Genomic DNA, 72,089 nt, shown 5'->3' with positions numbered 1-72,089 from the left:
CATGCCTTCCGTATAGTATGGAGTGAACACGAATTAGGAGTAAAGATCGGTAGTTACAACTACTGGTTTTAGAACGGGAGTGTTAGTAGTCCAGAAAACAAATTAGAACAGCTCATGTCACTACTACAATAATAATTTGTACGAATGACCCCATTTTTTCCAGGGGAGAGTCAAAAGGTAACTCAGTTCTATAAAAGGAGTGGAACTACTATAGCAGTTGTCTCGCCTTGAAAATGCAGTTCTAGGGGCGGGTGATGGCGTCACCCGTCCTTGAAAATGACCCCATTTTAGGGGCGGGTAACACCATCACCCAGTCCTAAAAATATAATTTTAGGTGTGGGTCAAGCCATCACCCACCTCTAAAAATAGTCTCTATTTCCAGGGACGGGTAGTAGCATGACATGCGTCTACAAATTGTCTAATGTAAAAAAATTATAACTTTTCCATATGATTTTGGATAGAGACAAACTTTGCACCCAAATTTTAGAGCTTGAAGAGATTTAAAAGTTTGTAGTTGACAACTTTTTCATTTAAGGCCATTTAATAGTTCAAAAAATATTATAAATTCTCTAGTTTTTAAATCTACAAGTTTTGAATTATTTTCAAACAACCTCAGATGTAGATCAGTTCCATATCAAAATTGTAATGGTAAGATCTAAAATTTTATAGTTTATACATTATTTATTTAAGAAAGAAGAAGAGAAGCTTGTATTTATATTTAGACTTGCAATCGGATGCGAGCTACAACAGCGAGCCAAACATCGATTTTATTAGGGAATTTTAGTTTTGCTCACTCCTCACTAACGGTTCTTATATACACACTGACAATATTACCTAAGAATCACTGTGAGTTCGCGTAATATACTTCTCACTATATATGGGTTTGTAGTGAGTGGTATGCTAAAAGCTAATAAGGTAGTTAGTGTTTCTGCAGGTAGGAATGCAACTATGCCAGTTAGGCGTGACCGATAGGAAGTGATACCAGTTATAACTACCAGTTCTTTTCAGCTCAAACAGTGTTTTCGCGTTCAAGCTCTACAACTGGTAGCTAGTGATTCAATACAACCAGTTCATAAACTAACTGGCAGGTAGTGAAAGCCAGTTCTCAAGTACAAGTGTCTAAGATGAGCTATGTATTTTTGTGCGCAGACAGACTGACACTGAGTAGTGGTTGAGGGTCATTTGGATTTAATGGTAATGTTTCCTGTTGGGTAAGGTGCAACTAACATAAAGAACTGATTTACTAATTGTTGGTATCTATTTGTAAAATAGATGTTTTATAGGGACTAAAATATAAAGTTATAATTTCAAATAGATATGACCAGAGAACGGTCGAGAGGAAATCCAATCCAGAATTTCCCCATTCGGTGTTCTTCCTAGTTCTTGTTCCTCTCTATCTCCAATCCCTAATCCACCACAAATCCATCCAATAAAATCAATATGGTATCAGAGCGGGTTGATCCTACAGCTTCCATCTGTTTCCGTCGATTTCGCTGTGCCTCGGAGCCTCGTGTGCTGGTCCCTATCGTGGAAGAGTTGCACCCCTCCGCCCGACGCCGCCATCTGCTCGTCGTTGTCGCGGCGATCCGCCCGCGCGTTCTATCGCGCGGCCCGTCACCGTGCGCACACGGCCAGGAGCTTTGCGGTTGCTTGTCGTCGGTTGCTACGGCCTTCTGCTCGTTGGTCTTCGATTGGTGGACGGCATCCTGGTCTTCGTCAGTCTATCTTCAATTCGGCCAGCTGTGGATCGGCTAGTGATTTCTTCTCCGCTTGCTTCCTCTACTGTTGTTGGGTGCCCGCACATGCCTCTGCTGTTGCTTGCTAGTGTGTTGTATGTTGTTGAAAGCAATGCATGGACTTTGAAGCTTGCTGAAGCAAATTTTGTCGTGGAGTGTGTGCCACCGGAGTCTAGTTTTGCTATTTGATATGGCTAGCCCATAGTGATACGTGTTTATGAAGTTAAAGCAACTTGGTTTGGTGAGTCTCTTGCATACTGAGATTTTGTGATTTGAGTAAAATAGAACCATGGTTGGGGTTAGTGGAGAAAAGGATGCAGATTTAGCATTGAAAAATTATGTGAAATTCTTAGCAAAATAATGGAGCAGACTAAGGTAGTTTCAGAGGTTGCCGAACATCCTCTTGAGCCAAAGCCCACAAAGTTGCAGGGACAAGAAAACTATTTAAGTTGGGCTTGACATACTCGATTAATAAATATAGATTACACTTCATACTAACTACCTAATACAAACTACTCATCATGAGATCTTTTGACCGATGCCTCGTGAACTGCCTCGCGAAGTCTTGACACTGAACGGTCATATTCCGCCAGCCCCGACTCTTCACGTCTTGCATTATATCGAGCCATCAACTCACGATCATCATCAGTACCATGCAACTCGACATTAAATTCACGATAAAATTTACAGAGAATATATGAAAAGGTTTCTTAATCAAACGACGAATACGACCGCTAACAAGACCAACACGCTCTGCAGGGTGAAACTCAAGCGAATGACCGGTGCGCTCCAATTGATTGCGTTCCACCGCCGGAGTCGCAGCTCAACACTCAAAGACATCATGTTGCAAAGGCATATCTAAGAAGTAGTATTAATAACAGGTCCATTATATGTCTCATTAAGAAACAAAACTAATTTCAGTACACTAATCAAATAAATGTAAAAAAATGAATGAATTATTAGAATTAAAATAAAAACATAAATTGTAAACCATAATGAAAACAAAGATTTTTTTAACTTCTCGATGGTTTTCAATATGAGCCCGAATAAATACATCATTAGAGTGTCAAAATAATCGACGTAAAAGTCGCATTAAGAAATAAACATTTGTTTCTAATGTCAGTTCAAATACTAAACTAAATTAATTAACGAATAAAACTAATGTCGTCATTATACATGTAAAAGTACTGAATAAAATTAATTTGCAAAATAAAAAAATTATCTACCTAAAAGGAAACAAACTAACAAACTAACCATGACATTTGAAAATAATTGAAAAAAATCATTAGAAATAAGGCACATTCAAACTATCTAATAAATCTTCTCTATGTTCAATTTATTAGTTCTATACATCTCAAAACAATGTATAAATCAAAAAAGTCAAGCTCATACTCACTCTTTCTAAAAATTCTAAATTTCTCTAAATATGGAGCAATAAACAAAGAATAAAGACCATCAAACAAGAGAGGATGAAGTTGCAAATCTTTGACACACTTGGATGAGTGAAATCCCCACAAAAATTGAAAAAATGGGCGGCACCTCCTCTCTCACGCCATGGAAGCACTTCGAGCTCGGTGAAGAAATGGTTGGCTCGGGCTCGGGGAGGAAGAAGGCGAGCTGATTTATAGTGAGCAAGTTAGTACTGGCTGGAGACATCAGCCAGTACTAAATCTCTCATTTAGTACAGGCTGGAGCCACCAGCCGGTACTAAATGGCTCCTAGCCGTTGCGCGCCAGTGTTCGTGCCGGCTCTTTAGTACCGGCTGGAGCCACGAGTCGGTACTAATAGGCTCCAATTTTTTTATCGGTATAAAATGGCGCCGTTAGTACCGGTCAAAAGTTCGACCGGTACTAACGTGCAGGGACGAATGCCCAGTTTTCTAGCAGTGGTAGGAAGTACCCAGAAATACCTAGGGTAAAGTATCCGGTAATTCCAAAATATGGGACCAAGTACCAAAAAGTGAGACCAAATACTAATTTAATTTATTTTTTATAAATACTTTCCATAGATCAATAGCTAGAAAAAAATTAAGGTAAAAGTATCTAAAAGTACCCTTCGGTGCTTTACAATCATTGTAAAAGAGCTCAAGAAAAATTAGATCCAACCTAATTTAGATACTTCAAAAATGTAAGTTTTTTTTCGAGACCATTCAAAAAAAATGTAAGTCTATAAAATAGTACCATTCACATCTACGTTAACTATATTTCCTCATATCGTCTCCTTATTTAAATTAGAGAGCTAATCAGACATCCGTGTAAGTCTATGTATAAAGAGAACTGTCATCCTTTCCAAAAATAAAATTTGATGCTTTTGCAATGAGCAGTATGTCGTGGTGTTGACCTAGATGACCGGCACTAGGACAGAGCTGGGCTTACTGGCGCATTAGTCATGATTGCGATGTATAATGTTAAAACATATTTACTTGGAAGAGTTAAAATATATTCAAATTCTGTGTATTATAATGCATGAATAAAAACTCAATTTGACTAACCTCTTCCTTCCAAACTATAAGTCATTTTAGTTTGTACAAGTTAAACTTCCTTTTGTTTGATCAAGCTTATAGAAAAAATCCATGAATATCTACAATATTAATCTAGGTTCACTATCAAGACTAAATTATGTCTTGGTTTATATTTTTTCATGAACTTAGTCAAAACTAGATGCATTTTGTTTAGGACAAAGATAAAACAAACTATAATTTAAACTATAATTTACTTGTCTGTGCAGTTACACGAGTTGATAGGTTAGTGTATACTAATGGGTTTCACAGGTCAAATCTGCATGTGGGATAGATGATCGGTTCAGAGTTGAAGAGCTGTGTCGCGGCTGTAACCATGTTGTCGCGGCCAATGATTTACCTGCAGGTAGCCGGCTGGGGAATGAAGCTCTGATTGGCTTCATCATATGCAGGGGAACAAAAATTCCACACAGGCCGACAGTCAATCAAGGCGCGCTGCCGCGTGCAGTTCATCGTTCGTGAACCTTTGCGGACCTATATTACTACGCACGATTATGTGTAGAAAAGTCAGGCAGAAGGCGAATACGTATCGATTCAAATCATCGTTTTGATAGTGAGAATCACTAACTGTCACGCCACCACACTATACCACAGCCCCGATACACCGACTGACCGTCAGTTGGTAAAAGCCGTTGTACCAACGGACCATCAGTCGGTATAAATGTATGCCGACACCATGTTTCTGTCGTTGTAAGTGGCGTCGGTATAACTTATACCGACTGACAAAGATATACCAACTGATGGTGTGTTGCCCTACTAAGATATACCGACTGATACATATCCCCGACCAATGATCTGTTATAACTTTTTTACCGACCGACAGCAAGTAGCTAAATTTCTTTACCAACCAACAATCCAATGCTAAGAATCCATAGAAAATAATATAATTAATCTCTCATTGATCATACAACAATTTTTTGAAACAATACAAAACAAACACACTTGACCGATGGTTTTCATTTGAAGCCAACAGATTCAATATGAGCATACAAACATTGGCATTGATCCCCCATACAAATATTAGTTGTCCAATGTTTTCCCAGAACTGCAGACAAAGGATTCCATATAAGCCAGAAATTACAAGAAGCATATACAGTCAAATTTTCCATCACAGTAAACACCAAAAGGCGCTCAGAAACGCCAAAAGACTTAACTGCAGAGAAGACCTAGCCTATAAACACAACCTAAAAAGCTACATATATACCAAGAACACAGCTAAGCACTTGACTCCTTATAAAGCATCCTCTTGGAGATCCTAGTTTTAACTCGAGGAAGTTCAGAAGAAACACAATTTCAATGAGCTGGAACTGGTAGACAAAAGAAGCATGCCCTCCCTCTGCGATCAGGCATTTGTGCTCGCACCTTGAAGGGGAAAAAATAATTAGAAACATACAAAATCAGTATTGAGGGTCTTTTTTGTTACAAGAATAACCAGTGTAGCCATAACAATGTGTCCCTTTAAATTATCCTCATCTCTTATAACATCTGTTATGCCTTTGCGGCATGGTTGAAATTGGGGAAAATCAACCAAGATAAAGGCATGCAAACAAACTGAGAATAATGATCAAGTGTAAAATTTATAGGCTTTATCCCCTCTCCCAAAATACACAGTTACACACACACACACCAACACAAGCTATGAGTACACACACATGAACATAAGCATGTAGGTACGCTGAAAACTATGACAAATTGCAAAAACCATACCTAGTTTGTTTACAGTATAATCAAGTTTGAACAGATATTGTTTGCCAACTGCAGCTGGTCCTTCGGCAAGCTAAATATGATCGAACACTGCACGTTTTGGTAGAAAATTAAATAGGGCAGTTATACCATAAGTTACAGTTTCAGTTGTACAATCTAGTAATGCAAGAGTTAATGGGATGTCATACCTGGCCATTTCTTCCAGAGGTGCATGACCAAGATCGTTTTTCCTTGTTCTCCTCATTCCTTGTCAGTAAGTATCTGTTACCCATGTATTCAGTTCCATCAACAAAATTCGGTATATATGAAATGCTTATAGTTCAGCTCACGGAATGCTCAACCAACATGTGTTACAAGTAATTTGCAAACCAAATGTTTCGGCACCAAATGTTCATTCAGAATAATGAAATGAGATCTGCTATACACACTACTGTTATACCTATTATTGTGCATGTCCGCAAATCAACAAGCATACGTATATGAATCCAGGACTACAAATGCAACCAGATCTACTAAAATCCAAGTAGGGGAGGGGGAGGGAGTGGAAAGTAATACCTTGATGGAGATTGAAAGATGGAGCGTGATGAGGGCTCGGGCAGTCAGGCAGACAAGGGGATCGATGCGGCCCCAAGCGGCTTCGCGGCCGCCGCCATCGATGCGCTCTGCGCCCGCACGAATGGATGTGTTCCATACTGTGCAGCATCTGCTCCTCCTGGGAGGTCCCCCGCACGGATGCGAGCACAAGGCACGCCCCGGCTCCCGCAGGTCCCTCACGCGCTCTCGCGGCCCGCAGCCTCCTACGGGTCCAGCGTTTCTTGCAGCTCGAGCAGTGGGTGGTGTGCCTCCTGCTCTCCCGTGGGTCGATGCGGCGGCTCCCGGACACCGCGGCCGACGGGGCTGCCCGGTCTCCCGCTCCGGTGAATGGCAGGCGGGTGCGACACAGGGTGGATTTGGAACAGGAACAGCGGGCGGGCAGCGGCGCGGCTCCTGGACATGGCGGCCGGCGGCTCCTGGTGAGTAGCGGACGGAGGAGGTGGGATGGATTTGGGAGAGAAGTACTGGGCGGGTAGCGGCGCGCGGCTCTGTATGAGATTTGGGAGAGGAGTAGAGGACGCGAGGCGGTAGAGCACGAAGGACTTTGGGGGATTTGGGGAGAGCGCGCATGCATGAGATTTGGGAGAGGGGTCGACCGTGCGGCGGCGGGGACATTTGGGGAAGATGGCGGCGCGCGAGCGGGGCAGAAGAATGATACAATTAGGTTCTGCGAATCTGAGCGGTGGGCTAGGAAAAATTGCCGACGGATAGTTTGAGATCTATACTAGCTATTGCCGACAGATGATTTGATGATATATGTAAGTTGAAATATCGACTGATGGTCGGTCGTTGAAACTTGAATTACCGACGGATCAACTGTTACAGAACTTTCCCGATTGATAGTTCGTCGCTGTTGTTCTACTTTTGCCGACACACATCTGTTGGGATTTCTGGGCCGTGGTATAGTGCCATACCGTTCTACCGCAGACCAAGCTAAAAAACGGACAGCCAGACCCGCTAGTCTACACTGCACGTTGTGATGATTGCATTGGTGTACTTTCGAGCAACCAAGATTTTTTTTTATCTAGACTAGAAAAAAAAGGAATTTTCCAATGACATTCAATTAAAAAGATAGCTTCAAAGGTTACCAGCAAGTAACATTACATTTCTTTTTGATATCCTAGACTACAAATTTATTTTCCTCTGTAAAAGAAATTCGTTCTGGTATTCCTAATACTATACAGAGCTGTCTTGGATTATCTCAGCGATTGGCACAAATGACCAAGGATTTTTTTAGATTTTTTTTCCTGGGCACATGGTGGCGATCTATTCTACGGATTGATAGTCAATAGAGTGCATGTTTCTTCTCTTCGTTGATAGGCTGCGTGCTTTTCTAGCAGAGGCTGGAAATTTATTCAAGCATTGTTGTATCACCTCAATATAATACTACTTGATATAATAAAATTTCCCTTTTTGAAGAAAAAACAGAACTGTCTTGTAGTGTTGATTCCAGAAAAAATAGCACCATCTTAAGGCTCTTAATACTAAATCTGGGAGCTCATTGGTATAATGCGTTGGTATTATGGAATGGCTGGCCTCTATGATGATCATATCTAATGGCACAAAGGTCATATCTGCATGTGGGATGCATAAGTCGACGCGGCCATTCCGTGCCATGCGTAATGTTGCCGCAGCCAGTGATTATTATACGTTCAGGTATAGCCGGCCGGGGAAGTTCTATGATTAGTTTCACATGGGAACAAAAATTCTCCATGGGGTCGTCACAATCACCGTTCACGTACGACCGATATGTACAACCTTGATCATATGATGATGGCTTAACATGGTCGACGGTCATGCGTGTGTTATCTCATGCAATTATATGTGGCTAGCTAGAGCAAGAATGTTCTTGTTAAGTTATAAAGGATGCAATGTCCTTGCGACTCCTTATATTTATATATATTTATGCTGGGCTGCTGGTGACAACCTGTTCTTGCGCCTGCATCCATGTGCTAACTTCCATCAGAGCATGGTCTCCTCCATGGAAAAACATTAGGCTTTGACCCGTTGCTAAAAATGAAGGGATGTTTTAGGTTTTGCATATGCTTAAAATGAAGCCACGTACAGAAAAAAAAGAAAAAAACCATGTAAAACTATTTTGGGTTTATTTTGCAGCAATTTATATGTTGATAATAAGCTGATTGATTATTTGCTATTTATACCTCACTTAGGCATTGCAACCGGCGTGCAACACCTCCCATGCACATATCAAGAACTGCACTCCGAGTATTTTGTATACTTACATTTGAACGCTTTTTGGAGACTTATTTGTTACAATTTTACAAAATTATAACTTAATTCCTGATTTTCCATTTGGTCATTGCATACAAATGCAGACATTTTTGTACTATCATAACACATTTTGTTCAATTTCATAGATACGTTCCAATAGGGAAAAAAACTTTTTTTACCATACCTAGGTAATAGGAGATATTACATGTTTTGTCATTAGGTCGTCAGTAATTATCTTACATCCCGTTACCTTTGCAACGAAGACGTGCGGCAAAAGGTAGAAATTAAAATAATGATCAAAGATGTCTCTTTTGAACTTTATCATTATTCAAACGTAAAGTATTTGTCAAAGAGAGATTACTTAGATAAATATCTATATTTTTGCAAATAATAGATAATGAAAGAAAAATCAATATACTTCAAATTAAGAATTTTACCCAAAATTAGGAAAAAGAAAACTTTGTAAGTATCACCGCACAGCAGGTCTTAATACTAAATCTGGGAGGTCAATGGTCGTATATGCGCTGGTAGTACTAATGGATATATAGCTTTTTTTTGTTCATTATTATAAATGGCAACTACATATATATAATCAATAAATCAATTACGTGCTGGTATTATGAATGGCACAGCAGGTTGCAATGTGCTTGTGGGATTGGTTGAGAGAGGTGAGATGCGGCCGCGCCATGCCTTCCGTATAGTATGGAGTGAACACGAATTAGGAGTAAAGATCGGTAGTTACAACTACTGGTTTTAGAACGGGAGTGTTAGTAGTCCAGAAAACAAATTAGAACAGCTCATGTCACTACTACAATAATAATTTGTACGAATGACCCCATTTTTTCCAGGGGAGAGTCAAAAGGTAACTCAGTTCTATAAAAGGAGTGGAACTACTATAGCAGTTGTCTCGCCTTGAAAATGCAGTTCTAGGGGCGGGTGATGGCGTCACCCGTCCTTGAAAATGACCCCATTTTAGAGGCGGGTAACACCATCACCCAGTCCTAAAAATATAATTTTAGATGTGGGTCAAGCCATCACCCACCTCTAAAAATAGTCTCTATTTCCAGGGACGGGTAGTAGCATGACATGCGTCTACAAATTGTCTAATGTAAAAAAATTATAACTTTTCCATATGATTTTGGATAGAGACAAACTTTGCACCCAAATTTTAGAGCTTGAAGAGATTTAAAAGTTTGTAGTTGACAACTTTTTCATTTAAGGCCATTTAATAGTTCAAAAAATATTATAAATTCTCTAGTTTTTAAATCTACAAGTTTTGAATTATTTTCAAACAACCTCAGATGTAGATCAGTTCCATATCAAAATTGTAATGGTAAGATCTAAAATTTTATAGTTTATACATTATTTATTTAAGAAAGAAGAAGAGAAGCATGTATTTATATTTAGACTTGCAATCGGATGCGAGCTACAACAGCGAGCCAAACATCGATTTTATTAGGGAATTTTAGTTTTGCTCACTCCTCACTAACGGTTCTTATATACACACTGACAATATTACCTAAGAATCACTGTGAGTTCGCGTAATATACTTCTCACTATATATGGGTTTGTAGTGAGTGGTATGCTAAAAGCTAATAAGGTAGTTAGTGTTTCTGCAGGTAGGAATGCAACTATGCCAGTTAGGCGTGACCGATAGGAAGTGATACCAGTTATAACTACCAGTTCTTTTCAGCTCAAACAGTGTTTTCGCGTTCAAGCTCTACAACTGGTAGCTAGTGATTCAATACAACCAGTTCATAAACTAACTGGCAGGTAGTGAAAGCCAGTTCTCAAGTACAAGTGTCTAAGATGAGCTATGTATTTTTGTGCGCAGACAGACTGACACTGAGTAGTGGTTGAGGGTCATTTGGATTTAATGGTAATGTTTCCTGTTGGGTAAGGTGCAACTAACATAAAGAACTGATTTACTAATTGTTGGTATCTATTTGTAAAATAGATGTTTTATAGGGACTAAAATATAAAGTTATAATTTCAAATAGATATGACCAGAGAACGGTCGAGAGGAAATCCAATCCAGAATTTCCCCATTCGGTGTTCTTCCTAGTTCTTGTTCCTCTCTATCTCCAATCCCTAATCCACCACAAATCCATCCAATAAAATCAATATGGTATCAGAGCGGGTTGATCCTACAGCTTCCATCTGTTTCCGTCGTTTTCGCTGTGCCTCGGAGCCTCGTGTGCTGCTCCCTATCGTGGAAGAGTTGCACCCCTCCGCCCGACGCCGCCATCTGCTCGTCGCTGTCGCGGCGATCCGCCCGCGCGTTCTATCGCGCGGCCCGTCACCGTGCGCACACGGCCAGGAGCTTTGCGGTTGCTTGTCGTCGGTTGCTACGGCCTTCTGCTCGTTGGTCTTCGATTGGTGGACGGCATCCTGGTCTTCGTCAGTCTATCTTCAATTCGGCCAGCTGTGGATCGGCTAGTGATTTCTTCTCCGCTTGCTTCCTCTACTGTTGTTGGGTGCCCGCACATGCCTCTGCTGTTGCTTGCTAGTGTGTTGTATGTTGTTGAAAGCAATGCATGGACTTTGAAGCTTGCTGAAGCAAATTTTGTCGTGGAGTGTGTGCCACCGGAGTCTAGTTTTGCTATTTGATATGGCTAGCCCATAGTGATACGTGTTTATGAAGTTAAAGCAACTTGGTTTGGTGAGTCTCTTGCATACTGAGATTTTGTGATTTGAGTAAAATAGAACCATGGTTGGGGTTAGTGGAGAAAAGGATGCAGATTTAGCATTGAAAAATTATGTGAAATTCTTAGCAAAATAATGGAGCAGACTAAGGTAGTTTCAGAGGTTGCCGAACATCCTCTTGAGCCAAAGCCCACAAAGTTGCAGGGACAAGAAAACTATTTAAGTTGGGCTTGACATACTCGATTAATAAATATAGATTACACTTCATACTAACTACCTAATACAAACTACTCATCATGAGATCTTTTGACCGATGCCTCGTGAACTGCCTCGCAAAGTCTTGACACTGAACGGTCATATTCCGCCAGCCCCGACTCTTCACGTCTTGCATTATATCGAGCCATCAACTCACGATCATCATCAGTACCATGCAACTCGACATTAAATTCACGATAAAATTTACAGAGAATATATGAAAAGGTTTCTTAATCAAACGACGAATACGACCGCTAACAAGACCAACACGCTCTGCAGGGTGAAACTCAAGCGAATGACCGGTGCGCTCCAATTGATTGCGTTCCACCGCCGGAGTCGCAGCTCAACACTCAAAGACATCATGTTGCAAAGGCATATCTAAGAAGTAGTATTAATAACAGGTCCATTATATGTCTCATTAAGAAACAAAACTAATTTCAGTACACTAATCACATAAATGTAAAAAAATGAATGAATTATTAGAATTAAAATAAAAACATAAATTGTAAACCATAATGAAAACAAAGATTTTTTTAACTTCTCGATGGTTTTCAATATGAGCCCGAATAAATACATCATTAGAGTGTCAAAATAATCGACGTAAAAGTCGCATTAAGAAATAAACATTTGTTTCTAATGTCAGTTCAAATACTAAACTAAATTAATTAACGAATAAAACTAATGTCGTCATTATACATGTAAAAGTACTGAATAAAATTAATTTGCAAAATAAAAAAATTATCTACCTAAAAGGAAACAAACTAACAAACTAACCATGACATTTGAAAATAATTGAAAAAAATCATTAGAAATAAGGCACATTCAAACTATCTAATAAATCTTCTCTATGTTCAATTTATTAGTTCTATACATCTCAAAACAATGTATAAATCAAAAAAGTCAAGCTCATACTCACTCTTTCTAAAAATTCTAAATTTCTCTAAATATGGAGCAATAAACAAAGAATAAAGACCATCAAACAAGAGAGGATGAAGTTGCAAATCTTTGACACACTTGGATGAGTGAAATCCCCACAAAAATTGAAAAAATGGGCGGCACCTCCTCTCTCACGCCATGGAAGCACTTCGAGCTCGGTGAAGAAATGGTTGGCTCGGGCTCGGGGAGGAAGAAGGCGAGCTGATTTATAGTGAGCAAGTTAGTACTGGCTGGAGACATCAGCCAGTACTAAATCTCTCATTTAGTACAGGCTGGAGCCACCAGCCGGTACTAAATGGCTCCTAGCCGTTGCGCGCCAGTGTTCGTGCCGGCTCTTTAGTACCGGCTGGAGCCACGAGTCGGTACTAATAGGCTCCAATTTTTTTATCGGTATAAAATGGCGCCGTTAGTACCGGTCAAAAGTTCGACCGGTACTAACGTGCAGGGACGAATGCCCAGTTTTCTAGCAGTGGTAGGAAGTACCCAGAAATACCTAGGGTAAAGTATCCGGTAATTCCAAAATATGGGACCAAGTACCAAAAAGTGAGACCAAATACTAATTTAATTTATTTTTTATAAATACTTTCCATAGATCAATAGCTAGAAAAAAATTAAGGTAAAAGTATCTGAAAGTACCCTTCAGTGCTTTACAATCATTGTAAAATAGCTCAAGAAAAATTAGATCCAACCTAATTTAGATACTTCAAAAATGTAAGTTTTTTTTCGAGACCATTCAAAAAAAATGTAAGTCTATAAAATAGTACCATTCACATCTACGTTAACTATATTTCCTCATATCGTCTCCTTATTTAAATTAGAGAGCTAATCAGACATCCGTGTAAGTCTATGTATAAAGAGAACTGTCATCCTTTCCAAAAATAAAATTTGATGCTTTTGCAATGAGCAGTATGTCGTGGTGTTGACCTAGATGACCGGCACTAGGACAGAGCTGGGCTTACTGGCGCATTAGTCATGATTGCGATGTATAATGTTAAAACATATTTACTTGGAAGAGTTAAAATATATTCAAATTCTGTGTATTATAATGCATGAATAAAAACTCAATTTGACTAACCTCTTCCTTCCAAACTATAAGTCATTTTAGTTTGTACAAGTTAAACTTCCTTTTGTTTGATCAAGCTTATAGAAAAAATCCATGAATATCTACAATATTAATCTAGGTTCACTATCAAGACTAAATTATGTCTTGGTTTATATTTTTTCATGAACTTAGTCAAAACTAGATGCATTTTGTTTAGGACAAAGATAAAACAAACTATAATTTAAACTATAATTTACTTGTCTGTGCAGTTACACGAGTTGATAGGTTAGTGTATACTAATGGGTTTCACAGGTCAAATCTGCATGTGGGATAGATGATCGGTTCAGAGTTGAAGAGCTGTGTCGCGGCTGTAACCATGTTGTCGCGGCCAATGATTTACCTGCAGGTAGCCGGCTGGGGAATGAAGCTCTGATTGGCTTCATCACATGCAGGGGAACAAAAATTCCACACAGGCCGACAGTCAATCAAGGCGCGCTGCCGCGTGCAGTTCATCGTTCGTGAACCTTTGCGGACCTATATTACTACGCACGATTATGTGTAGAAAAGTCAGGCAGAAGGCGAATACGTATCGATTCAAATCATCGTTTTGATAGTGAGAATCACTAACTGTCACGCCACCACACTATACCACAGCCCCGATACACCGACTGACCGTCAGTTGGTAAAAGCCGTTGTACCAACGGACCATCAGTCGGTATAAATGTATGCCGACACCATGTTTCTGTCGTTGTAAGTGGCGTCGGTATAACTTATACCGACTGACAAAGATATACCAACTGATGGTGTGTTGCCCTACTAAGATATACCGACTGATACATATCCCCGACCAATGATCTGTTATAACTTTTTTACCGACCGACAGCAAGTAGCTAAATTTCTTTACCAACCAACAATCCAATGCTAAGAATCCATAGAAAATAATATAATTAATCTCTCATTGATCATACAACAATTTTTTGAAACAATACAAAACAAACACACTTGACCGATGGTTTTCATTTGAAGCCAACAGATTCAATATGAGCATACAAACATTGGCATTGATCCCCCATACAAATATTAGTTGTCCAATGTTTTCCCAGAACTGCAGACAAAGGATTCCATATAAGCCAGAAATTACAAGAAGCATATACAGTCAAATTTTCCATCACAGTAAACACCAAAAGGCGCTCAGAAACGCCAAAAGACTTAACTGCAGAGAAGACCTAGCCTATAAACACAACCTAAAAAGCTACATATATACCAAGAACACAGCTAAGCACTTGACTCCTTATAAAGCATCCTCTTGGAGATCCTAGTTTTAACTCGAGGAAGTTCAGAAGAAACACAATTTCAATGAGCTGGAACTGGTAGACAAAAGAAGCATGCCCTCCCTCTGCGATCAGGCATTTGTGCTCGCACCTTGAAGGGGAAAAAATAATTAGAAACATACAAAATCAGTATTGAGGGTCTTTTTTGTTACAAGAATAACCAGTGTAGCCATAACAATGTGTCCCTTTAAATTATCCTCATCTCTTATAACATCTGTTATGCCTTTGCGGCATGGTTGAAATTGGGGAAAATCAACCAAGATAAAGGCATGCAAACAAACTGAGAATAATGATCAAGTGTAAAATTTATAGGCTTTATCCCCTCTCCCAAAATACACAGTTACACACACACACCAACACAAGCTATGAGTACACACACATGAACATAAGCATGTAGGTACGCTGAAAACTATGACAAATTGCAAAAACCATACCTAGTTTGTTTACAGTATAATCAAGTTTGAACAGATATTGTTTGCCAACTGCAGCTGGTCCTTCGGCAAGCTAAATATGATCGAACACTGCACGTTTTGGTAGAAAATTAAATAGGGCAGTTATACCATAAGTTACAGTTTCAGTTGTACAATCTAGTAATGCAAGAGTTAATGGGATGTCATACCTGGCCATTTCTTCCAGAGGTGCATGACCAAGATCGTTTTTCCTTGTTCTCCTCATTCCTTGTCAGTAAGTATCTGTTACCCATGTATTCAGTTCCATCAACAAAATTCGGTATATATGAAATGCTTATAGTTCAGCTCACGGAATGCTCAACCAACATGTGTTACAAGTAATTTGCAAACCAAATGTTTCGGCACCAAATGTTCATTCAGAATAATGAAATGAGATCTGCTATACACACTACTGTTATACCTATTATTGTGCATGTCCGCAAATCAACAAGCATACGTATATGAATCCAGGACTACAAATGCAACCAGATCTACTAAAATCCAAGTAGGGGAGGGGGAGGGAGTGGAAAGTAATACCTTGATGGAGATTGAAAGATGGAGCGTGATGAGGGCTCGGGCAGTCAGGCAGACAAGGGGATCGATGCGGCCCCAAGCGGCTTCGCGGCCGCCGCCATCGATGCGCTCTGCGCCCGCACGAATGGATGTGTTCCATACTGTGCAGCATCTGCTCCTCCTGGGAGGTCCCCCGCACGGATGCGAGCACAAGGCACGCCCCGGCTCCCGCAGGTCCCTCACGCGCTCTCGCGGCCCGCAGCCTCCTACGGGTCCAGCGTTTCTTGCAGCTCGAGCAGTGGGTGGTGTGCCTCCTGCTCTCCCGTGGGTCGATGCGGCGGCTCCCGGACACCGCGGCCGACGGGGCTGCCCGGTCTCCCGCTCCGGTGAATGGCAGGCGGGTGCGACACAGGGTGGATTTGGAACAGGAACAGCGGGCGGGCAGCGGCGCGGCTCCTGGACATGGCGGCCGGCGGCTCCTGGTGAGTAGCGGACGGAGGAGGTGGGATGGATTTGGGAGAGAAGTACTGGGCGGGGTAGCGGCGCGCGGCTCTGTATGAGATTTGGGAGAGGAGTAGAGGACGCGAGGCGGTAGAGCACGAAGGACTTTGGGGGATTTGGGGAGAGCGCGCATGCATGAGATTTGGGAGAGGGGTCGACCGTGCGGCGGCGGGGACATTTGGGGAAGATGGCGGCGCGCGAGCGGGGCAGAAGAATGATACAATTAGGTTCTGCGAATCTGAGCGGTGGGCTAGGAAAAATTGCCGACGGATAGTTTGAGATCTATACTAGCTATTGCCGACAGATGATTTGATGATATATGTAAGTTGAAATATCGACTGATGGTCGGTCGTTGAAACTTGAATTACCGACGGATCAACTGTTACAGAACTTTCCCGATTGATAGTTCGTCGCTGTTGTTCTACTTTTGCCGACACACATCTGTTGGGATTTCTGGGCCGTGGTATAGTGCCATACCGTTCTACCGCAGACCAAGCTAAAAAACGGACAGCCAGACCCGCTAGTCTACACTGCACGTTGTGATGATTGCATTGGTGTACTTTCGAGCAACCAAGATTTTTTTTTATCTAGACTAGAAAAAAAAGGAATTTTCCAATGACATTCAATTAAAAAGATAGCTTCAAAGGTTACCAGCAAGTAACATTACATTTCTTTTTGATATCCTAGACTACAAATTTATTTTCCTCTGTAAAAGAAATTCGTTCTGGTATTCCTAATACTATACAGAGCTGTCTTGGATTATCTCAGCGATTGGCACAAATGACCAAGGATTTTTTTAGATTTTTTTTCCTGGGCACATGGTGGCGATCTATTCTACGGATTGATAGTCAATAGAGTGCATGTTTCTTCTCTTCGTTGATAGGCTGCGTGCTTTTCTAGCAGAGGCTGGAAATTTATTCAAGCATTGTTGTATCACCTCAATATAATACTACTTGATATAATAAAATTTCCCTTTTTGAAGAAAAAACAGAACTGTCTTGTAGTGTTGATTCCAGAAAAAACAGCACCATCTTAAGGCTCTTAATACTAAATCTGGGAGCTCATTGGTATAATGCGTTGGTATTATGGAATGGCTGGCCTCTATGATGATCATATCTAATGGCACAAAGGTCATATCTGCATGTGGGATGCATAAGTCGACGCGGCCATTCCGTGCCATGCGTAATGTTGCCGCAGCCAGTGATTATTATACGTTCAGGTATAGCCGGCCGGGGAAGTTCTATGATTAGTTTCACATGGGAACAAAAATTCTCCATGGGGTCGTCACAATCACCGTTCACGTACGACCGATATGTACAACCTTGATCATATGATGATGGCTTAACATGGTCGACGGTCATGCGTGTGTTATCTCATGCAATTATATGTGGCTAGCTAGAGCAAGAATGTTCTTGTTAAGTTATAAAGGATGCAATGTCCTTGCGACTCCTTATATTTATATATATTTATGCTGGGCTGCTGGTGACAACCTGTTCTTGCGCCTGCATCCATGTGCTAACTTCCATCAGAGCATGGTCTCCTCCATGGAAAAACATTAGGCTTTGACCCGTTGCTAAAAATGAAGGGATGTTTTAGGTTTTGCATATGCTTAAAATGAAGCCACGTACAGAAAAAAAAGAAAAAAACCATGTAAAACTATTTTGGGTTTATTTTGCAGCAATTTATATGTTGATAATAAGCTGATTGATTATTTGCTATTTATACCTCACTTAGGCATTGCAACCGGCGTGCAACACCTCCCATGCACATATCAAGAACTGCACTCCGAGTATTTTGTATACTTACATTTGAACGCTTTTTGGAGACTTATTTGTTACAATTTTACAAAATTATAACTTAATTCCTGATTTTCCATTTGGTCATTGCATACAAATGCAGACATTTTTGTACTATCATAACACATTTTGTTCAATTTCATAGATACGTTCCAATAGGGAAAAAAACTTTTTTTACCATACCTAGGTAATAGGAGATATTACATGTTTTGTCATTAGGTCGTCAGTAATTATCTTACATCCCGTTACCTTTGCAACGAAGACGTGCGGCAAAAGGTAGAAATTAAAATAATGATCAAAGATGTCTCTTTTGAACTTTATCATTATTCAAACGTAAAGTATTTGTCAAAGAGAGATTACTTAGATAAATATCTATATTTTTGCAAATAATAGATAATGAAAGAAAAATCAATATACTTCAAATTAAGAATTTTACCCAAAATTAGGAAAAAGAAAACTTTGTAAGTATCACCGCACAGCAGGTCTTAATACTAAATCTGGGAGGTCAATGGTCGTATATGCGCTGGTAGTACTAATGGATATATAGCTTTTTTTTGTTCATTATTATAAATGGCAACTACATATATATAATCAATAAATCAATTACGTGCTGGTATTATGAATGGCACAGCAGGTTGCAATGTGCTTGTGGGATTGGTTGAGAGAGGTGAGATGCGGCCGCGCCATGCCTTCCGTATAGTATGGAGTGAACACGAATTAGGAGTAAAGATCGGTAGTTACAACTACTGGTTTTAGAACGGGAGTGTTAGTAGTCCAGAAAACAAATTAGAACAGCTCATGTCACTACTACAATAATAATTTGTACGAATGACCCCATTTTTTCCAGGGGAGAGTCAAAAGGTAACTCAGTTCTATAAAAGGAGTGGAACTACTATAGCAGTTGTCTCGCCTTGAAAATGCAGTTCTAGGGGCGGGTGATGGCGTCACCCGTCCTTGAAAATGACCCCATTTTAGGGGCGGGTAACACCATCACCCAGTCCTAAAAATATAATTTTAGATGTGGGTCAAGCCATCACCCACCTCTAAAAATAGTCTCTATTTCCAGGGACGGGTAGTAGCATGACATGCGTCTACAAATTGTCTAATGTAAAAAAATTATAACTTTTCCATATGATTTTGGATAGAGACAAACTTTGCACCCAAATTTTAGAGCTTGAAGAGATTTAAAAGTTTGTAGTTGACAACTTTTTCATTTAAGGCCATTTAATAGTTCAAAAAATATTATAAATTCTCTAGTTTTTAAATCTACAAGTTTTGAATTATTTTCAAACAACCTCAGATGTAGATCAGTTCCATATCAAAATTGTAATGGTAAGATCTAAAATTTTATAGTTTATACATTATTTATTTAAGAAAGAAGAAGAGAAGCTTGTATTTATATTTAGACTTGCAATCGGATGCGAGCTACAACAGCGAGCCAAACATTGATTTTATTAGGGAATTTTAGTTTTGCTCACTCCTCACTAACGGTTCTTATATACACACTGACAATATTACCTAAGAATCACTGTGAGTTCGCGTAATATACTTCTCACTATATATGGGTTTGTAGTGAGTGGTATGCTAAAAGCTAATAAGGTAGTTAGTGTTTCTGCAGGTAGGAATGCAACTATGCCAGTTAGGCGTGACCGATAGGAAGTGATACCAGTTATAACTACCAGTTCTTTTCAGCTCAAACAGTGTTTTCGCGTTCAAGCTCTACAACTGGTAGCTAGTGATTCAATACAACCAGTTCATAAACTAACTGGCAGGTAGTGAAAGCCAGTTCTCAAGTACAAGTGTCTAAGATGAGCTATGTATTTTTGTGCGCAGACAGACTGACACTGAGTAGTGGTTGAGGGTCATTTGGATTTAATGGTAATGTTTCCTGTTGGGTAAGGTGCAACTAACATAAAGAACTGATTTACTAATTGTTGGTATCTATTTGTAAAATAGATGTTTTATAGGGACTAAAATATAAAGTTATAATTTCAAATAGATATGACCAGAGAACGGTCGAGAGGAAATCCAATCCAGAATTTCCCCATTCGGTGTTCTTCCTAGTTCTTGTTCCTCTCTATCTCCAATCCCTAATCCACCACAAATCCATCCAATAAAATCAATATGGTATCAGAGCGGGTTGATCCTACAGCTTCCATCTGTTTCCGTCGATTTCGCTGTGCCTCGGAGCCTCGTGTGCTGGTCCCTATCGTGGAAGAGTTGCACCCCTCCGCCCGACGCCACCATCTGCTCGTCGCTGTCGCGGCGATCCGCCCGCGCGTTCTATCGCGCGGCCCGTCACCGTGCGCACACGGCCAGGAGCTTTGCGGTTGCTTGTCGTCGGTTGCTACGGCCTTCTGCTCGTTGGTCTTCAATTGGTGGACGGCATCCTGGTCTTCGTCAGTCTTTTTTCAATTCGGCCAGCTGTGGATCGGCTAGTGATTTCTTCTCCGCTTGCTTCCTCTACTGTTGTTGGGTGCCCGCACATGCCTCTGCTGCTGCTTGCTAGTGTGTTGTATGTTGTTGAAAGCAATGCATGGACTTTGAAGCTTGCTGAAGCAAATTTTGTCGTGGAGTGTGTGCCACCGGAGTCTAGTTTTGTTATTTGATATGGCTAGCCCATAGTGATACGTGTTTATGAAGTTAAAGCAACTTGGTTTGGTGAGTCTCTTGCATACTGAGATTTGTGATTTAGAGTAAAATAGAACCATGTTGGGGTTAGTGGAGAAAAGGATGCAGATTTAGCATTGAAAAATTATGTGAAATTCTTAGCAAATATGGAGCAGACTAAGGTAGTTTCAAGAGGTTGCCGAACATCCTCTTGAGCCAAAGCCCCATAAGTTACAGGGACAAGAAAACTATTTAAGTTGGGCTTGACATACTCGATTAATTTTGAGCTCTCATGGATATGAGAGGTTATTAGTCCCTGATGAAGGCGATGCTAAGGGTGAAATGGATGCCCAGACTAAACAAATTAATGACAGAGTGCCTGTGTGGTTGTTGGGTAGTATGGAACATATAGATAGAGAACAAGTTGAAACAATGGTTACTGTAGCATATGTGTGGGATACTATACAAAATCAATTTGCAGGCAAATCAAATAAGATGCATGCTACTCGTATTATGCATGAGTTGTTGCATTTGAAGTAAGGTACAAAATCAGTGACTGAGTATTCTGGTGAACTGAAAAGATTATACAGAGATTTACATTATTATCATCCGTTTGAGCCTGTTGGTCAAAAGGATATGGCCATTCATCATACATGGTTCCAGTCACTGGTGAGCAAACTTTTTCTTGATGGGTTGAACCAAGAATTTGATCTCCAACGGCAGCTTATCTTCTCTAAGTCCGAATGACCTACTCTTATGAGACTGAATAAAATTAATTTGCAAAATAAAAAAATTATCTACCTAAAAGGAAACAAACTAACAAACTAACCATGACATTTGAAAATAATTGAAAAAAATCATTAGAAATAAGGCACATTCAAACTATCTAATAAATCTTCTCTATGTTCAATTTATTAGTTCTATACATCTCAAAACAATGTATAAATCAAAAAAGTCAAGCTCATACTCACTCTTTCTAAAAATTCTAAATTTCTCTAAATATGGAGCAATAAACAAAGAATAAAGACCATCAAACAAGAGAGGATGAAGTTGCAAATCTTTGACACACTTGGATGAGTGAAATCCCCACAAAAATTGAAAAAATGGGCGGCACCTCCTCTCTCACGCCATGGAAGCACTTCGAGCTCGGTGAAGAAATGGTTGGCTCGGGCTCGGGGAGGAAGAAGGCGAGCTGATTTATAGTGAGCAAGTTAGTACTGGCTGGAGACATCAGCCAGTACTAAATCTCTCATTTAGTACAGGCTGGAGCCACCAGCCGGTACTAAATGGCTCCTAGCCGTTGCGCGCCAGTGTTCGTGCCGGCTCTTTAGTACCGGCTGGAGCCACGAGTCGGTACTAATAGGCTCCAATTTTTTTATCGGTATAAAATGGCGCCGTTAGTACCGGTCAAAAGTTCGACCGGTACTAACGTGCAGGGACGAATGCCCAGTTTTCTAGCAGTGGTAGGAAGTACCCAGAAATACCTAGGGTAAAGTATCCGGTAATTCCAAATATGGGACCAAGTACCAAAAAGTGAGACCAAATACTCACATTTCAAAGTGGATGCATATAAAGCAGTTGACGCTAGTGCTACCTTATCTGCAAGAAGAGCCATACATCTATCTTCTGAGGAGATCAAGAAAGAAATAAGGTGATTTGTGATCATTGTGGTGATAAGGGGCACACTATAGAGAGATGCTTTAAACTGCATGGTTTTCCATCTAGTAAGGTAATTTGTGATCATTGTGGTGATAAGGGATATGCTATAGAGAAGTGTTTTAGGCTGCATGGTTTCCCACCTGGGTGGAAAAAAAGGAGAAAATCTCAGCCATGGGGAGTTCAAGGTGCTAACTGGAATCGAGCCCATCATACTGCATCCGAAAAGGAGCTTCCGATTGTAGATACTCAAGCTCTTGACAAATACAGCTCCAAGCTCAAACTCTTTGAAGGCCCGTCTTCTACTCAAAGTTTTTCTACTAATTTCAGTTATCATGCCACTTCCCAAGGTATAAAACCTGTTCAAGCCTATGTACATAAATCTTGGATAATTGATTATGGAGCTACTAACCATATGACAGGAGCATCCAATCTTTTCACTTCTGATACTCCTTGTTCAAGTAAGGATAAAGTACGTGTAGCATATGGATCCATGGTTCTTATAACAGGGCGTGGATCTATCCGGTGCACCAAAACCCTATTCTTATCACCAGGTTTACACGTTCCTGATTTCCCTATTAATCTATTATCAGTTAGCTCTATCACAAAATCTCTCAATTTTAGAGGTTGGTTTGATCCTTCTCATTGTGCTTTTCAGGAGCTATGAACAGGGAGAATTCTTGGGACTGGGACCATGCATAATGGACTCTATTATCTTGCTGAAGGAAGTGATGAAGTTGTTTTTGCATCCAAAATGTCTCCATGTCAAGAATTATTATTACTCCACCGCAAGCTTGGACACCCCTCTTTTGCTTCTATGTCTCATAGTTATCCTTCACTTTTTAATGCGTGTCCTAAAGAATCTTTTGTATGTGATGCATGTGAACATGCTAAACATACAAGAGTTCCCTATCCTAGTTTGGGTTTAAGAAGTAATAGACCATTTGATGTGATTCATTCTGATGTCTGGGGACCATGTGCGAACACTCTATTTCTGGGCACAGATGGTTTGTGACTTTCATTGATGGGTTTAGTAGGTATACTTGGCTTTATCTGTTGAAGCACAAAAGTAATGTTTTTACTATCTTTAAAGATTTGTATGCCCTCATTAAAAATAAATTTGGAAACACTATTAAGGTCTTACGCTTAGACAACGGTACGGAGTATGTTAACTAGGAGTTTGAACATTTTCTTGTTTCTAATGGTATTGAACATCAAACAACATGTGTTAACACTCCAGAACAAAACAGTGTTGCTGAAAGAAAAAATAGGCATTTACTTGAGGTTGCTCGTTCCCTTATGTTCACAATGAGTGTTCCTAAATTTCTTTGGGGAGAGGCAGTGTCAGACCCGGGACAGTGGGACTGCTTATAGACATAGAATGTTCTAGAGTAAGGGATAGCTCATGGATGTACCTTACCTCTTTTGTAACTACTCGAATAGGCATAGAACTAGCTGCAGTACAAAGGAAACTACCCGATTGTGTTGTAGTAGGACTCCAACTATACTCGGCTAGGACTTTCCATGTAACCCTGTCCCCCCGGATATATAAGGGCGGGCAGGGACCACCTCCAAACAATCATCAATACCTAAGGCAATACAAACTACACAAGACGTAGGGTATTACGCAAACTCGCGGCCCGAATCTGTCTAAATCTTTGTGTTTCTTGTACCATCGAGTTCTAGAGCAGTCGATCCCTACCTACAAACCATACTGCTAAGGGTATCCCTGAGCAGGCTTGGCGGTAAACACCGACAGCTGGCGCGCTAGGTAGGGGATTCGGCGAGTTCACCAACGAATTCGATGGCCGGATCAAGCAATGCCACAGCGTGCTAGAAGGCACGACTTTCGTTTTCGGTTCCTGGGCTTGCACGGCTGATGGAACGGGAGGCTTTTCCAGCCACCTTGTCACGCCTAACTCGCCTAAATCGAAAACCCACTCCCAACTCGCCGACATCCGCGAGTCCGCGGATCTCGACGAGAAAAGAGTTCCACCCGAACTCGACTCGGACAACCCAGGAAATGTGACAACTCAAAACCGAACTCTTGGTTTGGTCGAGTTCGACACAAATTCTGATTCCGAAAAGCCTTACTTTTCCAAAACTCTCGGAAAATACCTGGCTCATCTGAAGACAATCAAACACCCTAAGATCAAAAACTCAGAACTACTCGCCGGAGTGGATCAAGTTTCACGATTGATAGAGAGCTGCATCAAACTTGCAGAAACCACTCTCAGCCCATCTGCGTGCTACAGCAGAACCCTAAAGCACTAAACCCATCGCAGAAGAGGTCGGGCGACATGCTCTCAGGGATCGATCGGGTAAATTCAAAGCTTGCTAACTGCATCAAGGTGGCTGAAAGTACTCTGCAAAACAAAGAGCAGAAATCGGGAGGAGGAATCTGCGGGGGAGCAGGTGAGACAAACCCCCGGCTTGTTCGGATGGGACCGTCTATCTCCAGGATACCTCAAAGCCCTTCACCGAAACCTGCTCACACTCGGACTCTGAAACTAGTCGAGTCCAAATTCGATCAGGACTTTGATCGCTTCATGAACGGTCTCGAGAACTTTGAACCATTTGACGATCTTGAAGAGTGGTTAGACAATGTCGAGTTGTTCATGGACGCCATGGCCAAACCAACCGAGCATGCCAACGCTCTTTGGGAACTAGCCAAACTTAAAAAAGGAAAAGCCTAGGCCCCAGAACAATCCAGCGACTCAATCTATGACAAACCATGGAATAAGGAGCCTGAGGGGCTAACTCCTACTCAATCATGGCTACACTGGATGAATGAGAACGCCCTCAGTGTAGAGATGAGCATACCACTTTTCGCTCACCCAAAGCATACATACTCAAAAATCGGTGGGCTAACCGACTCCGAATCCGAGTACTCCTCCGACCCGGAGGAACAACTGGACGACCTAATCCAGTATAGTAAACAAGTCAAGTCCAACTTGGCTAAGAACTCCAAGTCCGATCAGGACTCCCTCCCTAATTTGATTATATATGCAATGCCGCAAGGACGGACAGTGCACCTCAGGAAGGCACAAGATCCCAACGCTTCTGCCTCACAGCTAGAGGATCTGCCCTACCAATAGAGCACTCCTTTAAACCCGTCGTCAAGCAAACAAGACCAAGAAGTTCAACACCTTTTCCATGAAATCCTCATGGTTCGTATCGCTGAAGAACCTGAGGGTGATCCCACAGAGCGTCTAAAAATCGACGACTACAATTCTGATGATTTCAGCGAGTACCTTTCCGACAATATGGAAACTACTCCTCCTACAATTACAAAAGCTCAAGCTACTACTGAGGAGGATGTACCTGCTACTCCTCCTCCAGCGGTGACTGTCACCGTCCAGCTAGATAAGCAGCATCCAGCTCAAGATCTCTACAAACGTCATCGCCAGCTCAACCAGAATAGGGCGTTCAGGCATCAGCGCCTCGCTAACAGCCTACAGGAACAGCAAGGCGCAAGGCGACAACTACGACTACTCCAACTGCGACCTCCGCAGTGTGATCAACGTTGGGCGCGATGCGCGCAACGTCATCATCTCAAGAAGAAAGAAACGGGAGGAAGTCAAGGCATACAGTCCTTCTTCCAACTACCGCATCTCGCCAAAGGCTTCTACATCTTTCAAGAAGTACAAGCCGGCAACCACCAGTACCCATCCTCAGGGTAAACCACGCACCTAGCATCAAGCTGAATCATCTCAGAACAAAAACAGGATCAACAAAGTACTACTACGCTAGTGCTTTATCCACCCAAAGAGTTCTCACACGATCTTCCAGTGTGACTCACACCGCAAGGCCCTTGGGGCACCTCTCCTAAAGGAGATCCCACCAATAAATCTAGTCGACCTCTGCATCGACTAGCTCTACCCCAAATCTAGTCGACCCCCATATCGACTAGCACTATCTTCGAATAAGTTTTATTCAGTTATATAAACCATTGCTCATGTCCAACAAGCAAGGGGTAGGTCTTAAGAGTCAGAGTTTGTCACTTTACAGTTATTGTAATTTCGACAAACCCAAATAAAGTTGATTTCTCCTATATCGACTACTTGGCTCTCGCTCAGATGACCAATACCCCACCTCGAAAGTCTTGCTCAGCATTAGAGCAGCTATCGAGTAGTATTTACAGTTCTCACTCGAGTGCTTTTTTGACATTTATGTCTTGGGCAACCCGATGGGGTTCGTACCTAACAGTTCTGTCCTAAAAGACACTCTAGTCCTCCGGTAGGACACCCTACTCGCCCTGCCCGAGTAGGTCTTGGATACTCTTTCGGCACTTTCATCTTGGGCAACCCGACGGGGTTAGTACCTAACAGACTTGCCCTAAGAGTTACTCCAGTCCTTGGTTAAAGGACACCTTACTCGCTTTGCACGAGTAAGTTTTGGATATCTTTCTGACATTTACGTCTTGGGCAACCCGACGGGGTTCGTACCTAACAGTTCTGTCTTAAGAATTACTCCAGTCCTTGGTTAAAGGATACCTTACTCGCCTTGCTCGAGTAAGTTTTGGATATCTTTCTGACATTTACGTCTTGGGCAACCCGACGGGGTTCATACGTAACAGTTCTGTCTTAAGGATTACTCCAGTCCTTGGTTAAAGGACACCTTACTCGCCTTGCTCGAGTAAGTTTTGGATATCTTTTTGACATTTATGTCTTGGGCAACCTGACGGGGTTCGTACCTGACAGTTCTGTCTTAAGGATTACTCCAGTCCTTGGTTAAAGGACACCTTACTCACCTTGCTCAAGTAAGTTTTGGATATCCCTTCGACATTTACGTCTTGGGCAACCCGACGGGGTTCGTACCTAATAGTTCTATCTTACGGATTACTCCAGTCCTTGGTTAAAGGACACCCTACTCGCTGGCTCGAGTAGATCTTGGATACTCTTTTGGCACCTTCATCTTGGACAACCCGACGGGGTTAGTACCTAACAGCTTGCCTTAGAGTTACTCCAGTCCTCAGGTAGGACACCTTACTCATTCTGCTCGAGTAAGTTTGGGATGTTTCTAGAATATTCGCGTCTTGGTTAACTCGATGGAGTTCAATCCTAACAGTCCTATTCTAGAAATCAATCCAGTCCATTAATAGGACATACTACTCGATACGATCGAGTAGTTTGGGCCATTTTCATAAATAGCTGCATACTATCTGGGTAACCAAACAAGGTCTACCCTAAATGGTCAACTACGAAAACCCCTCAAGGAGTACAAATAAGTTCTTGATACTCTAAAATAAGTTGACACAAGTTTCCAGCTTACTTAGTTTACTATGGGAATCTCCGTTACAGAATCTTTTTGCCTCGAGTACTTGACGGGTACTACTCACTTGCTTGAGATTCAAAAAGAACTCCTGTTCTCCCTTAGTAATCTAAGTATTTGTCGAGAGCTTCCTGTCTTCTTATCTATCGAGAAACTTCTTAAATCTCCTAAAAACTCAATAAGAGTTCTTCCCCCATTAGGACAACAAAGTTCATATTAGCCGCGTGCTAATTGGAAATGTTTCCTAAAAAAAGGAAATTCATACTAAGCTACGGCTTCTCACACCTTTAAGTGCTATTCCCACTTGGTTAATCCTACGGGATTCAATCCTAACCGGTCAGCACTATGGTTATGATTTAGAAATGTACAAACTCGATTTGATTCGAGAATATGTTGCCTCCTAAGGCACCCACGGATACAATGCATCGTATCTACTATTATGACTGAGTGGGCCCAATGATGCCTACACTCAGGACCCACGAGTACAACTACTCGACACATTAAGGGATTCCACAATCATAACAAGTACTTGACTTTACACAAACATCCAGCATTTGTTCAAAGTACTTCTGGCTCACACGCCAACTCAAATACAAGAAAAGCTTAAGAAGACTCTGCTCTGCTCAAGACTTCTACAATCTGATCAGCCACCCCGGAAGTTTCCACCAAATACTGACGGAACTGATCATCAGTACAATCAGCCTTGGCTCCTTGTCCAAGAGCATCCAGAAGAGTGGTTGGCCAATAAGATTTCACCAGCCCAAGTACGTGACCTATGTATTGGCGGGTAATGTGGGAAACAAACCTCTCGAAGGCCCCAGGCACCCTGACAAGCCTCCCGGCCAGCGTGAGTGGTTCATCTCCATCTCTAACTGGGATATCCATGGCCTCGACTACCTCCAGGGTGGCATCTCTGACTTCTTTCATCTCCACGAACTCACGCTGCATCGAGTCTCGAGACTCTGACAAAGTCTTGAGTTGTTGCAGCATCGATGCTGCCTCACAGTTAGAGTCCTCCTTGATCTTCTTGAGCTTCTCTATTTCATCTGCGTTTCGGTACATAAGAATCTTTAAATCCAGTACCAAACTTTCCTGAATCTCTAAAGATTTGGCACAAGCTATGTACTCGATAGAAAGAAAATCTTATAAACACTAAGTAGATCTAATAGTCGAGTGCATATCAAATGCTAAAGACTAACCTTTCTTAGATTGGGAAAGCTTTTTCAGCTTCCCTTCAAGAGCAGTCTCCTTAGATGAGAGCGTCTTAACCCTCTCCTTGAGAGCATTCAGCTCTGTCTCATCTGGCTACTGGACACCTTTTCGTCCTAGTGCCTCCTGCAAAACAAAAAGATCAGTAGACTACTCGATCTACTTTAAAAGTACTCGAAGCATTCGATTACTTACCTCCAGCAGCTTGAAAGCTAGCTCCACCTTCTCTCTTGGCAAGTCACTTCCCGATCTGACTTGGGAAGTACTCTCCACAACAACAGCCTTCTTGGGCACTTCTTCAATCCTTCCTACAGTATTCCCCGTGTTTTGGGAATCTAAAGGAAGAACATGCTACTTAATTACATCAAGAGCAAACAAAAGGATACCTTTCTATAAGGCACTACAAGCTTACCTGCAGGGGCCTCCGCAGGCTGTCTATCATCACCTCCCTCAGGAAGTTTCTCGCCTTCTCCTACTCCGGGAAGCTTGCTACTTCCACCATCCTCCGGGATCTCCTCATTGGCCCTCTCAGGATCGAGCAATGGAGAATCCAGAAGCATACTATTGGCCATCGCCTCTGCATCATGAGTACTCATCTCAGGAGTACTCGGGGGCTTCTCCAGCTCCGGCTGAGAATCCAAGTGGCTCTCAGCCCCCACGTCCTCTCCCAGGACTGCATCTCTGCAAAGACAAAGTAGTTACAAACTACTATATCCAAAACAAATCCTACACATACAAGTTCTAAAGAACTTACGCAGGAGCTCTTATTAGGGCAAACCCCTTGATGCCAAATTTGCGGGCAGGCTTTGCAATCATGGCCAGCTTACCCGCATCGACGGTCTTATTTATATCGAAACTACTCGCTGAATGAGTAGCCCCGATCCCACTTGATGGGTCCACTATGGTGGAGGGGACAGTTTGTCCCACCATAGTATCATCCCCAGATGATACAGTCCGTGGCATCTTAGCCGCCGGACTGAGAAAAGCAAAAACACAAATCAAAACTTGCAAATCGACAACTAAAAGGTACTCGATTGCAAAATAACTAGCTACTTACCTGTCGCTAGTAGTATGGGAGGAGCTGTTATGCTTCCTCGCCACTGACCGAGTACTCCTTGGGCGCTTGGTCTGGGCATCAGCACTTGGAGTGGGGTTGTGCTCCCCATCACTCCTTTCTCCAGATGCTGCCTCATCTGCACAACCATGTCTGGATATCAGTACTGTTTATATGAAACCTCATATGAACATACTAATATTTGATTTACAAATCGAGGAAATTAGAAGAACAAAAGGGCGAATAAATGCCTGGTAACGAAGGACTACTCTTAAAGCGATCCATGTCCTCCTACAGAAAGCAAATCCTATCAGATTTACACTATGGTAAAGTACTCGATTTCTACGAATCGACTACTCTTATCAAGTACCTGCTTTGGCGGATTCATAGCAAAAAAAGTACCAGGAACAACTAGGATTCTATTTACATTCTTCAGAAGTCGTTGTATTCGACTAAAAACTACATCATCCGAGATCTCTTCCTTCGAGTATCTTGACAGATCAGTTGTTCCTTGATACTGGGATTCAAGCGATTCCCGAGCCTGCAATGGCTGGATTCTTAGCTTCATCCAGTCAAAAATGACTGCTTCCCCAGTAAACATATTTTGCCTTAGAATGGCAATCTACGCGAGTAGTTCAGAGATTTGACTCTCGTCGACTGGTTTTTTATTCCACTCAGGCCATTGGATTGGAGGGCCGGAAGTAATGGATGGAAAACTTCTCGACTGGTTCTCAACATAGAACCACTTGGGTTTCCATTCGATTACTTTATTACTAAGGTCCTAAGGGATATACATTCTATCCTTCCTTTGCCTAAGTTGGAGACCCGCGCCCCCTACTACATCTAAGACGAATCTGTTGGGCTGCGGTTTCAAATGAAAAAGAAAGCGAAAGAGCTAAAATGGGGCTCGATGCCCAAAAAAGCTTCGCATAAATGCACGAAGATGAAAATATGGACAAAGGAATTTAGGGTCAGATGATGCAACTGGATCTTGTAGTAGTGCAGGAGCCCAGAAAAGAAAAAAGACCAAGAAAACCCCAATCCTCGTTCCAAGTATGAGGTGAAAGAAATAATTTCCCCCGTATTTTCATACGGATGATCTGAACCCAAGGCAGGACGCCATTGGATAACAGATTTGGGAACTAAAAGACCCTGCGACACCAAAGAATCTAAGTCAGATTGAGAACACTTACTTGTGTTCCAACCCTCATCACGGGTTGGCTCTGCAGCCACACTCTTCCCCTTGGTCGCTTTCTTGGGGGCCATCCGGGAGTTCGAAATGAAGCAAGAACTTTGGATCTGGGAGTTCGAAAGCAGAAAGACAGATCTAAAGCAGTAAAACTAAGTGGCGGCTGTTGGGGTAAAACCTAAGTTACCGCTTCATTTTATAATGGCAGTGGAAACATGGTAAAAACACCCAACAGGGCAACAGTCCGTTGCAAATCGCGAAAATAACAGGATTTAAAAGAGATTACATTCTGGAAAAGAAAACACTCACATCCCTAGTCGACTACTTGACATTCTTTTCCTTAACTGGGATTAAATTCCAAAACAAGGATAAGTACTCGGCATAGTACAACTACTCGACACTACAACTCGAGTACTTTTTACATAACTTTACAAACGACTCGGGTCTGCACGCACACTTCTTGGCTTCCTGAGAAGCAGACTGCAGCTAGATCGGCCCGAGGCCGTGACAAAGTATAAACTTGTTATTCCCATTTCGGGAATAAAGATATTTGTATTCAGGGAGATAAGCTACAAGAGTATGGAGACAGGTTATAGTAATCACCTCGCAAGTCCTCTTGTAGCATCTTGCAGAGAAATTTCTCTTTCTCTCTGAACACTCTGTGGCAAGATCAAGCTTCCCCGCCAGAGATGTCAGTTCTTGGGCACCTAGAAACAGACAATCCCAAGGATGTGACACAACAAGACTCAACTCAGTGACACCAAAACTACCTCATTGGAAGATGCAAGGACATGATGTCCAGCATGGATCCGATGAGGGCATTAGGGATGCAGGAGGAGGCAGCAGAGACTTCTCTTGTTACTCCCAAGTTCTCTTCTAGCATCTTTTGTTGGAAAGAACTACACAAAATTCAGGAGGGCGAGAGCAAGAACACCAAAGAAAAGCCATGGCCGCTACACTTTGGTGCTTCTGGCAAGGGCCTCCCTCCTGCCTTTTATAGACACAAGGAGACTTACTGAAGGAGAACCCGTGAATTAACAGTGCACGTTTCACGGATGCATCATGGTAGCATTCACAGATGCAGTCAAATCTGCAATAATGCAGATTCTCACAATAGCAACGTCTCATGTGAGAACTGAATAAAGAGCCGTACATCCCGGGTTTTATTCTTGAAATTATTTTGGGTGCAATCAGTGTGGCGGATCCAATTGTATCATATTAGGGATTTTACCCGAAAAAGAGGTCTTTTCAGATTCCGGATCTGATGAATCCTACAAATAATCTGAAGGATAAAATCTGATGCCACGACTTAAATCCTTAATTCCAAATCTACGCTTGGGGGCTACTCACAGCAAAAGAGATTTTAATTTAAGGCTCGGGGGCTGTTGGATACAGGCATCAGAGACTTATTTTTCAAGTTTTTTTGGAAAATAGTCTGAAGTGACCCTCAGCTTGATTCTGCGATTCAACCTAAGGCTCGGGGGCTACTTCATATGGAGCGCGACTACTTCGCGCACCATATATGATCAAGATTTCAGGGCTTGAGCACCTCACAGCCTCGAAGCAAATAGAAGTACTTGAAGGACTACTCGACGTATCAGAAGAAAGGACCAGAAGCAACCATAAGGATGTTCTGACTACTTGAAGTACTCGAAGACGCCCAGCCAAGTACTCGACGCCTGCAGGACTCGGATACGAAGAGCTCGGGGGCTTGTCAGACCCGGGACAGCGGGACCGCTTATAGACATAGAATGTTCTAGAGTAAGGGATAGCTCATGGATGTACCTTACCTCTTTTGTAACTACCCGAATAGACATAGAACTAGCTGCAGTACAAAGGAAACTACCCGATTATGTTGTAGTAGGACTCCAACTGTACTCGGCTATGACTTTCCATGTAACCCTATCCCCCGGATATATAAGGGTGGCCAGGGACCCCCTCCAAACAATCATCAACACCTAAGGCAATACAAACCACACAAGACGTAGGGTATTACGCAAACTTGCGGCCTGAACCTGTCTAAATCTTTGTGTTCCTTGTACCATCGAGTTCTAGAGCAGTCGATCCCTACCTACAAACCCTACTGCTAAGGGTATCCCTGAGTAGGCTTGGCGGTAAACACCGACAGGCAGTAAAGACTACTACTTATTTAATTAATCGTATGCCTCTTCGAGTTCTTGACAATAAATCTCCAACTGAGTTACTTTTGAATTCGAATGACTTTATTGTTGCTCCAAAAGTCTTTGGATGTGTTTGCTTTGTTCATGACTACAGAAATGATGTTAGAAAACTTGACCCTCGTGTTGTTAAATGTGATTTTGTTGGATACTCTCCTACTCAAAAGAGTTATCATTGTTGGTGTCCATCGGAACATCGTTTCTTTGTAAGTATGGATGTGACATTTCGTGAATATGAACCTTATTATATATGAGCCGACCAATGACACTAGAGTCACTCTTTCTCTACCTGAAGGACAACAAGAGCGGGAGAGTGTCAGTAGAGGTAGTCACATGGGCTCTGTTCTTGTTTCTCCATCAATTAGCTATATTCTTGTTCCTCCTTCAGTTGGTTCCTTTAGGGATAATTTGGTTGATAGTCAGGGGGAGGAAATTAATAATGATAGTGAGAGTGGGAGTAATAATCCTTGTCATGGAGATATACAGAGTGGTCTGCCTTCTCGAGATAAAGAATCTCTTATGCACGAGGACCCAGGTACCAACTCACACTCTCTTAGTCCTAATGCTCCATCTAGTACTCTAGAGCAAGGAGATAATCAATTGTCTACTCATCCCACTCCTGAAAATGATCAACCTATAGCTGTAAGGAAGCCAACTAGATCTTTTAATATTCTAGAATACCTTAAAAATTACAAGCATGACATTTCCAATTTTATCTCCTATGAGTTTTGTAACCCATCCTTCTAGAGTTTTGTTGCATCTCTTGATTTTGTATCTATACCCACTAACTGGAAATTAGCCAAAGAAGATCCTAAGTGGAAGGAGGAAGGAGGCAATGCTGGAAGAGATGAGAGCTTTGGAGAAGAATAGAACTTGGGAGCTTGTGCATCTACCGCAAGGTAAGCAACCTGTTGGTGCAAGTGGGTTTTCACCATTAAACATACACCTGAAGGAAAGGTTGAGAAGTATAAAGCTCGTCTTGTGGCAAAAGGATACACCCAAACTTATGAGATCGACTATGATGAAACTTTTGCACCTATTGCTAAGATGAATTCGGTAAGAATGCTTATATCTTGTATTGTCAACTTGGATTGGATATATATCAAATGGATGTTAAAAATGCTTTCCTTCATGGTGACCTTCATGAAGAACTATATATGCATATACCACTCGGCTTTGAAACAAGTCAAACAAATGGGAAAGTACTTCGATTACGTCGATCTCTATATGGGTTGAAGCAATCCCCTAGAGCTTGGTATGACCGCTTTAGGAATACAATACTCAAAAGAGGCTATATCAAGAGTAATGTTGATCATACACTATTCTTTAAACATGCTATAGGTAAGGTAGCAATTCTAAAAGTGTATGTGGATGATATTGTGATTACTGGGGATGATATCACTGAGATTGCTGATTTGAAGAAATATCTTGCTCAAGAGTTTGAAGTAAAAGATTTGGGGCAGTTGAAATATTTAATATTTTCTTGGAATGAAAATCTTATGTGGACCAATGGGGATGTTTCTATCCCAACGAAAATATATTGTAGATCTACCAAAGGAGACTGGAATGCTAGGATATTGTCCCGAAACCACATCTATTGAGCAAAATCATCGCTTAAATAAAGACGTTGGTACTCCAGTGGATAAAGAATGTTATCAAAGATATGTTGGAAGACTTTATATCTCTCTCATACTCGACCTGATATTGCTTTTGCAATAAGTGTGGTGAGTCAATTTATGCATGATCCCAGATCATCTCATATGAATGCCATCTATATATCTTAAGAGCATCCCAGGGAAGGGTCTTTTATACACTAAACAAGGAAGCATGCAAGTTGAATGCTATATTGATGCAGACTGGGCAGGTTCTTTGGATGTATTGTACCTTCCTTGGAGGTAATCTTGTTGCTTGGCGAAGTAAAAAGCAAAGTGCTAAGGCAGAGCTTCGTGCTTTGGTTCATGATGTGTGCGAGTTATTGTGATAGCAGATTCTTCTAACTGAATTGAGATTATTTAAAAATAGACCCTTGATGCTATACTATGACAACAAAGCAGCTATTGATATAGCCAGCAATCAAGTTCATCATGATAGAACAAAACATATTGAGATCGATCGTCACTTTATTAAAGAGAATTGGATGGGGGAGTAATTTGTCTACCCTATGTAAAATCAGCTAGTCAGGTAGCTGATGTATTGACCAAAGGATTACTTGTAAAAATATTTTCTACATTTTGTAGCAAGATCGGTCTTTATGACGTCTTTGCCCCATCTTGAGGGGGGAGTGTTGGTATCTATTTATAAAATAGATGTTTCATAGGGACTAAAATGTAAAGTTTCAATCTCAAATAGTTATGACCTGAGAAAGATCGAGAGGGAACCCGATCCAGAATTTCCGCATTCGGTGTTCTTCCTAGTTCCTGTTCCTCTCTATCTCCAATCCCTAATCCACCACAAATCCATCCAATAAAATCAATACTAATCCATGACAGTTTTGATTAAAACAGAACAGTGATTAAAACAGCCAGACATGCATTGTACCTACACCTGCAGTTACAATCAAGTTCGTCTAGTTGACGATGTAGCACTTCTTTCTGATCTCGCCCTGGGCACCGGTGAGCACGCCGACGTTGCCCATCTTGATCATGGACTCACCGAAGTCCTCGAAGAACACGTCGTCGAACTTGCCGGTGGCGATGCGCTGGACGTACTCCCTGGTTATGGCGTCGGCGAGGCGCGCGGCGTCGGACTGGAAGAGCCCCCGGCGCTTGGCGACATGGCGGTAGTAGCTGGTGTCGAAGGTCTTGTAGCTGCCGGGGTCCATCTCGGACAGCATGGCCATGTCGTCGACGCTCTTGCAGCGCGTCCTCAGCCTGTCGGCGTACTCGCTGTCCAGGGTTGGGTCAGCGCTGTAGGCGCTGCTGAAGTTGCAGAGCCGACCGGCGTACGACGAGCAGTGCGCCGTGCCGAGGGTGTGCGCGCCGGAGAGCACGACGAGGTCCTTGACGTCTAGGCCTTTGGAAGCGAAAATCTTGGTGAGAAGCGGGACGTCCCCATTGGCGGGCGGCAGCTGGTCGGCTGCCTCGGTTGCGCGGGACACGCTGCCGTCTCTCCTCCCCAGCGCGACGGGCCAGAAGGGGCCCTTGGCAAGCACGACGGCGTCGCGCGCCATGAGGGTGAGGACGTCGGCGCAGGAGACGGTGTTGGGGCAGGCTGCCTCGAGCTTGGCCTTCACCCTGTCCACGGAACCGAAGCCCCGGAGGCTCTTGTTTGGCTTTGCATCCCTCTCTGCCAGGTTGCCTTCGGTGGAGTTGAGCAGGACAGAGGCGTCACAACCCTGCAGTTTCGAGTTGCATTGCAAGCATTGGCTGTTATCAGTAGTTCAGTACTCAGGCCGACTTGCTGATCATGGAAAATTTTTTCAACAGATGCTAAACAAACGCGACTTACCCTGACGAAGCAGTCGTGGAAATGGAGCCTTAGGAGCGGGCTAGCGAGGTTGGGCGCCGCTGAGAGGATCTTCTCCATCTCCTCGCGGACGATGGCCTCAACGTTCGGGCATGTCTTGCTGTAGTAGCCGACTTGCAGCTGAGCCACTGCTGACGAGCTGAGCGCAAGAAGCAAGAGTGCCAAAGGTATCAGCATCATTGCACTAGGCTTGACCGCCATGGGATCGAGATCAGCCTTAACTGAGCGATCACAGCAAGAATGTTCTAGAAATCTAGGATAAAATGACTGGGGGCCGTGTTTAGATGTTTTGCAAAAAAAATTTGCGATGGAATCTTACTAATTTAAAGTACTAAATGAAGTCTATTTACAAAACTTTTTGCACAGATGGGTTGTAAATCGCGAGACGAATCTAATGATGCTAATTAATCCATGATTAATCAATATTTAGCGGATGATTACTATAGTATCAATGTTGCAAATCATTGATTAAGTATGCTCATTAGATTCGTCTCGCGATTTATAGCCCATCCATACAAACAAGTTTTGTAAATAGACTTCATTTAGTCCTTCATGCAGTTGAAATATTCGATGTGACGTTTTTTTTTACGGGGTGGGAACTAGGGCCTGGATGATATGGATGACAAGGCAACTCGCTCCCTGCATTTATAGAGGTTCTGCTTGTGCTGACTTGCTCGTAGACAGTGTCTGACAACCTGTTCCTGCGTTCATGCATGTGCTAACTGCCAACATCCATCTCAACATAATCGCCGACGTAAAACAAATTCACGTTATTAGGCCCCCAAAAACTTTTCTATAGTACATATCACATCGAATCTTCAGACATATGCATAGAGCATTAAATGTAGTTGAAAAAATAACTAATTACACAGTTTAACTATAAATGACGAGATGAATCTTTTAAATCTAATTAGTCCATGATTGGATATTAACTACCAAATAACAACGAAAGTACTACAGTACCAAAAACTGAAAAATTTTCGCGAACTAAACAAGGCTTAAGGTCAATGATTTATAGGATTGACGTGCAACAACTAAATGAACAGGTCAATGTTTCAGGTAGAGGAGGAACGTAAACGGCACTGAACGAGGACGGTTCCTGTGCGCTTAGACCGTAACATGGCATGTATATATGTAGGTGTTCAATGATCTCACTGCCCACCTGGCTACAGGCAAGTGGAGGCAAATATGTGTTTCCTGTTTCAGTTGACAAGTCAACGTTTTGAGTATTCGAATTATGAAGCCGTATACAAAAAATCAGACAACAATTTTACATATTCAATTATTGGTCGAAATTGAATGTCTTTTTATATTAAATCAAATCAATGATTTTTGTAATAAGAATAATCAAGAATACGACTTTTAGTAAGAATGTTCAACTTCAAAAATAGTTTTCCAAATCTTAATTCAATATTTAAAATTTCTGTTGACGACCAAAATTGGCAACAAGACCAGGGAGCCCGAAAACTCCAGATAAACGCCCAGATACTCCGGGCACGGGTTTGGACGTCTAAACTTTGGCCCGGATACTCCGAACATAGGCCTGGATACTTTGGACCAATTGGTCTGACCGGTATAAATGGAATATGAGTGTAATTAAAGAAATTTATAGATTTAGATTTGTAAAGAGATTTCTTGCAGGGAAAAACCTCCCCATCCTATAAATATAGAATGCCACGGCCGATAAGAGTATTCAATCGATCAAATATACAATTTTTATCTTTTTGTTTTGCCCTAGTTTTTTCCAATCTACTACTTGTTGTTGTTCCTCTATTGTCTCTACATCGATTGAGAGAGTTTCAGATGGCCTGCCGACCCTAGAACAACCCTACGTGCGCCTGTCCTGACGGGTTCTCCTGGGCAAGCATTCGTTGGTTATCGTCGGCTGCTCGGCGATCACCGGTCTGATCGGTCTACACTACTTGTGTGACCGGTCTGAATAGCGGCACTGTAATGTGCGCCTCTGCTTGCTGCACGCACTAGTGCATCTCGTGTGTTGACCCTAAATTTGCGCCAACAATTTCAAAACATGGAAAATCATTTTTTTATTCAACTTTCATTAACTCAATACGACGTCTGATCCTGCTTCTTAGCCCCTAGTGGCATGGCGTGAGACCCAGAATTCTTTCTCTTCCATCATAAATCCAGCAATCACTTTCGTGACATCCCTCCTCCTCAAGTACTCAGGATTGTAAATCCGAACATGCTAATATCTGAGCTAGCGAACGACTTCTATTAGCTCGCATCCCGGCGCTCCGCTCGTTTTTCTCCACCCCTGACCCAACTCAGTATAGCTCACGCTCGGGGCTCAGCTCATATGCTGGGCTGCCAAAAATTACAATGGCTAGATACAACATCCTTGTCTCCCTTGGTATCCCTTCGCTCTCATATTGTCAGATATGATGGATGGTAGTTTTAGGGTGTCAATGGCATACGTGCCTAGCGGAGTCGGCAGGCATATATAATCCCTCTCCCTCTATATCACTAAACATTGATCTTCTTTATGAATCTCGGCCAGAGATAGGCCTGCAACCAGTGGCGCAGGGCGGAACACAGTAGTCCCAGTTGGTGGCTATAACCGGGTGTTTAGTGGTGCAGGGAACACATTAGTCCTAGAGATAGGCCTGCAACTAGTGGCGGAGGGAACACATTAGTCCCAACTAGTGGCACGCACGCGGATTTCACTTGAAAAAATTCGTGACTTGTGGAGCTGTCAACCGAGACTAAATAGTTCATGCACGGGTTAATTCAAAGTTAAAGAAAACATCCCACCCCAAGTCACATATGTCGGTAAGGTGGTAAGTTGCGCAATCTAAGAGGTCTTAGATTCGAGTCGTGGTGCAAATATTTTTTTTTCTTGCATGGACCATTTAGTCCCAGATGGAACTCGGTTCCCACACCTGGGAGTGAAGGGGGTTAGGAATGGTTAATACGTTCCCTTTTTTTTAGTAGTGTATCAGCTTTTCTCTTTCCAATTATTTTTTAAAGATTTTTTACAATGATTGAAAAAAAGAGATTTCATTACTGAGGTCGGCCCAGAATGCCTCCTATATTTCGTCTTTCTCAGTCAGCTAACGGGGCCACAAGCCCACAACAAACCACCCTGCGGCCTTGCAACTGCTCTCTGGCTGCTTGGATTGAGCTCTTATGGCATGGGCTTTGATCTATGTATTTTGACAGCATCTATGTATTGTATTCACACGTTTTGAAACCTCTCTATTCATCAGTATACAGAGGGGTCTGCTAATTGAAAAAGAAATAAGAGATTGTTTTTTGAGAATTTTTTACTGTTTTGTGCAAAATTATTTCATGATTTTATGAAAAGCTTTCCAAGATTTCTTAGGAATGTATTTTTTTCAATTTCTTTTAAAAAAATCTTTAGAGTTGTTTTTTCTGAAAACATATATATCATCTCTATAAAACTGATTGCCTCTAGTTATTCTGTATAACTCTATCATCTTGAAACTCTGATGAGCTGATAGAAACGTAAAAATCCAGGTAAATTTAAGTTTGTTTTCCAAATTTTTGCAATTATATTTATAGTCAAATTATTCTTCTTAAGTTGATATATATAGTGAGGTTTGTGTGTTTAAAATTCAGTAATTATGTTTTAAACCTCTCATTTTATTTGAGTCAAAGGTTGAAATTGTGAAGCAAAAACTAAAGGTTCATATATAATCAGAGTTGAACAATATATAACATTTTGGAGCTCAACATTTTTGGACGAAAATTGATTACCCCCATATTGCAAGTCGAGCAACGAGATGCTGCCGCGGTGAATGCTTTCAACCCATACTTGTGTTGTTGATGTTCCACGGGGGAACGTGCTATGGAGTATGCGACAATGCTGGCTTGGCGAGGTTGTTGGTATATATACGTGCTTACGGAGGGATAATCGAAGCATTTCCTGCTGGTCTGTTGAGCACGAAATAAACATCCCACTTGTTCACGAAGTTTCTGAGCAAATTTAGCCTGGTCTAGCTCCTACATTGTCCTTTGCGCCGTCCGCACACAAAGCCCAGCTTTTTCTTTGATCAAACCGGTAAGCAATGCAAGCAATCATCCGGATGTTCACTCTCCAAACTAACATTCCCCGGCCGATGACGCGCAAGAGCCAAAGTGGCCACGGTCAACCTGTACCGGCCAGTGCTGCGGAGAACATGTGATCTTTCGTAACGTTCACGTAGGTTACGCCACGACCAGATGCCGCCACCCAAGAATTCCTCCGCGCCACAGGGCCATCCATCTCCACACTATCATATTCAGCTACGGCCCAAATCATTGGCGACTCACATGGGGTGTTATTCCCCATTTCCCCTCGATGCATTATATATATAATATATATCTATATGATCCCTCAATTATATTTGTATATATGTAAATATAATCTTAATCTAAAAAAATGTAAATATAATAACTTGGCGACGGATAATTGTTGCAAGCTGGGTGTGGCTGGGCTTCTCACGGTGTAGATACGAGCCATGTTACGGTCGACGCGGCCGTGAACTGGCGGGCCTTCATCAGCGCCGCGCCGCCTCTTATCTTCGTATTGACCTGCTCGCTTGGAGCCAAGCGTCAACACCTCCATTCATCAGGACGTGCATTTTTTTCCCTTCCTTCTGTGGAGGCGATTGTCTGTTGAGAACTTGAGATGGCAGTTAGCATCACATGGCTTGCGGGCGCATAGGAACAGGTTGTCACGCCACAGCACACGCAAGTCATGGTAACCAGGCAGCTGCTAGGAGCAGCTGTATAAATGCATCGAGTTGGGAGGACGACATGTCCATCCATCCACACATTGCAGCCCTTGTTTGATCACTTGCTAGTCAAAGCATTCTTGCTTGATCCGCCATAAACAATCTGAGCAATCAGTTGCATGGTTATGGCGATCAAGCCTTGTGTGCTGCTAGTGTTCCCTGTGGCCCTCCTGCTGCTAGCAGGAAGCTCGCCGGCGGCGGCGCAGCTGGAGGTCGGCTACTACAGCAAGACATGCCCCAACGTCGAGGCCATCGTCCGAGAGGAGATGGAGAAGATCACCGCCGCCGCGCCCAGCCTCGCCGGCCCGCTACTCAGGCTCCACTTCCACGACTGCTTCGTCAGGGTAAGTTACATGAACATGTACTATTGCCATGCCTAGTAATTCATGTCTGCACCGTATACCACTGGTCGATCACCATGGAAATTTAGAACTGACAGAACATTGCGCTTACAAATCAAAATTGCAGGGCTGTGACGCGTCTGTCCTGCTCAACTCCACGGAGGGCAACCTGGCCGAGAGAGACGCCAAACCCAACAAGAGCCTCCGGGGATTCAGTTCCGTGGACAGAGTAAAGGCCAAGCTCGAGGCTGCCTGCCCCAACACCGTCTCCTGCGCCGACGTCCTCACCCTCATGGCGCGCGACGCCGTCGTGCTTGCCAAGGGCCCCTTCTGGCCCGTCGCGCTGGGGAGAAGAGACGGCAGCGTGTCCAGCGCCACGGAGGCGGCCGACCAGCTACCGCCGGCCAACGGAGACGTCCCGCTGCTCGCCAAGATCTTCGCCTCCAAGGGCCTCGACCTCAAGGACCTCGTCGTGCTCTCCGGCGCGCACACCCTCGGCACGGCGCACTGCCCGTCGTACGCCGATCGGCTCTACAACTTCAGCAGCGCCTACAGCGCCGACCCAACCCTGGACAGCGAGTACGCCGACAGGCTGAGGACGCGCTGCAAGAGCGTCGACGACAAGGCCATGCTGTCCGAGATGGACCCCGGCAGCTACAAGACCTTCGACACCAGCTACTACCGCCACGTCGCCAAGCGCCGGGGGCTCTTCCAGTCCGACGCCGCGCTCCTCGCCGACGCCACCACCAGGGAGTACGTCCAGCGCATCGCCACCGGCAAGTTCGACGACGTGTTCTTCGAGGACTTCGGTGAGTCCATGATCAAGATGGGCAACGTCGGCGTGCTCACCGGTGCCCAGGGCGAGATCAGAAAGAAGTGCTACATCGTCAACTAGAGTATATCATCGGCTTCTTGCTAAAGCCATGATGTTTAGTTGTAACTGCACGAGACGATAGGGCGCATGCCTCTCTCGTTTTGTGCGCTATTCATCGCTGTATTGCGTTCATTATTGTTGTTGTAAATTCATTCTTCCTATGAATAGTGTCAATGGTTTTTGCCCGTCAAACAAGTGGTAGATAAACTAGAGTGTAGACACGTTATATATCGCATATGCAACGGTGAGTTGGTATATCTAAGATACTATAGAAGAGCCAGCGATTTAATAAGCACACGTACTTATAGAACATCTTAATTGACCTTTGTGCTATAAATTATTACGTTTTAATATTTTTTTTGCGAACGTTTTAATATAATAATGGAAACAATTCCCATCACCTATCAAATGATGTACACAAACTTGTTGCAAAACAAAGATGAGAGTTCAAGAGAAAACGACGAGCCACGTGATGGTTGTATTAAACATAACCAACAAAATTAAACTAGTGCGATGTTTTATTTTACATTTACGCACCTACTACTTCGTGAAAACAGACAAGAGAGTTGTTTTTTTAGTTGCCGTGCATTCAACACATTTACATTTGAAAGAAGTTCCACAATATAACTTTGCTCTGCACGTATTTTCCTCTAGCAGTAAGCTAGTACTCCCTCCGTTCCAAATTATAAGACATCCCAAGAATCTTGGAGAGTCAAAGCAATCTCAAGTTTGACCAAGATTATAGATAGAGATATAAAGATTTATGATATCAAATTGATGTACTATAAAAATATAAATAATAAAGAATCTAATGGTACTTCGTTTATATAATAAATATTATTATTATATTATATAAATTTGGCCAAATATAAAAAATTTTAACTCTCCAAGATTGTTGGAATGTCTTATAATTTGGAACGGAGGGAGTAGTAATCAAAACAATGCCTTCATAACTGTATCACACTACACAAGATTTGAGCCTGGTAGCACCAGTGCTGCGGCCCATATAACTGCTTCCGGACTCATACTTCATGGCCCAATTAGTAACTCCGCGGCCCGGCCCAATAAGTAACGGCTCCCTCAAGCCCTGTAGGCATCGCCGATTACATTTGATCTGGGTGCCCTAGAGACGCCTGAAAAAAACAGACACTACAAGAAATATGAGTATCCGTGACGAAAATCTAAATGACGAAAAACGAAAATGTCATAGAATAGCTGCCATTCTGTGACGATTTAAGCAATATCGTCACTAATCTAAGGTAGACGAGTACCTTAATGACGAACATGAATTTTCGTCACAAAAGATGCAACAATCAATGACGATATGACAAATTTGTCATAAAATATCAAATAGTTAGTGACGTTTTTGTTTCATGATAAATGTAGGTTCGTCACTAAATACCAAACATCACAAACTTATTCTTCATTTAGCCTTCTAGGGAGAGTACACCTTTGAAGTCCTAGTCTTCCCTCTCAATATGATTAAGAGCTAACATTACTTCTTCACACTAAAATATAACAAAACCTTATTTCATATCTTTGCTTACATAAAAAAGACTATTAATAGTTTTACTCAATAATACTATTTTCAAAAGGACACACTTCTTTTCATATGTGTGCGAGCAACGACGAGCAATAGCGGCTACTCTAGGATGGTAGGGATGGTTACGGTGCATGCATCTTTTTTAAGGTCCCAAAAAAGTTTTAAAAATGAAACGAAAGAGGTAATCCCATTTAGTGTTAACTGACATCGTACATTCATAGTTATCATATTGACTAGCAAGCTACATTGATACAAGGGCCCTGTTCGGAGAAATAGCCAAGAGTTATTTTGAGGGCTAAAGTTTAACTCAAGAAAATAGCCCTTAAATGAAATAACCCTCCTGTTTGGCTCCCTTTTGGCCATTCGGAGGGGCTAAAAAATAACCCATAGATCCAAACAGACCAAGGTGATTATTAGTTCAATTTTTTTATTAGTATTTTTCACTAGGTCTATTTGATAGAATCATTTAATTTGTTAGTAGTTCAATATTTTTGTGATACAAGGTGATTATTAGTTCAAATATTTTTTAATAGAAAAATTCTTAGGCAAAATATGAGTCCCATATTATTTTCAGATAAAAAAGACAGACATACTACATTCGGCACCTAAAATTTTGGCGGCCAAACTTTTATTTTGAAAGTTTTGGCGGCCAACCTTCCATCCGTCAGAACTGAAAATACCCCCGCTATCTCCTGCGCGCGCAGCCTTCAAAATTTGGAATCCAAGCGCTCCTGTCCACACGTTCCCTTCTTATCCCTTCGTCGCTCCCTCGTCTGTTCTCTCTCCCTCCTCAGTACCAAGAACCAAGCACCACACACCCCCAGCACCAAGAACCAAGCGCCTGGCCTATTCCCCAAGTTCCATGCCTAGCGCCGCTGCGCCGGCGCACGCAGCGGGGTGATGCCCTCTGCCTGCCTCGTCGCTCTGGCCTCCATCACCGCCAGCCTCAGCCTGTTGCGCAGCACAGCATGCGAGCGGACTACGGCGAGGTGCGCACACTGCTTGCTGGGGCCACACGCAGCGGCAAGAATGGGTACACGGCCGGGCTCCCGGAGTACTCGCACGCCATGGCGGATGGCTACGTTGGGCGCAAGGAACGCCGCCGAGCAGGTGCTCAACTTCTCCCAATCCCCCCAATCCATTGCAACTAATTTCGATCTTTAATTTAGATCCAGTTTCTTTCTTGGCTCATGAGTCACGATATGCTCTCTCCCTGTGACAGGATTTGGAGTTCGGGTCATGTCCAATCCAAGCTGCCCTTGACTTTGTCCACGATTCAAGCACCGCCGGCAGCTTATAGGTAACAATCACTCCATTCGCCCCAAATCTCTATTGCTTCTTTCACTGAGATGCCATATGTGCGTGAGATGCCCCAAATCTTAGGAATTCATAGATGCATTTCCTTAATCTCCTCTCTGATGACTGAAAGAAATTTCACATATTAGTTAAAAGGCATCATTAATGTGACATGTCGTGAAACTAGATGTTCTGTCAAGCCAATTGGCTTCCATTGATTTACTTCAGTTGAAGCTTATCTCATCTGAAAATCAATTTATGTGACTTCTATACAGCTTTTCATGTCCTTAATTAGAGTAGATATCCTTTTTTTTTCAAAGGAGCGGTGGATTGTGAAACCATGTTACAGCTATATTGTGGTTTCTTGTCTTTTCACGTATCTAAACATGCAACTGATTCATGTTTGTGTGAGCAGGGAAAACCATGCAGAGTGTCGACATTCACATGGTCAACATCAGTGGTCAACCATGTTTGCGTTAGCTGCACACTGGAATCAACTACGGCAAACGATGATTGCGGCCACCATCTTTAGGATCATTTGTTCACACTGTCCTTTTTGTGTATATTTATTTGTATATGGTGGTGAATACTTGTGACCAAGTGCTGGTCTTGTATAAGTAAAAGAATTCTAGGATGATTGTCTAATATATATATTTATTCTTTTGAATGGTTTTCATTTGTCATCTACGTGTATTTGGATAACCTTTTATGACAATGTGGAGATATTTTCGTCACAGAATAGCTATGTATGCAGAGGATTTGTGATGCTTTGGCGATATTGGATGATAAAAAATATCGTCATAGAATGTATAAATTTAGTGATGATAATGTAATCGTCATAAAATACATTACATGATGTTATAGAAATTGTCATAAAGTATGTTTGAATGACGATAAGTGAATCGTCACAAACTAGTTCCATTCTATGACGATTTTGTGAAGAACGTCACCAATACTATTTTGTGACGGTCGTTCTATGACGATTCTCATGACGCAGGCTAAATGTCACTATTAAGCTTCTATAACGAAAACCCATATTTTTTGTGATGATAATGGATCATCATGGATAGTCAAATCTCTTGTAGTGAGAGATCTTGATAAAAGAAGGTAGAGTGGAGCCATGAATTTCAATTTAATTCCCATTCCCTAATATAGGAGAGTTCACTAATTGCAGTGGGCTGAGTGGACACTGCAGTCAGTAAATTTTCCATTATTTTAGGGAATTATTGAAGATCAAATCTTGTTTGGAGCTTCAAATATAGTTCTTGTAACTAATATGTGCAACAGATTTGGGGTAGATACTTCTGAATTAAGAAATTGTAAAAAAAGGCAAAAATTCAGAACAATTGACCCTGCTTACTGCCATGGCGGGCTCAATCATTTTTTTATACTTTATATATTATATAAACCAGCTTACAAGTTCACCCTCAAAAAGCAAAAAGAACAAGCAATGGCGGCTGCGGCTGGTGGCTGGTGCTGATTTATTTTGAGAGTAAAATATTGTTGGCTGGCTGGTGCTGGTGGCTGTTGCTAATTTGGTGTGAGAGAAAAATACTGCTGACTGGTTCCAGCAGAATAGAGTGGCTTGATCCGAAAGGACACGCACACTTACAGCCTCCACGTACCCGAACACGTGTAAGAAAAGTGCAAAAGTGCTAGCCGAATCGCTAGATCTCCACGACGGTGACCAAAACGCGGTTGAGCACGCCGCCGTTGATTACCATCGTTTCATTAGGCAGTTGAGTGCTATTTTTTAAAAAAATTCATCAGACGCAATTAGTTTTGCAAAATAGTAAAAGAATAAAATAAAATAAAAAAGAAAATACGTCTTGTTGCTGAGGTGTGTGGGCTGGGATAGCTGCTGGGCTGTGGATGCTGCGTTTTGTGCCAGAGGGGTCACAATTGATTTCTTTTTGGGCCTGGGTGCGGCAGCACCCACATGGGTGGCAATGGCGGCAGGTGTATGGACGCAGTAGGAGACGTCGGCTAGCGGGCGGGAGGCGGACGTGGCGGCGAAGATCGCTGCAGGGACAACGAGCAAATTGGTAGGAACAATAGAGATCGATGGTCGCGATGGGTGGCACCCTAGGCTGATAGAGAGGGAATCTTTAATCTCACCGGCGAAGTGGCGCTCCTTGGGCGGTCGCTCGACGTGGGCGGTGGCCTTGACCACCGCGACGTCGAGGTCCTTGCGCTCGCGGCCGTTGCCGGCATTGGCGCGCAGTGTGCGGCTGTTCCTGCGCTCCATGCAATGCGAGGGCCACCGATTAAATCAAATCAGAACGGCGGGGTGCGCGCGGCTGAGAGGCACTGCTTGCCGCCGCTCAGCAGGCCCCCAGCCGGTTCCTCTGCCGTTCAGCCTCTGCATTTGAGTCACTAACATGGATCCTATCCTATCGCGGATCTGCTTGCTCTCAGGACAGGGCAAAATTTTGGAACCATCCTCGCCGGAAAATCCAAAGATGACACATGCATCTCAGGATCAGTACAGTGGGATCAGAAATTCTCCCCCAATCGTGGGGAAACTCTTATAGGATCAATGGATATAACCTGAATACTAGTACATTGGTTCAATAAATAAAACCATGTCGAATTCAGAGGATTCCACCAAGCAGCAACGCAATATTCCCATAGTCGGAATAGATGGCACGTCAGAAAAATGTATATTTCCCAAAAGCAATGTGGCATCGTTCCAAACAGCAATACGGATTCTACTTCTACCAAGCAGCAACGCAAATGGAATGCAGAGGTACAGAACTGGGCATGATAAACCGGGTACGCATGCAGTTCACATGATGAGCCAACTCGGTATTTAGAATTTGTCTAAACATTCACTGACAGGAGACGAAGCGGCATAAAAGTACTGGACTGGACTCTCTAACACGACTAAACTCTTGGAGCCACAGCAGCACTAGGTTCTGCTGCCCAAAAGCAGCCTTATGCTTACTCCAAAATCCTCGTAGGAAGTACATCCCGCTTGTGGCTTCATCCATTTGACCTGCGAGTAAAATAGTTGGATGGAATCATGTCTGACATCAGGAAAATTAAATGGTGGTAATAAGGAAACCGAATTACAACAATGTAAAAAAAATACACCAAACATGGTAATGAGAGCCATTGTATCCACTCCTATGACAACGAAAATGATCAACAAAAATACTAAAATGATCAACAAAAAAGTGGACAATATACTAATTGCACAAGGCATGCAACAAGATAATTAACCAGCATTCCATAACATGTACACTGTCTATTCCATAACATAAAGGCACTGTTGTGTGCAAAGACTTTGTAATTCGAAACATTTCATCTGGCTCTCCACTAACCTCAATCAGCATTCCATAACGTGGCTTGATCTTAGCTCCACCTTATGTTCCATACACTGAAGTAAGGCTTTCACACTTTTCGCTGACAACTGTCAAGCCTGTCAAACAACGCATGTCGCTAAGGCCCTCCACAGAACAAAAGGATCATAGGAGTACTGATATGATGTGTTCTTACCAGCTTCACCCTTTGTACCATTTTCATAGTCCTTCAACATCTCTTCTCCCGCAGCTTTGACTTCCTTTTTGTCCTCTCCAACTTCCTCTGGAGAGTCTGTCTCATCGTTCAAGTTCTTGTTCATCTTCTCATTGCCCTTTTCACCGTCCTGGCCATCCATTTCCTTTCCAGAGTTTCCCATCTAACTGGATCCTTCAGAGTCCAGACCTCCACCAGTACTGAACCAATCAATGCATGAGAATAATCAAATGTCACTAAACTGATGCAATCAAGATGAACAAAATCATTTATTATTGAGAACCTACCCTATAGGTTTCTCTGTTGTGTCAACACCAGCATTACAAGCAAGTTCTTGCTCAAGTCTGGTCAAAGAAGCTGCAATCCTTCCACGAATGTGATGAGAATCAAAATAGTCCAAGACTACACTAGGGCTCCCACTATATACTGAGTCAAGAATGATCTGAACCTCTGTTGCAACACCCTAATACATCGTTTTTGCAATTGGTTATAAGGAGCTTGTTAGCATAAAATGAATAGTACCACAAGGCACAGGCACATACCACCATGACACCGGCAGCAACGGCAGATTCAGGACCCTTGTAGAGCATAAGATTTGAGGCACAACGCCGGATCTTGCTGCTTAAGGAGATCGTTTCAGAGATCTGAAAACTACGACTCACAAACTCGTACATCAACCTAGCCTCCATTCTGATACACTTGGAACCATCATTTGCAATGCGTGCAAAAAAAAGGAGGTTATTATTCAATTATTACCAGAACTAGGTGGACTGGTATATCACAGTTTGGTTAAAGTTTGTAACAGGCATACCAGCAAGGCCGCAGCTGCAGCAGGGTATTCATCGTCAGATTGGACGAGATTTGCACGTTTCTGTATCTGGGAGCTCAGGGAGATGCCCTCAAGACCGAGAAGTAGACCGCAGCTCCTGATAAGCCTTTTCTCAAACTCGATACACTAGATAGGATTGGTTCAGTGCAAGCAAAATTTAGTCAGAAACTGGATCGATAAAACAAGCGGGACACGCCAAAGTTGTTTTGATCTTGCAAAAGCAACAAGAGGCAAGAGGAGTTTACCCGTTTGGCTGCAGCAGGCAGGGCATCCTTGCCAGCAGCAACTTTGGCAGCGTTGTGCTGCAAATACTCCTCAACGTACCTTTTATATTCGTGCCAAACTAAAGTACCATGAAGGTTGGCCAGCAACCTTTCCCATCCCCATGCTCTCTCAAGAAGATCTTGACATGACAGCAACGACGAAAAGTAATTAGATCTCAGAATCATAGGACGAAGAAAACGCAGCGACAAAAAGAACCCTTCGAATTATGGACCCAAAATCGCAAGGTGGGGGAACCACATAAGAGTATCCACCATATCTCTGTCAACAAAAATTAATTTTATTCCTCTACATGGCTTCAATCTAAAACCAGACACACAAGACACAAAAGAGTAAACATGTAGATCCCAACCCAAGCTCCAAAGGCAAGGAGAGGACATCAAGAAACAACATACCTCTGTACCGGATTATCGATACCGGCGGTACCACCAGCATATCGTCATGGGAATTCTCCTTCATGTCAACCCACTCCAACATATCGGATCTATGCGATTCGGCCCAGTAGCTCGAATCGGCCGGCATCTCCGCAGGGGACAAGGCGGTGTGCTCCATTCTAGGGCTTCCTAGAAGAGGAAGGATGCGGCAGGGTGGGGAAAGCAAAGACGAGGCGGCGGCCTCGGTTTTGAAGTACTGAAGCGGGGGCAGAGTGGAAGGAAATCTTCATCATTGGGCGCTGCATCTGAGGGACCGAAAGGCGACCAGAGGGGGGTGAATGGGAGCCGATTAAAATTTCTTGCAATCAGAAAGAACGGTTTAGTCCCGAAGTATACGCCCAACCCTAGTGTCCTAGGCACAGTGTAGAATAGTTATGGAGGAGCTACACCAACACAAGAAAGCTCTAGGAACAAACAAGATCCAACGCGGAAGCAAACACCGAAAAGCAGCGCGAAAAACAGCAAGGTATATAGCGCCTGTTGATCCGACGCACAAAAGATTGAGTACGTCGGTCAAACCGATGATACAGAGCCTGCAGCGATCAAAAAGTGGGCACCAGTTGATCCGACGGATGGGTTTGAATAGCGTCGGTTCAACTGGTGTAACACACCGGATGATCCGACAAAATCAAAACACCGACGCCGGTGCAGTTGTCCAGAGGGATCACAAACCTGAGATTCCAAGCATCGGTTAAACCGACGTAACGAAAATTCATACACCGGTGCAGTTGTCCAGAGACACTGCAAAACGAATCACACTGAACAACGGTTGAACCGATGCTCAGAAATTTTTATACGTCGGTGTAACGAGTCAAACAGCAAGCAGAGAAGTACTGGCTCGGTAACAACGGTTGAACCGATGCACATGAGAGAAAATGCATCGGTGCAACCAGACGCAAAGCAGAAAAACCCTAACATGCGAAAAACCAACTCACCGGTTGAACCGGCGCAACATATCCCAAGTGTCGGTTTAACCGGTGATAGGTAGAAACTCAGCCCGACGCAGAAACAAGTTTTTCAGCCCGCGATCTTCGGAAAACTTGGTGATTGGAGGATCAAATCGATTCTAAATCTCACCAAATTTTGCAGGCACGATCACAAAAGCCTTGTGAACATACCCACCAAAGGAATCGACGATTCACTCCATGGTTTGGGAGGAATCGAGGAAATTCCGAGCAAGAACGGGGTTTTGTCTAGAACTCAAAAATTTCGAATCGAAAGAGATCGTGAATCCTAGGCGTTTGGCACTAAGTAAAGAGCGATGGATTCACCTCAAAGAGCCCTGAGAAGAACTACAATCTCGTGCTTCATGATCACACAAACAAAAACCAAAAAACATCACAAACAAAGCACAAGATGAATGAGATTGAAAAGAAATCAAATCCCCGGAGGGTACAAGGAGGGAAGGGCCTCATTTCCCATTCAATCTCAGTACAAAGACTCAAAAATCCATACTCCTAATCCTACCCCTAGAGAAGAAGAGGAAGAACAGAGAGGAAGAGGAGGAGGACACCAGAGAGGGGGAGGTGGCGTACTGTCCAGGCAAAAGGAGAGAGAGAGGGAGAGGGGGCATTTAACCCCAACAACTCTCAACCCAAAAGACTAAACTACCCCTAGAGCTGAAAATAAACTAGAATACCCGTAGGGGCAAAACCGGAAAAGATACATGGACTCATCCGACGGCCGATGTTCTCTCTTCGAATCGAAGCCTTCTCCGCGATGTCGCCATGTCGATGAAGATCCGGTTCGCGGTTTTGGAGGGTCCGCGCAACCCGGGTAGGTGGCTGGTTTTGAGAAAACCGCCAAAACTCCACGCGCGGGATGATTCCCGCCTCCACGCCGTGGCCCTAGACGCCGTTCCTGCCTCTGTGACACCTCTGGTGTCAGTTTAACCAAAGCCAGGCAATTAACATAATTTCACACACAAATGAGCTAAGAAAACTTAAATAAGAATCCTATATCTAGTTTTTGCAAACTTGTGTGTAAATGTATGAGTGCAATGTGCTTGAAAAACAATAATTGGTACCCTTTTAAACTAAAATACACCTTTCATAATGACCTATAAACTTTCTATGCAAATCAAATCCAAACTGGAAAGCCCTCAAATGCAAAGATCAATGGAACCATTCTTTGATTTGTGAAGACACTGTTGGAGAAACGCACATTGGTACCAGCACGTTAGTGCCGGTCAAATAGGAGCCGGCACTAACGTGCATGAACCGTACAAAGCGGGTACGTTAGTGCCGGCTAGAAACTCCAACCGGCACTAACGTGCCATCCCCCAACGGTCAGCCCGTCTGCCACAACGGTCAAAAGACACGTTAGTGCCGGCTGGTGTTACTAGCCGACACTAAATGTCCACACTTAGTGCCGGCTAAATCCACTAGCCGGCACTAACTTGCCCCGTATAAGCCAGGCACTCCTTCTTCCCCAGCCCGACCATTTCATTTGGCCGAGCTCCTCCTCTCTCTCATGGCGTGTTAGAGGGGAGGTGCTGCCCATTTCCCCCCAAATTTGTGAGGATTTCACCCATCCAAGTGCACCAAAGGTTAGTAGCTTCTTCCACTCTTCTTTCACGGTGTTTATTCTTTGTTTCATGCTTTCTAGATAAAGAAAATAGTGATATTAAGGTTGAGGAAAAATGAGCATAATTTTCCAATTTATTCATTAATTTGAGTAAAATAGAATCGATTTGTTACTTTTTAGAGAATGTTTTCTAGATAGTTTAACTATGACACATTTAGAGTAATTTTTTTGAATTATTTCACGGGGACATGTGTATATGTTATTATGCAAAATTTTAAGGATTTTAAGGATGAGGAAAAATGAGCATGATTTATTAATTTGTTCATTAATTTGAGCAAGGTAGAATTGATTTGTTGCTTTTTAGAGAATGATTACTATATAGTTTGACTATCACACATTTAGAATGAGTTTTTTTGAATTATTTCATGGTGACATGTCTATATGTTATTGTGCCAATTTATTTTGCTATTTAGTTTAAATTTACTAGATAGGTGGTCTATGACACATTTACATTTTTTTTGAATTACTTCATAGTAACCTGTTTTTAGGGATAATGAGCATGATTTTTTTTAATTTGTACAGATGGACCGGCAATGGATGCACGGAAGCCGGAGCACCTCGGCGTGGATTCAGGGTTTAGATTCTTTTCTCAAAGCGGCAATGGCAAATAGGTCGCCAAAGGGTTTAATGTGTTGTCCATGCAGTGTTTGCGAAAATAAAAAGGAATTCCGAAAAAGAGATACTCTATGGAATCACCTGGCCTTGAATGGTTTCATGAGTAACTATAGTCTTTGGACTAAGCACGGCGAAGTTGGAGTTATGATGGAAGATAATGAAGAAGATGACGATGGTGATAACAATCTTCCAGATTGGGCATGGGTTCATGAAGCAGGTGGCTTTCAAGATGAACCAATGGACGAGGGTGAAGCAAATGTTGCACAAGAGGAGCCACCTGACGAGCTAGGTCAGGCGTTACTTGATGCACAGAAAGACAGTGAGACTGTGAAGGAGGCATTAAAGTTCGAGAAGATGTTGGAGGATCACTAAAGGCCGTTGTTCCCTAATTGCAAACCGGAGCAAAAGAAGTTGGGTACCACGCTGGAGATGCTGAAATGGAAGGCAACTAATGGTGTAACCGATAAGGGATTTGGTGAGCTATTAAAGATTGTAAAGAACATACTTCCTGAGGGTAATGAACTGCCGTCAACAACATACGAAGCTAAAAAGATGGTTTGCCCTCTTGGATTGGACGTGCAGAAGATTCACGCATGTTCTAACGACTGCATCCTGTATCGCGGTGAATACGAGAACTTGGAAGCTTGTCCTGTTTGCAGCGCATTGCGGTATAAGATTAGGCGAGATGATCCAGGTGATGTTGATGGGCAGCCGGTATAGAAGAGAGTTCCCGCAAAGTTGGTGTGGTACTTCCCTATAATACCACGTCTGAAGCGCTTTTTCAAAAACAAGGATAACGCTAAGTTGATGCGGTGGCACAAAGAAGACCGTAAGGAGGATTACATGATCAAACACCCAGCAGATGGGTCCCAGTGGAGAAATCTTAACCGAGAGTATCCTCAATTTGACAACGACCCAAGAAATATAAGATTTGCTCTAAGTACTGATGGAATGAATCCGTACGGTGAGTTTGGCAGCGCTCATAGTACATGGCCTGTGACCCTATGTATGTTCAACCTTCCTCCTTGGTTGTGCCTGAAGCGTAAGTTCATCATGATGCCGGTGCTTATAGAAGGGCCAAAAGAACCTGGCAACGACATTGATGTGTTCCTGCAACCCTTGATGGATGATCTATTACTACTCTGGAAAGAAGAAGGTGTACATGTGTGGGATGAGTATAAACAGGAGTCCTTCAACCTCCGAGCTTTGCTTTTTGTATGCATCAATGATTGGCCTGCACTTGCAAAACTTTCGGGACAGTCGAACATGGGATACATGGCCTGCACCCACTGTTATGATGAGACCGATAGCATTTATTTGAAACACTGTAAGAAGTGCGTATACATGGGCCATCGTCGATTTCTTCCAACCGATCACCCCCTAAGAACCGAAGGGAAGCATTTCAAAGGAGAGCCCGAAACTCGTCCTAAGCCTCTATTTCGTAATGGAAAGCGTGTGTTCTCGATGATCAAGGATGTGAAGGTAGTATTTGGAAAGGGTCCCGGTAGGCAACCTGTTCCCAAGGATGACCAGGGACATGTTCCAATGTGGAAGAAGTCTATATTGTGGAACCTACCTTATTGGCAAGTCTTACAGGTTCGCAACGCAATTGATGTGATGCATCTGTCGAAGAATCTTTACGTAAACCTACTAGGATTCCTGGGAGTGTATGGTAAGTCAAAAGACACATTGGAAGCAAGGCGCGACATGCAACAGCTAGCTGGACGAAAAGGCTTGCAACCCGAAAAGAGAGACAAAGGATGCCACTATTTAAAACCTGCCAGCTATAATCTGAGCAAAGAGGAGAAGGAAAGTATGTTCGATTGCTTGAACAGTATCAAGGTCCCGTCTGGGTACTCCTCAAATATACAGGGCATAATAAATGTGAAAGAGAAGAAAATCCAAAACTTGAAGTCACATGACTGCCACGTCCTGATGACACAACTACTTCCGGTTATACTGAGGGGTGTTCTACCGGAAAATGTGAGATTGGCAGTTGTAAAGCTTTGTGCGTTCATGAATGAAATTTCGCAAAAAGCAATTAATCCAAATAATCTAATAAAGCTGCAGAAAGACATTGTCGAATGTCTTGTCAGCTTCGAGATGGTCTTCCCACCTTCCTTCTTCAATATTATGACACACCTTCTAGTTCATATTGTGACAGAAATAACTATCCTGGGTCCTGTTTTTCTACACAATATGTTCCCTTTCGAGAGGTTCATGGCCGTATTGAAGAAGTACGTGCGCAAACGTTCTCGCCCAGAAGGATGCATTGCTAAGGGCTATGGAACAGAGGAGGTCATTGAGTTTTGCGTTGACTATCTTCCTGATCTCAATCCGATTGGGCTCCCCGTGTCACACCATGAGGGGTGACTAAAGGGAAAAGGCACACTAGGAAAGAAATGTAATATGAACTTCTCTTGTAGTGAATTCAGCCAAGCAAACTTCACGGTTCTTCAGAATTCATCCAAGGTGGCTCCCTATATTGATGAGCACATGAATATTATACGGTCCGAAAATCCACAGAAGAATTTTGCTTGGATTACACGGCAACATATAAAAACTTTTGACGGCTGGTTCAGACGAAAATTATTGGGCAACAACACAGTTGATCAAGAACTTCAATGGCTGGCCAGGGGACCATCAATAACCGTCCAGCAATACCAAGGGTACGAAATCAATGGGTATACATTTTACACGAGAGCTCAAGATAAAAAAAGCACCAACCAAAACAGTGGTGTCCGTATGTGTATAGTAAACAGTAATGGAGAAAAAAACAACTACTATGGTGTCATAGAGGAGATATGGGAACTTGAATATGGACCCATAGTTGTCCCTCTGTTTCGTTGCGAATGGGTGGCTGGAGGCGGCGTAACGAAGGACCGGTATGGAATGACCATAGTCGATTTTAAAAAGATTGGATATAAAGATGAGCCATTCGTTCTAGCCAAGGATGTGACACAAGTGTTCTATGTGAAGGACATGTCGAGCAAACCGAAGAAAAAGTCGGATAAGACGTCTCAAGCAGACAAGGCTGGAAATGAGCCGAAACGGCACATAGTTCTTCCAGGTAAAAGAAAAGTTGTTGGAGTCGAGAATATTTCGGACAATTCGGAAGATTATGACCAGATTGATGACCTTCCTCCATTCTCAGTTGACGTTGACCCCAGCATCCTCTTATCCAAAGAGGACACGCCTTACTTACGCCGTGATCACGTCCAAGGCACTTTCATCAAAAGGAAGATTATCAATGTTCCAGTAGATAATGATGATGAGTAGTACTTTTATATAAATTATATATTATATTTTCTCATTAAGTGATGTAATGTAACGCACCGCGTCGTATTTGTCTCAATTCTCGATACTATTCATCCAATTAGGACACAATTTCATCTTTAAATAATATTATATTTTTGCATGGTATAACTATTATTTACTTTCACTAATTTTGCATTACTAGGAGTGTTGAAACATTAAATTACAAACAAATAATCAAGTAATTTGCGAATTGATTACATCATTATATTGGCTATTACTGAAAAGACTTTTGAATATTTTTGCATGGATCAATCTGAATTTTTTTTGATTTATTACAAATAATAGAAGTATACTAACATATAAACCCTATAAGCTACACATAATTGATAATAGTAGCATATTTGTTAATTTACTTCAATTGCTATTGTTATTGTGTAGATATAATTACTATAATTATTGTGTAGCTAAAAAACTTAAGATATAAATTTTTGTTTTATTATTTCAATTATTAAGCCTATTATGAATAAATTTATGAATATTAAAAATTTATTGTAAATGGTAACTGGCGTGGCGAATTTACAATTCCCGCCAGATGGGACACGTTAGTGCCGGCTGGTAGTTCTAGCCGGCACTAATGTGAGAATGTTAGTGCCGGCTAGAACTACCAGCCGGCACTAATGTGTCCCATCTGACGTCACGGGGGCACGTTAGTGCCGGCTGGTAATACCAGCCGGCACTAATAGAGCCACGTTAGTGCCGGCTGGTAATACCAGCCGGCACTAACCGAGCCACCCCCAACAAATTACTCCCTTCGCCGCCCAATTCAGATCGACGTTGCCCGCCGCCCCGACTTCTTCTTGCCGCCCCTGGCTCGCTCGCTCGCGTGCGCCGCTGCGTTCTTCCCCTGCCGTGCGTGGGTCCCCGGCCGGCGCTCGACCGTGGCCGCCCTCGAGGTCCTCCCCAGCCCGCCGTCCCTCCTCGTCGTCCCTAGGCCGGCCGCCCCCACGCCTCGTCGTCGTCGTCCTCGCCGGCCCGGCCCGCGCCGCCGCGTACCTCGGCGTCCTCGCCCGGCCCGCGCCGCCGCGTACCTCGGCGTCCTCGCCCGGTCCGTGGAGCCGCCCGTCGAGTCATCAGCGCCATCGCGGCCGCCCGGCTGCCCCCACGCCGCCCCGGCCCCGACCACGCCGCCCCTGCTTCCACGCCGCCCCGGTACCTCTTACAGTTTTTTACCTTAATGTTATTTCCTTGTTCACTTCTTATGCCAAAATCTACTTTGATGCTATGGCCAGACATTTCTGTAAAAGTTTTAGGATCCGCATACATACAGCCAATACACCAAAATTTGCCTCAGAATACTCGTTTTGTTTTCAACGATCAACAAGGAGGGAAATGTCCCATCTGATAAGTTAATACTTTATTCTTGCTTGCTTAGGAGGAAACAAGCTGGTGTTTATACCTCATATTTGTAGTTCTGTTTACTACAGATAAGGGCCTTGTACTTTTCTGGCAATTCTTTCTACCACGGATTTGGTTGAAAGATAGTTATTGATTGTCTCAGTGTGCAAATAATAAACAATGGATCTCTTCTGCTGCTGATGTCTTCCACTGTAAGATCAGGCAAGCCGTACTAGATTTACCTGATGAGGGTCGGTCCTTATCACAGTTTTATGCTATATATGAACTTGGCGATGTATCTCATGAAACTGGCTAAACATTGCAGACTCTGCGAAATCTAGATGTAGAAGTTTCCTAAGACTCTCAAAGAAACATCGAATATAGGAAATTGCGTGTTCAATAATGGAGCGATGCATAACTCAAGATCAAGCACAATCATATCTGCAGGATAAAAAAAACAAAATAACATTTTTTAGACTTCACAATTCCTTCCTAAACAGTGTGATGCCCTGCTATACTGTTTCCCCCCTTTTGCATCTGGTACATGCATTTTGAGTCTGTTCTTCAAAATTTAAAGTTATATAGACCATGCTCTCCTCTCTTATATGTAACTTTGAGAACTTTAGCATCTAGCCTTTGTGGACGATATTTAACATTTATCTAATTTGAACTGTGTATTTACCCAATAAAGTTTAGTATACGCTTACACCTTACACATGTATTACACCTTACATTCTCTTTTCCCTTTTCCCTTCCATTCTCTGCATGTACACTTATGCTCTCTCTTTTTATTATTTTGTTTCTCAACAGGTACTGAAAATTCTCGTATTTGGTTGAGATCTAAACTAGGCATAAGGTTAGTTTTTTACGTTTCTTAATCCAAGTAATTTCATAATCCAAGTAATCTCTGTATTGATCAGACAAGATATGCATTCTTAGAGTACATGTTACTGAGTATTTACAGTACTCGAGACTTCACATACATGATTTTTATTACCCATAATTTCATAACTAGGCATAAGGCATTTTGAAGTCTTTTACCAGAATCCGCTCGACCGCATCATCAATCCGAGACATAGGTACCTCCCCTGTCTCCACCAAGAACACTAGATCCTCAAGGAACTCCTCAAATCTGTAAGGTATCATATTCTGTAGATTGTTCAGTCTAGGCAGTATGATATAGTATGTGGCTTTAATAGATGCTTTGTAACCGCATATAGTATGTGGCTCCAGTATGATATAGTATGATATCATAACATGATATAGGAATAATAAGGAACAAACAAGATAACCTTTGATTTAATAGATGCTTTGTAACCTCATATAGTATGTGGCTTGCTGTTTTTTTATTGTTTCAGGTAGTGGAAATGGATCCTACGGACAACCAAGACGAGTTAATGCACGAGCTCATTCGTGGTAGTACTGGGCACATAGCTCCAGAGTTTGATGAGGACGAGAACGATGGCAGCCAATTTTTAAACTTGCATTATCATGGCGACGAGGAGCAAGATATTAGTGGGGAGGAAGAAGGAAATGTCGAGGAAGCCGAGGTATAAAAGTTTAGTGATTCTTTCAGGCATCAGGATAAACGTTTTGTCAATATATATGTTAGGAGCAAGATATTGTTTGTGACACATGCGACCCAGCTGCGAACTATTTGTGTTATGTTGCTAGCTTTGTTGATGATTTCAGTCCTTGTGTAAGGAGTCGTGCTCCAGCTAAAAATTCTTATGAATGTTTCAGTCAATAAGTTACCTAATATCATGATAATTTTCGATCCGGAACCCTTGCTTGCGGGTTATGAAGGTTACGCATACCTGCCGCGACGTCCACTAGTTGCTAGCAACCCGCTTGATAAATTTGCGATTCTTTCAGGCATCAGGATCGACGAAGCCTAAACGGAAACGTGGCTCCAAGAGGAAGATGATAGGATGTACGACCATCACGGAGATCAACGAAGCAACCGGCGAGCCACTAGCTCCTGGTCAAATTAAGACAACATTTGTAAATCAATTGGGATATCTCTGATCGACCTGAAGATATCGTGCCAGATTCAGAGAAAGATTTGTTATGGAAAGAGGTGTCGTTGCACTTCAACTTTCCCCCAGGCAAAGCTGACAAAATAAAGGGATGGGCATTTAAGAAGATGGCAATTCAGTTCGCCTCATTCAAGAAAAAATTGGTGGCAAACTTTGTCAACAAGGGCCTCACACCAGATTTTGATAAAGTCTGGAAGAAGCAACGAGAGTGGTGGAATGAATTCGTGAATTACAAGCACAGTGCTGACAGCATGGCAGCCTCGATTCAAGGCAAAATGAATGCTAGCAAAAAGAAAAACTTCCATAGACTTGGGCCCGGAGGTTATAAGGTTGCCATTCCGAAATGGGAAAAGATGGAAAATAATTTAATTGTAAAAGGAATCGTACCGCAAACCTTGAGTTGGCCCAAACGAGCAAGGTATTACTTCTATGCTCATGGAGGCACACTAGACCCCGACACTGGAATATTTGTGACTAGCGACGTACTAAGAGAGGCTGCCCAAAGACTCGAGGACGCAATGAGGCGTACCGAAGAAGGAACCTTCCAGCCCAACAGAGAGAATGACGAGCTGACTTACGCTCTTGGGAATGCGGAACACACTGGACGGACCCGAGGTGTGGGCGTAGTTCCATGGAAATATGGCTTTTCCGGAGATCTCGAAACCTACCGAAGCCGGTGCAGAAGCAAGGCAGTAGTGGCTGAGAAGATTCATAGCCTAGAAAACCGGATAATGTCACTTGAGGCATCAGTTGGGCAACGCTCGGACCAACCAGCTGCCAATGTGGAGATCAGCCCCTCTTCTCAGTGTCGTAGCAGTGTTGCTTCCACGGAGCACCTTAATTTGGGTGCCGACAGGCCGAGGGACCCCATTGACGACATCACCGTTAGGACCCAATGTGAGCTTCTGGTTCTTTATGGGAAAAAGCTTAAAGTTTGTGCTGAGGGTTATGCGGAAGTCCAAGAACAGGGCGGGACAATACATTGCCAGCCGATTCCTGAAGGATTCGCCAGAGTCTTTGTTGACCGAATTACTGAAGAACGCTGGGAAGACATGGACCTCCCGATCCCTATAAGTCCTGAAGAAACAGAACTACAACATGCCGTACACACATGGATCGCGTGGCCAAAGCGCGACATAAGATTGGTGCAAGCAGACACAGATTCCGCTCGGTGCTCAAGGCAAAGATCACCAACGCCAGCTGATAGGAATCCTAGTGTTGGCCCACCTTCTCCACCGCCTGCACGGGACCCCAGCATGGATCCGCCATCACCAGCCGCACAAAGCGAGCCAATTCTGGCATCATCACCAGCCGCACAACAGAATCAGAGTCAGCGACAGAAGTCATACACGGTACCTTCGGTCCAGCCATCTCATAAGCAGCAAAGAAAGAAGAAAAAGAAGGCGCCAGAAGAGGAAGAGGCAGAAGAATCGTTTCAAACCTTCTTGCTGAAGCGCAAGCTACTGAGGGAGGCTGCGAACAAGAAGCCAGAAATAGATCCGGTTGCAAAGGCACACTTTGTGAAACACTTCATTAAAGATCCCACCAAGGAGAAAGAAAGAGAGTCGGATTATGATCGGCAGATCAGAAAGTGCTACAGCAACCCCAAGAATCGCCTGATTAATGCAAAGACCGTTCCCCAGCTCGGAGAGCAGTCCAAAGAATCGATCCCTCCGTTGATAGTGCCGCATGAAGACTGTCCCGACGAATCAAGAGATCCGTTGACCATGGCTGGGATGATATTGCAAACTGATCTAACAAGGGCTCAATTGCTTGGGGAGGCCCTACAGAATGCCCGCGGCAGGAAAAAGTTTGTACTTGGTGAACCTTTGATATGGCCAGAGTTGCTACCATTCCTACCAACGAGAATGGCCGAGTTACACAAATGGTATGCCGTGCAATCTAAAGCTAGTAAATTAGAGATGTTCCCAGCTCGGATTAAAGATGAGCATTTCTGGCGGGGGGCAGATGATGTATATATATCGGGACAGTCTTCATGCGGCACTATCAACGGAGGGATCGATTGTTTGGACTGCTCTCCGAGCTGGGGAACGGTCTTTGCATTAATCAGGCGATTCTTGGGGTTGCTGTAGCACTTTCTGATCTGCCGATCATAATCCGACTCTCTTTCTTTCTCCTTGGTGGGATCTTTAATGAAGTGTTTCACAAAGTGTGCCTTTGCAACCGGATCTATTTCTGGCTTCTTGTTCGCAGCCTCCCTCAGCAGCTTGCGCTTCAGCAAGAAGGTTTGAAACGATTCTTCTGCCTCTTCCTCTTCTGGCGCCTTCTTTTTCTTCTTTCTTTGCTGCTTATGAGATGGCTGGACCGAAGGTACCGTGTATGACTTCTGTCGCTGACTCTGATTCTGTTGTGCGGCTGGTGATGATGCCAGAATTGGCTCGCTTTGTGCGGCTGGTGATGGTGGATCCATGCTGGGGTCCCGTGCAGGCGGTGGAGAAGGTGGGCCAACACTAGGATTCCTATCAGCTGGCGTTGGTGATCTTTGCCTTGAGCACTGAGCGGAATCTGTGTCTGCTTGCACCAATCTTATGTCGCGCTTTGGCCACGCGATCCATGTGTGTACGGCATGTTGTAGTTCTGTTTCTTCAGGACTTATAGGGATCGGAAGGTCCATGTCTTCCCAGCGTTCTTCAGTAATTCGGTCAACAAAGACTCTGGCGAATCCTTCAGGAATCGGCTGGCAATGTATTGTCCCGCCCTGTTCTTGGACTTCCGCATAACCCTCAGCACAAACTTTAAGCTTTTTCCCATAAAGAACCAGAAGCTCACATTGGGTCCTAACGGTGATGTCGTCAATGGGGTCCCTCAGCCTGTCGGCACCCAAATTAGGGTGCTCCGTGGAAGCAACACTGCTACGACGCTGAGAAGAGGGGCTGATCTCCACATTGGCAGCTGGTTGGTCCGAGCGTTGCCCAACTGCTGCCTCAAGTGACATTATCCGGTTTTCTAGGCTATGAATCTTCTCAGCCACTACTGCCTTGCTTCTGCATCGGCTTCGGTAGGTTTCGAGATCTCCGGAAAAGCCATATTTCCATGGAACTACGCCCACACCTCGGGTCCGTCCAGTGTGTTCCGCATTCCCAAGAGCGTAAGTCAGCTCGTCATTCTCTCTGTTGGGCTGGAAGGTTCCTTCTTCGGTACGCCTCATTGCGTCCTCGAGTCTTTGGGCAGCCTCTCTTAGTACGTCGCTAGTCACAAATATTCCAGTGTCGGGGTCTAGTGTGCCTCCATGAGCATAGAAGTAATACCTTGCTCGTTTGGGCCAACTCAAGGTTTGCGGTACGATTCCTTTTACAATTAAATTATTTTCCATCTTTTCCCATTTCGGAATGGCAACCTTATAACCTCCGGGCCCAAGTCTATGGAAGTTTTTCTTTTTGCTAGCATTCATTTTGCCTTGAATCGAGGCTGCCATGCTGTCAGCACTGTGCTTGTAATTCACGAATTCATTCCACCACTCTCGTTGCTTCTTCCAGACTTTATCAAAATCTGGTGTGAGGCCCTTGTTGACAAAGTTTGCCACCAATTTTTTCTTGAATGAGGCGAACTGAATTGCCATCTTTTTAAATGCCCATCCCTTTATTTTGTCAGCTTTGCCTGGGGGAAAGTTGAAGTGCAACGACACCTCTTTCCATAACAAATCTTTGTCTGAATCTGGCACGATATCTTCAGGTCGATCAGAGACTTTATTTCTCTTCCAAAGCTTATACTTCATGGGGATGGATTCCCTAACAAGATATCCCAATTGATTTACAAATGTTGTCTTAATTTGACCAGGAGCTAGTGGCTCGCCGGTTGCTTCGTTGATCTCCGTGATGGTCGTACATCCTAACATCTTCCTCTTGGAGCCACGTTTCCGTTTAGGCTTCGTCGATCCTGATGCCTGAAAGAATCGCAAATTTATCAAGCGGGTTGCTAGCAACTAGTGGACGTCGCGGCAGGTATGCGTAACCTTCATAACCCGCAAGCAAGGGTTCCAGATCGAAAATTATCATGATATTAGGTAACTTATTGACTGAAACATTCATAAGAATTTTTAGCTGGAGCAGGACTCCTTACACAAGGACTGAAATCATCAACAAAGCTAGCAACATAACACAAATAGTTCGCAGCTGGGCCGCATGTGTCACAAACAATATCTTGCTCCTAACATATATATTGACAAAACGTTTATCCTGATGCCTGAAAGAATCACTAAACTTTTATACCTCGGCTTCCTCGACATTTCCTTCTTCCTCCCCACTAATATCTTGCTCCTCCTCGACATTTTATAGGGAAGTATCACACCAACTTTGCGGGAACTCTCTTCTTTACCGGCTGCCCATCAACATCACCTGGATCATCTCGCCTGATCTTATACCGCAATGCGCTGCAAACAGGACAAGCTTCCAAGTTCTCGTATTCGCCGCGATACAGGATGCAGTCGTTAGGACATGCGTGAATCTTCTGCACGTCCAATCCAAGAGGGCAAACCATCTTTTTAGCTTCGTATGTTGTTGACGGCAGTTCATTACCCTCAGGAAGCATGTTCTTTACAATCTTTAATAGCTCACCAAATCCCTTATCGGTTACACCATTAGTTGCCTTCCATTTCAGCATCTCCAGCGTGGTACCCAACTTCTTTTGCTCCGGTTTGCAATTAGGGAACAACGGCCTTTTGTGATCCTCCAACATCTTCTCGAACTTTAATGCCTCCTTCACAGTTTCACTATCTTTTTGTGCATCAAGCAACGCCTGACCTAGCTCGTCAGGTGGCTCCTCTTGTGCAACATTTGCTTCACCCTCGTCCATTGGTTCATCTTGAAAGCCACCTGCTTCATGAACCCATGTCCAATCTGGAAGATTGTTATCACCATCGTCATCTTCTTCATTATCTTCCATCATAACTCCAACTTCGCCGTGTTTAGTCCAAAGGCTATAGTTACTCATGAAACCATTCAAGGCCAGGTGATTCCATAGAGTATCTCTTTTTCGGAATTCCTTTTTATTTTCGCAAATACTGCATGGACAACACATTAAACCCTTTGGCGACCTATTTGCCATTGCCGCCTTGAGAAAAGAATCTAAACCCTGAATCCACGCCGAGGTGCTCCGGCTTCCGTGCATCCATTGCCGGTCCATCTGTACAAATTAAAAAAAAATCATGCTCATTATCCCTAAAAAGTAAAAACAGGTTACTATGAAGTAATTCAAAAAAAATGTAAATGTGTCATAGGCCACCTATCTAGTAAATTTAAACTAAATAGCAAAATAAATTGGCACAATAACATATACACATGTCACCATGAAATAATTCAAAAAAAACATTCTAAATGTGTGATAGTCAAACTATATAGTAATCATTCTCTAAAAAGCAACAAATCAATTCTACCTTTCTCAAATTAATGAACAAATTAATAAATAATGCCCATTTTCCCTCATCCTTAAAATCCTTAAAATTTTGCATAATAACATATATACATGTCCCGTGAAATAATTCAAAAAAATCATTCTAAATGTGTCATAGTAAAACTATCTAGAAAACCTTCTCTAAAAAGTAACAAATTGATTCTATTTTGCTAAAATTAATGAACAAATCGGAAAATTATGCTCATTTTTCCTCAACCCTAAAATCACTATTTTCTTTATCTAGAAAGCATGAAACAAAAAATAAACACCGTGAGAGAAGAGTGAAAGAAGCTACTAACTTTTGGTGCACTTGGATGGGTGAAATCCTCACAAATTTGGAGGGAAATGGGCAGCACCTCCCCTCTAACACGCCATGAGAGAGAGGAGGAGCTCGGCCAAATGAAATGGTCGGGCTGGGGAAGAAGGAGTGCCTGGCTTATGCGGGGCAAGTTAGTGCCGGTTGGTGGCTTTAGCCGGCACTAAGTGTGTACGTTTAGTGCCGGCTAGAACTACCAGCCGGCACTAATATGCAATTGACCAAGTTAGTGCCGGCTAGAATTCCCAGCCGGCACTAACGTGTCTTTTGACCGTTGTGGCAGACGGGCTGACCGTTGGGGGATGGCACGTTAGTGCCGGCTGGAGTTTCTAGCCGGCACTAACGTGCTCGCTTTGTACGGTTCATGCACGTTAGTGCCGGCTCCTGTTGGACCGGCACTAACGTGCTGGTACCAATGTACCATTCTCCAACAGTGTTTGTTGCTAAGATTTAAAATAGGAAATGACCGAATTAGACTTTGTTGTGAATACCCAAGCTGTAGGAAATTTTATTTAGATGGCTATGGTATATTTGTTAATTGCTTTTACTGTTATATAAAAATAGTTATGAAATTGACAAATGGACTATTCTGCATCGTGCAGGAGACTATTGTTTCTGCTTTTCCGACAACAAAAGTGAGGCAAATGTGTAGGGATGAGGTAATTACTCTTTTGCAAATGTGAGTTACTCTGTTTCTCTAATGAGTTACTCAGCCTCATGCAAGTAATAAGCAGCTTAGGAGATTGTTACTCCATGTTTTCTCAGATTTGTGTTCCCTGGGGGCGACGTCAAGGAAGAGAGTAGGAAAATCCAAGCACTTCTGGATGAACTCATTGCAGCACTTCAAGGATGTAGAGAAACCCCATCATTTCATGTAAAAGATATTCGAATGTTAACTTCTAGGGCCATTTGCAAAACTGACCTTGTTTTGAGGTCTAATTGCATGTTTGCCCCTATTTTTTAACTTTGCACGCTTGCCCTTGTTTTTTTGTCTTCCAATTGCATGGATGTCCCTGAAAATGTGCAAAACAGGGGCAGTTTTGCAATAAAATAGGGGCAACCATGCAATTGGAAGACTAAAAATAGGAGCAAACGTACAAAGTTAAAAAAAGTGGGAAATGTGTAGTTAGACTTTAAAAAAAGGGCAAACATGCAAAGTTAAAAAAACAGCAAAGATTATATAAGATTCTGAACTAATCAATAAGTGTGCTCAATTGTTTCATGTGCAGACTGCCCCAAACAGTACAGGCATCCAAGGGGAAGCTACGCCACCAATTGACATAAGTTCTATCAATATTCCAGATTCTAATGCGAGTGAAACCCCATTAGTCCAAGTACAAAATCATAGATATTTATCACACTATTGATAGTATTGAAACATGACCTATGTTAGTTGCTCCACTTTTTCTTATGCAGATTGCCTCAAAAAGTGTAGACATCCTAGGGATAGCTAGGCCACCAGAAGACAAAAGTGTTGCCAATATTCCAACAGTGGAGACAAATGCAAGCAAAACACCATCCAGTAAGGCCAAGCGTAGTCTTTCTCAAACCAACAAGCCTTTTATTTCTTCACATAACTTGATGAATTCTATTTTGAAATGTGTATGGACTAGAAACCAACAGGTATGAAATTCAAATATGATTTCTATTCAATATTTGCAAGTTTTAGTATGACCTACATTATGTGTCCATTATAAAAAAAATAAGCGATAACATTCTAATGTGAGTGACTTGTAGTTTAGTGCCGAAACTAGAGAAAATTGTCTTGCCGCATATAAAATTACTTGTCGCTTGACATGTATTTCGTTTAGTTAAACGATGTGCAATTCTAATGTGATGATGCTACACATGAGAGTTTAGAAATCCATTATGTTTCAATTTCTATATGGAGCATCATATTAGCTTAGCACCATTGCTTTGATGGCATGCACATACAAAATGCATTAAATATTTATTAATTATGAAAATAACAACAAAGCCGTTGCTGTTGCATACAAATACTTGATTTTTTTCAGTAGGGCATTTGAACTTGCTGAATGGATCACTTGGACTCGGATGGCTTCCATGATCAACACAAAGAAAGTTTGTAATGCCGAACAATGTTTGTTGGATCCTATATAAGATAGATGTAGTTGTGTTATTTGCGCAACACTAGCTAGCTAGCTCTGAACTATTCTCAATTCAGAAATTTTACTGCAATTGGACACTTTTAACATTTTATTATCTACTCATTGGCAGAATTAATAATAGATTTGCTTTAGTTTCATGATGATTTGAACCGTGATTTTTGTTTTTAGTTGTTTATTATTCAGGAAAAATTATTATCAAAAAATATAAAATACATTATCCATTATTGCGATAGAAATATTCTTGTTGCAATAACCAAAATGCAACAATGGTACTTCGATGCTATAAGTTATTGCAACAACAATATTTTAGTATCAATACAAGCTGTTGCTACGTATAATTATCTTGCAGGAATAGCACTTTGTTGCCTCCAATTATTTTTTGTTGCAACACTTATTGTTGCCACCAATATTGAGTGATGCAATAATAGTTAATAACCTCGAACTATACCTTGTTGCAATCTCACTTCTAATTACTTCCACATATTTTATGTTACTACACTTATTGTTGCAACCAATTGTTAGTGCTGCTATAATCGTTACAAACCTCGACCAATATCTTGTTGCGATATCACTACTAGAAAATCGGCTTAAGGCACCAGTTGCAAGGAGCCTTTGGTACCGGTTTTTTGAACCGGTACCCCCAAAGTGGTACCAAAGGCTGAGTCTTTGGTACCGGGTAAAACAACTGGTGCTTAAGCCTTCCAAATTCACGCAAAATATTCTCTCTGGTTGGGACTTGAACTCGCAACCTCTAGCCTCGCACGTTGCTCCTTTACCATCTCAGCTGCACAGTTGTTCTGATCGAGAAAGAGATATTTTCCTTTTAAAGTAACCAATAGATGAGCCTAAGGTACCGGTTGGTGGTACCACCCGGTACCTAAGACTGCTAAGGTACCGGTTGGTAAGACCAACCGGTACCTAAGGCTCGTCTATAGGTACCGGTTGGGGGAGCTTCAAATCGGGGTCAAGGATCATCCTCTCCATGTGCTCCTCCCCGGAGTGATGTGGAATCTCTAGTTTTTCGTGGGAGAGAAGCCAATCAAGGTAATCAAGCTTGGAGTGGATTGACCTCTTTTTCTAGGTGGTTCTAATTGATTTCCTCTAGTCAAACATATCCATTTGCATCCCTGAACTAAAGTCTAGAAGGGATTTAGAATTTGTGGACTAGTTGACTCATCCAAGGTACTTCATCTAGGGTTGGGTGAATCCATCTTTCTAGGAGGTTTTAGTCGACTTCCTTGGGTCAAGATCGTCTATATACATGCTTAATAGGGTTCGGTAGAAGTTGAGTGATATCCTGTCACTCGCGAGAGATAGGTAGTATTTATATTTCAGTACATGAGTATTAAATTCAAGATGGAAGGTAGTGGATGGGAGACCGGGTGGGGGATGCGTAGGCCCATCTGTATTGATTAAGGACCGTTCCGTTTTCGGCTGTGCTGATCAGGGATTGAATTGTTCTAACCGCATGCCGGTAGTAGGAGGTAGTCGAAGCTGGTAAGCCGATTATGCTTTGCTTCGAAAGTACAGGAACCCGCACCCAACTCCTAGGGTAGTCGAGTGGTCGCAGAGAAAGGGGTTGCATATGTTTACTTTTGGTGGTCTCACGTAGGGCTCAGCTGACTATATGTCGATGGGCTGGTTCCTGTAGTTCGAGGCGGGGAGAGGAAATGTTGGTGCCTGGGGTCCGACGGGGCTTTTGTGTGCCATGTTGGTTAGGTCCACCTTGCAAGGTTAAATCGAATCGATTCGCCGTGTCTCGCGGTTATGAGAGCCTTGATCTCTTGGTCACATCGTAGAAAGGAAATGGAATAAAATGAGATGAGATGCAATGAGGGCTGATGGCATTTAATTAATGGTTTGCTCACCCTGATTGTTATAGTTTTGCAAATCATAGATGGTTAGTAAATCTATTGATATAAATGGGAGCTAAAAACTTGGAAAATAAGTACTCACTTCTAGCGTTTTTCTGCAAAACCAACCACCAGCCAAAAAGCCTTGCATGTCTAGATATGTGGGCTAAGTATACCCACTGGTCGGGTAAATCTTGCTGAGTATTAGTTGCTCAGGGTTTGTTGCTACCAAATTTTTTTCAGGGCACCTGGATGTTGATTTCTGTCCCTGCTGTGTCAAATTATCCGCCGTGATGCAGAGGGGTGGGAAATGGTGGAGCGAGATCCTTAGGTTAGGGAGTTGGCGGGTTGCACACTTGGGCAGCGTGTGCAGCCCCCGATTTTGTTTAGACCGGTCTGACCGGTCAGTGGACCAGTCTGACCGGTGGTTAGGTTAGGCCGAGGGGCACCGATCTGACCTGTCGTGCAAAACCAGAACTAGATGTAGCAAAGTTGATGTAAATTCCTTTATGTTTTTAACTTTAGTTCTTCTGTTGTAAATTTGTAAATCTTTCAACTTATGTAAATTAAGTCTATATTTGAAATCGGTTTGCAAAACTTAAAACTCTATCACATGTTATCGTTGTATTTTTAAGTTTATGTCGTGCTTGTACCGTCTGTGCTTGCCTTCATGTGGGACTTCTGGTGTTGTTTCGATCGGGCCGTGGGTTGAGAAAGGACCGTCAAATTAAACCATTAAGCAAATGCGCCTAAGGTGTTCAAATGACGGTCATGATTCTTAATTTAGAGTTTTAATTTGGCGGTTCCATCACAGCTGGTATCAGAGCCGAAACACATCGGGGGTGGTACGAGCACGACTAATTTCGAAGTTTAAAAATTTTAAATAAATTTTAACCTAGGAGAGAAGTGGTGTAGAGGTATAGGTGGGATTACTCGTACTAGCCCTATATAGTCTATGTTAGTATTTAGATGATTGGTTTTCGTTAAGAGGAGAACGTAAGACGCTCATGCATCCTGCCATTGTACTTTTCAGTTGCATTTCAATGTTTGACCTAGGAGTTAATGCATTATATCATGCAACATGGCATTCATATTTTCAATTGCATGTATGGAAAATTGGTTTAAGGGTTTGTCACTCGAGATTTAGTAGTGAAGTTAGTTTTTGAGTGTGACCGGTCTGGCCGGTCCTTGACACCGGTCTGACCGGTTGCTTTACGTCGAGCCGGTCACAGTACCATGCAGACCGGTCTGACCGGTTTCTTTCACCGGTCTGACCGGTTGGTGACCACAGAACCTTGCACAATGTGTTCAAATGTTTTATTTTCTGCGATTTCTTCCATGATTCGGATATTAGTTGCAGTCATGATTATTTTACATAATCAGAAAAATGTAACTAATCTGATCATGGTTGAAATGCAAAATGGCGGACCCACCAAACCCTCCTGATTTGGCCCAGGCCATTGCGGCCATGCTCACTGGGCGTGACGAGCAGACGACACTCCTCCGGGAGATTGTGCAGCAGGGCAGAGCGCAGCGGCCCGAGCATTATCACCAGTCGCCTATTCCTGGATACGAGTAGTTCCTGAGCACTCAACCACCGCTGTTTCACAAAGCAGATGAGCCACTGGAAGCAGATAGCTGGCTCCAGACCATAGAGTCCAAATTCACCCTGCATCCGTACAATGATGGGGACAAGGCAGGATTTGCCGCTCAGCAACTCAGGGGTC

At 42.8% G+C, this 72,089-nt stretch overlaps 3 protein-coding genes and 4 long non-coding RNA genes across 7 annotated transcripts; 3 read left to right on the top strand and 4 right to left on the bottom strand.

Annotated features, from left to right (window-relative positions):
• Positions 1–5,113: 5,113 nt before the first annotated feature.
• On the bottom strand, positions 5,114–7,153 carry LOC120703554. The gene is made up of 4 exons (XR_005687076.1): positions 6,514–7,153; positions 6,147–6,219; positions 5,962–6,048; positions 5,114–5,616 (listed from the first exon to the last, which is right to left on the bottom strand). It is a non-coding gene; the product is annotated as an uncharacterized LOC120703554 (long non-coding RNA).
• Positions 7,154–14,582: 7,429 nt separating this feature from the next.
• On the bottom strand, positions 14,583–16,486 carry LOC120703553. The gene is made up of 4 exons (XR_005687075.1): positions 15,981–16,486; positions 15,614–15,686; positions 15,429–15,515; positions 14,583–15,085 (listed from the first exon to the last, which is right to left on the bottom strand). It is a non-coding gene; the product is annotated as an uncharacterized LOC120703553 (long non-coding RNA).
• Positions 16,487–35,976: 19,490 nt separating this feature from the next.
• On the bottom strand, positions 35,977–37,088 carry LOC120705150 (peroxidase 1-like). Its single transcript, XM_039989647.1, has 2 exons — positions 36,870–37,088; positions 35,977–36,756 (listed from the first exon to the last, which is right to left on the bottom strand). Exons 1-2 carry the CDS (start codon positions 37,086–37,088, stop codon positions 35,989–35,991), a joined length of 987 nt encoding a protein of 328 aa, XP_039845581.1. The 3' UTR covers positions 35,977–35,988.
• A 4,568-nt stretch (positions 37,089–41,656) lies between these two features.
• LOC120703552 (peroxidase 1-like) lies at positions 41,657–43,046 on the top strand. Its single transcript, XM_039987665.1, has 2 exons — positions 41,657–41,988; positions 42,113–43,046. Exons 1-2 carry the CDS (start codon positions 41,764–41,766, stop codon positions 42,878–42,880), a joined length of 993 nt encoding a protein of 330 aa, XP_039843599.1. The 5' UTR covers positions 41,657–41,763; the 3' UTR covers positions 42,881–43,046.
• Positions 43,047–45,191: 2,145 nt separating this feature from the next.
• Positions 45,192–46,432, top strand: LOC120703551. Its single transcript, XR_005687074.1, has 3 exons — positions 45,192–45,512; positions 45,625–45,702; positions 46,114–46,432. It is a non-coding gene; the product is annotated as an uncharacterized LOC120703551 (long non-coding RNA).
• Positions 46,433–48,367: 1,935 nt separating this feature from the next.
• On the bottom strand, positions 48,368–50,919 carry LOC120705149. The gene is made up of 8 exons (XM_039989646.1): positions 50,724–50,919; positions 50,292–50,449; positions 50,029–50,172; positions 49,760–49,915; positions 49,505–49,680; positions 49,200–49,417; positions 49,025–49,122; positions 48,368–48,696 (listed from the first exon to the last, which is right to left on the bottom strand). The coding sequence occupies exons 1-6, from the start codon at positions 50,878–50,880 to the stop codon at positions 49,381–49,383; spliced, it is 828 nt and encodes a 275-aa protein (XP_039845580.1). The 5' UTR covers positions 50,881–50,919; the 3' UTR covers positions 48,368–48,696; positions 49,025–49,122; positions 49,200–49,380.
• A 7,921-nt stretch (positions 50,920–58,840) lies between these two features.
• Positions 58,841–60,345, top strand: LOC120705147. Its single transcript, XR_005687806.1, has 2 exons — positions 58,841–59,472; positions 59,975–60,345. It is a non-coding gene; the product is annotated as an uncharacterized LOC120705147 (long non-coding RNA).
• Positions 60,346–72,089: the final 11,744 nt, after the last annotated feature.

This window comes from Panicum virgatum, chromosome 4K (genome assembly GCF_016808335.1).
Source record: "Panicum virgatum strain AP13 chromosome 4K, P.virgatum_v5, whole genome shotgun sequence".
NCBI lineage: Eukaryota > Viridiplantae > Streptophyta > Magnoliopsida > Poales > Poaceae > Panicum > Panicum virgatum.
The sequence above is the reverse complement of the archived record's forward strand: the minus strand, read 5'-3'. Positions and strand labels throughout refer to the sequence as shown.

Excerpts from the sequence above, each read along its gene's own strand:
- LOC120705150 (XM_039989647.1), bottom strand. The coding sequence starts at position 37,088 with ATGGCGGTCAAGCCTAGTGCAATGATGCTGATACCTTTGGCACTCTTG. Across the intron at positions 36,757-36,869 it reads TCCACGACTGCTTCGTCAGG|GGTTGTGACGCCTCTGTCCT; the intron begins GTAAGTCGCGTT and ends TCGAAACTGCAG.
- LOC120703552 (XM_039987665.1), top strand. The coding sequence starts at position 41,764 with ATGGTTATGGCGATCAAGCCTTGTGTGCTGCTAGTGTTCCCTGTGGCC. Across the intron at positions 41,989-42,112 it reads TCCACGACTGCTTCGTCAGG|GGCTGTGACGCGTCTGTCCT; the intron begins GTAAGTTACATG and ends TCAAAATTGCAG.
- LOC120705149 (XM_039989646.1), bottom strand. The coding sequence starts at position 50,880 with ATGGAGCACACCGCCTTGTCCCCTGCGGAGATGCCGGCCGATTCGAGC. Across the intron at positions 49,916-50,028 it reads CTGCAGCTGCGGCCTTGCTG|TGTATCAGAATGGAGGCTAG; the intron begins GTATGCCTGTTA and ends GATGGTTCCAAG. Across the intron at positions 49,681-49,759 it reads TTGCTGCCGGTGTCATGGTG|GGTGTTGCAACAGAGGTTCA; the intron begins GTATGTGCCTGT and ends ACGATGTATTAG.